At 37.4% G+C, this 72,089-nt stretch overlaps 2 protein-coding genes across 2 annotated transcripts; both read left to right on the forward strand.

Annotated features, from left to right (window-relative positions):
• Nucleotides 1-21,796: 21,796 nt before the first annotated feature.
• Nucleotides 21,797-23,640, forward strand: LOC134851664 (alanine aminotransferase 2-like). Its single transcript, XM_063867846.1, has one exon. It carries the CDS (start codon nucleotides 21,865-21,867, stop codon nucleotides 23,338-23,340), a length of 1,476 nt encoding a protein of 491 aa, XP_063723916.1. The 5' UTR covers nucleotides 21,797-21,864; the 3' UTR covers nucleotides 23,341-23,640.
• Nucleotides 23,641-33,318: 9,678 nt separating this feature from the next.
• Nucleotides 33,319-46,607, forward strand: LOC134851569 (phosphatidylinositol 5-phosphate 4-kinase type-2 alpha-like). The gene is made up of 10 exons (XM_063867713.1): nucleotides 33,319-33,609; nucleotides 33,974-34,071; nucleotides 34,689-34,782; nucleotides 35,131-35,280; nucleotides 35,636-35,785; nucleotides 42,100-42,372; nucleotides 42,687-42,791; nucleotides 43,583-43,766; nucleotides 44,342-44,524; nucleotides 45,576-46,607. The coding sequence occupies exons 1-10, from the start codon at nucleotides 33,502-33,504 to the stop codon at nucleotides 45,755-45,757; spliced, it is 1,527 nt and encodes a 508-aa protein (XP_063723783.1). The 5' UTR covers nucleotides 33,319-33,501; the 3' UTR covers nucleotides 45,758-46,607.
• Nucleotides 46,608-72,089: the final 25,482 nt, after the last annotated feature.

Below are 72,089 nucleotides of genomic sequence, written 5' to 3' on the forward strand. Positions count from 1 at the left end.
ACGGGATTGCAGGTCGATCGTCAACCAGCTGGTGACCTCGATGCCGAAAGAAGTATTGTTGAGAACTTCGTTCACTGAATATGGAACATCGAATCAAAACCAAGCTACTGAGGAAGTCAGGATCAGGTCGAAAGCTAGCTTCACGAGGAGAGTGCACTTCACGGATGCAAAGGAGGAATACGAGCCAAGCCCAGATTGTTCGTCCGTGGACGAGACAATGTCCGGGGAGTCTGACACCTTCGAGCCAGTCAAGGACGACTTGTCTGAGGAGTCAGACACCTGTGAGCCCGTGCAGGACAACTTGTCCGGGGAGAGGTTGACTAGACCACCTAGGGGCAGAATTTTGTCCGGGGAGTCGGGTTCAAAGCGACCGATGGACAGAGTTTTGTCCGGGGAGTCAAGAAACATCTCAGACAACTTGGAATATGATGTTGAGGAATCAGTCGTTTCAAGTGGTGACTCGAGACCCCAGTCCTGGGACAACACGTCTGAAACAACTTCCAATTCCGATGTGTCAGAGATCGCAATCCACTCCTTATTGGTAGACTGGAAGCAGCGTGGGCTGGACCGAGAAACACATCAGGATCCAGACAGGGACAGATACACCTCAGATGAAGAGGGCACTGTGGTAGATAATGCCGCAGACGAGCTCGAGCTGATAGCAGTTTCAAAACGCCCAACCAGATTGCTGCCACATGGTACGGTCGTCCGTACCAATCTGGAACCATCTGTGCAAGAAGCGACGCCTTTGAAAAAGATATGGTGTGTCAAGTTGATGGACGATGCTCATGCTCCGGAGATAATGAGTGGGCAAATGAACGTGGTGAAGACATATTTGAAAGCCAGGTACAGGCTGTCGGATCTCCTGAGGGCTCAACGAAATGATAGAATGACGAGCAGTCTGAAAAGATGGATCGAGAATGGGGCACCTGACAAGGGAGACTTGGAAGAAGACAGCTACAAAATCCTGAAGCAATTTTACCTGAAGAGGAAAGACTTGTTGTACCTGAATAAGGACGGAATCGTAGCCTGTAAGCGCAAGGAGGAGGACAAGGTCCTTTATAAATACAATTCAATAGTGTTACCACAGTTGTACCAGACCGAATTGCTCTTTCGCTCACATGATCAGATGGGACATCAAGGCGTGGACAAAGTGTATAACAGGATACAAAAACGATTCGAATGGCCGGGATTGAAGAAGGCTTGTGAGAAATGGATAGCCGCATGCCTGTCTTGTCAACAGGCAAAGGATCCCAGGAAACTAAGGTTCCCCCTACAGTCAATAGAATCGTCAGGTTTCAACGAAGTGGTGCAAATTGATCATCAGAAAATCTGCATGACAGCAACGGGCTATAATCAGGTGCTGGTAATGATCGACCATTTTACGAAGTATGCGGAGGCAGCACCCTGCATGACAGCATCGGCAGAAGAAACATGCGATCATTTGATAAACGTGTGGATAGCAAGGCATGGCTGCCCCATCACGTTCCAATCGGACAATGACAAAGCATTCGTAGGTGATCTCACAAAAGAGTTAATGAAAAGGTCGCAGGTAGCTCAGGCCCACTCGACCACTTATCACCCGCAAACGAATGGCCTAGTCGAGAGGCAGAATCGCACACTGGTATCCATGTTGAGAGTCTACTGCTCACGCTACATGGATGACTGGGACAAGCACTTGCCGCAAGTGATGGGTGCTTACAACAGCACGGAGCATTCCACCACGGGAATAAGTCCACATATGATGCTGACGGGTCACGAAAAAGCACTCCCATTAACGTTCTTCTACCCTGAATATGAAGGGAAGAGGACAGCACCGCAAACGTACGTGCGGGACGTTATTAGAAGACAGCAGGACCTTAATGACTTATGCAGGAGGAATACGCAACAGGCGCAAATTAGACAAAAAAGGAGGTTTGATAAAAGAACAGCCGATGCAAAAGCCTACTCAGTTGGCGATTACGTCTGGGTGTTCCAGGAAGTGGTTCCACCAAAAGGAACCAAGAAACTATTAAAGAAATGGCGTGGTCCATTTAAGATAACAGAGGTGCATCAAGGAGGTCGTTTTTATCGGCTGAGCACTGGAAGAGCGGCTCATTACGAGAATATCAAACCGCACAATGCCTCGTCAGAGGATTGGTGCATCCCAGCGGACATGCAAGAGGGAGACTATTTAATTGTGGATCCTGCTTGTGAAGTGAATGAGAGGGGTACTCGCGACAAGAACGACGGGAACGAGGTGGTGGACGATTGCGATCTACCACTGGATCTCGAGTTGACTGAGCGAGTAGAGGTGGACGATGAAACTCTACCCTATGCCGAAGAAGACTGGGATTGCCCGGAACAAACCGAAATTGACAAAGGAATACAGCCTGACTTTCCTCTCACCATGGAAACACGCCAAAGCAAGAAAGGAAAAAACCAGAAGAAATACAATCCGTATGGCGAGGACTTCGTTGTAGACAGGATAGTAGTGAGTGATGTCATAGACTCGCTGGTGGGACTGGACGAAGTGGCGATGCTAGGGGAAATCGACCTTGTGAACGATATGGATCAAGATTGGATCGACGATTGATCAGAACCGGAAGTGGAGTTCGAACCAGAAGCGGAACAGACTCATGAGCAAGAACTAACAAACTTGCGCGTGCTCGAATGGCTCCACGATCTGCCGACAGATCCAAAAGAGACGATCCTGACGATTCAGGACGTCGATAGAGACGGCGTCAAATACATCAGCCATGACAATACCGAGTCCAACTGGGTCGCCCCAGATGGTCCTCTACGTGTTCCACAATCCAACCTCGGTCTCCTAGACTTTGGGCGATCGACGGGGACGTCGATGGATATTTTTGTCCGGGAGTGGGGGTAGGACTCACCCACACCGAAAATCTCATAATAAAAAAATTGAAATCGGCAAGGGAAACCGGAGAACTAGAGACAGAGGGCGAGAATGCTAAGAAACCACCTTTTGGACGAATCTTTGAATCGTATTTTGATCTCCCGAACCACTATTCGAACAATATCGTTATAACGGACAGCGATTTCATACTCACGGAACGCACGTGCGCCATAGCGATAACTGCGGACGTAAGCTTCAAAACAGCACTAGCGGCCGACTTTAAAAGAGAGTACAAGAATATCGAGTTTTTGTGGAAACAGAGGCCGGGTGTAGGAGGAATGATAGCGTTGCCCCCTGTTGCATCACAGATACCAGGGAAATATTTGTGTTTTTTGGTTACGAAAGCTACTGACAGGCAACACGTGAATCCGGAGAGCTTGGTATTGGCCTTGACTCGACTTAGGGATTTCCTGGTTGAGAGAGGTGTGACCTCTCTCTCGTTGCCAGTTTATGATCCCAATAGAGGGAAGCTACACCCGAGAGAGTTGTACGCTCTTGTGCATGTGATATTTTCAGAGACTGACATAGAGGTTTACTTACATAAAAAATACTATCTGAGCATATGCTAAGAATTGCGCTCGGCGATAAGTGGTTTTTATTAAGTTGCTCGATAAGAATTAGAGTCAAGTTTTAGGTTAGGTTTTAGGTACAGTATTAGGGATTAGGTTTTTATATGATAGTATAGGTGTGTGATGTTTATGTGTTTATGTTATGTTATTGTTATGATATGTTTTATGTTTGTGTCATCAAGGTGACAGCGCTTATTCGTGCTACTCTGACAAAGATAAAGGTGGACGATCCACCTGGGTGCTAAATTTTAAATCAGAATTGTGAAGAGAATTTCAATTGAGAGTTTTAAAGAATTGATTGATGTTGCATCCAAAAATGATGGTTCTAAGTCGCGACCTGTTTTTTAGATCTTGATTGATCGAAAATTGTTTACTGAACACTAAATCAGAGGAGACAGAAAGAAATTACACGACACGACAACAAGAATCAACACGAAAAGAAATGGGTGACACGAACGAACTCATGGAATTCCTCTCAGCGAGTCTAGGAGCGACTCTAGACGAGATCTATCAGCGGCTGATCGATTGTGATTTTACACGAGAAGACCCGGGGTTGGCGATGTTTGTGGTCGCACAGCTCAATGCACTGGGAAGAGAGGGTCGAGGGAATCGCCCTACAGAAGTCGTGTTGATGTTGGCCTTCGGTGAGTCCGGGACCGCCGAGAGAGGCCGAAACCGATTGATGAGATGGAGGCGCGGAGAAATGTCTGGCCACGACCTGGCTCGTGAGCCAGGACTAGGTGAGCAAAGGGACCACCGGTTAGGTGAGATGCCCTTACCTGTCCAACCTGCGCAGCCACTCATTGGAGCGAAGAGACAACGTGATGGGCCAGGCCCGTCACACTCTGTCGACTCTCCAACAGCTGCTCCTCCCCTAAAGAGAGTGAGAGTGAGCGAGATAGAGATCCAGACGTCGGAGACGATTGAGACACTGGAGAAGAAGGAGAGAGATCAGAGTGAGCTGTGTGCCAAACTTCAGGAGTACAGGGCCATAGCTCGGGAGAGAGACGAATGGAAAAAGAAATTTGAAGATCTGCAGGTGGCCTACAAGGAGGATGAGATAAAGCACCTGAAGGAGCTGTATATGGCGAAGGTGAGCCAAGTGTCACCGGAAATCCTGGCGAGCATGAGGTCCTCGGAGGGATCTAACGACACACGCCCCAGGACAACAGCGCAGGAGCTGTGCGCATCGAGAGGACCTGAGGTTCTGGATTTGCGTGCAGCAAGGGGGCCCGAGGCTCCTCAGCAGACACGACCGTCTGCTTCGAGTCAGAGGTTTACGATACCAGACCCTTCTGACACCTATCTAGCTCCTCAATTCCAGGAATCATTTAACCAAGTGGCCAGAGCCGCGATGGATGAGATCAACAGAGGCACTGAGCGGACACTGGCTAGGATCGTTCCTTCCCAGCGTCGTGATCATTCATCAAATAGCTCGGAGCGAGCAACCCGCACGATAGCGTGTTCTGCGCCTGGTGGAGTCTTTGAGAAGTCTCGTGTGGTAGACATCAGGAAGAATCTGATGGCACGTCATCAGTTCACGCAAGTGCCAGCCGAGCATCCTCGAGCCTGCCTGAATGACATGAGCTGGAACCCCGCCACGAACGACCAAGTAATTCCCCCAGGGAGTCGCCATTTGATCATTGGAGACAGTTTGGTGAGAGATCTGAATGAGATCTTCGTCTATGGTCATACTACCATTCTGTCCTTTGGAGGAGCCTCAGTGGCTCAAGTCATCAAAATGATGGAGTTCCAGAGCGAGGATCATTTGGATACATTAATAATAATGCTGGGGACCAATGACGTCTCGAGAGCCCCCGTGACTCCGGAGAACAAGTGGGAACCTCTATTGGTGTGTCTCTTGAACGAATTGAAAGAAAAGTACAGACCCAAACTCGTGATCCTGTGCACGATACCACCAAATCCTTTGGTGGGCACCATAGCTGCAGATTTCATGAATGGCAACGTGACGCGGTGGAATGAAATGACCCGCAGTCTGGTGAGAAACAACCCTGGCGAGTTGCGACTCCTGGATCTCGAAAATATGCTGCGCATGACTGACCACATCGCGCTCACTAAAGATGGAGTGCACTTCAATACCCAACGAGGGAGGCCTTGGATTAACGATGTGTTTCAGACGCAATTGAGGGAAGCGGAGCAAGAGTCGAGGGCGACCGGTTCTTTGGCTCGGACCAATTCGACCGGAGGGAGTAGAATAAGGGCAACCGTGCCCGAATCCCTCGCCAACCGTCTAGGGCCCTTGGCAACGGAGACGGTTGGAGCCGCAACCGTCGCTCCGAGCTCGAACGTGAGAGACAGGCTAGGGACTGCTCCTCCTCCCAGGCCGCAATCGATTGGAAGCCGACTCGGCAGATCGGTGGAACAGAACAACAGGAATAACTCCCAGACCGCGTCTAGGAGGAACGATTCGCCTGCCACGACAAATCCTGCTTCGACAGCAGGACCGTCTACAAGTACCGTGCCAGCGGAGGGGATCGAATCAGGCAGCAGGCTGCTTTGGAATAGATCAGATCCTAGTCATTGGGGTCAGTATAAGACGGACATGTCGGCGAAGTTGAATATGAATACCTTGACGTGTCGGGAGGATGCGATGAGAATGACTGGCGGTGAAAGTCCCACAGTGTCGCGACTTTATCGGATACCGGGTGTGGATTGGCTGCTAGCAGAGCAGGAGAAATTCAGCTCCTCGACCTCACTCCGACATGTAGACCTGGATGGATTACCTCATGACAATACCTTTGGACCTTTAAACACCCGGTCGCTCACCGACGTTCGAGATAGGACCCGGGAAAGGACACCACCTGTGCGCAAGGGCAAGTTCCAGACGGAGAACAAGCCCAATAACAAACATCACAAGATGTACAGACAATTCGCTAAACCACCCGGTCAGACGCCGGGCGAGTATTCGAGGGATTACCCCCGAACTACAACAGTGGTTGGAGACGATAAGAGATACGGGAACCTGAAGGCCCCAATAGGCGATGGCCTTTTTGCAGCTTATGACCCCTTGGACATGAAGGCTGCCAAATATCTGGTTGTGGCCGGCTCCGATTATCTCTACACGCCCCGTTCTCTATTCTGGCCCGATGTGATTTTCTTAACGGCGCCTAAACTGGACTGGGGACAGGCGATAGGCATGATGATAAGTGTACGGAGAGTGGTCAGCATGGAGCCGCAGGTAATAGTGGTTGCAGGCTCAAATGATCATCTACAAAGCAGGGGCTTATTGTCACGTCTGACGGATGGATCGATCCCGAGTAACGAAGTTATAGGGGAGGCGATAATGACACTGCTCTCGGCGATGGCCGAGGTAGAGGCAGCAGCAAGACAACGTTTCACCATGAATGTGGTGAAGGTGATCTTCGTATTGTCACCAGGCTACGCTGCGTTGCCTGAACCCCTTCAATTTGTGTACACAATGGTCACGACGATAGCAGAGGGGATATTTAACGTGATAATTCCTGCCCCAAACAGAGTGGTGGACCCGGACAATTACTATCCGTCCCGATCTGAGCTTCCCGCCGTTTGGGCTGACATCTCGAATGCCATACAGGGGCTCAGAGATTGTAGCACAACTCGGTTGGTGCTAGATGAAGTTCTGGGGTTGGAGCTGTCCAACTTCGCAAGATTACTGAAGCTAAGACCAGGGGTAGGTGACGATCATCTGTTAGTACAACAGGTGGCTGATGATCTCTGGTTCAGACAGATGGATCATGCAGAGAATGAGCAGGGAAGGATGATCAGAGAGAATATGACGTCAGCAGAGGAGGACCTCATGGCAATGGCTTTGCGTACGAAGCCACACAACAATATATGGTTGTACCTGTCACCGAGGCTGTGCACCTTGGGTGAGGACGCGTTTGAGCATGCGCCGGCAATAATTAAAGAGATACATGCGTATCTGAAGAATCTACTTAATGCCCGGGAGTTGGCTGGAGGCAAGATGTTGAAACTGATGCAAGACGTAAACACGATGTCGCTGGATAAGTTCCAAGCTGACGTGCTGGCCACAAAGGCACAGTACGAACGATCAGATGCTATCTTGGGTGGAATGGGAGTGGGATGGACGCCATCTTTCCTATCGACGTGCTATCCGAAGGCATCTAGGAACCTGATCGCGAGCTTCGTCAAAGACATCAGGAAGTTGTCGATTGGCCTGGTGCTAGCCTTATACGTGACATTTGGTCATGAACACTTTGTGAAAGGACCGGCAAACCTCTTTACCCAAGCGTTGGCAGATTTGAGATTGGACGGACTCCTGACTCTGATTGCCATGACCTATGGTCGACTGGGAGATTTGCTTATGCTATTACGTTACCCTGAACAACTACAGGGACCCAGTCGTGAGTTCAATGCACAGTTGGAAACCGCCTCGCTCAAGAAGATGAAAGACTGGAGGACTCTCCTGCTTCAATACCTCTTGCAACAGAACAGAAGCGTCACAGGAGAGGACAAGGTGGCGACGAACGCAGGCGAATGTAAGCAGTATTGTGGCATGCCCTTACTAACAGACTTAGCTGTCATGATGCGGATTGATCCGTTGGCTCTGGTCCACGGACTGAGGGAATTCGTCACAGTGGTGTATGGACCGGTGATGTCTTTTGCGTTCCCGGATGTGCAAGTTAAAGCGTACAGGAATTCAGTGTTGTACGTCAACCTGGTCTCAGTAGTGGATTGTTCCGTGCTGAATTGGGTAGAACAGAGTGAACTGATGAAGCTGGCTAGCGACGATAGGCTGTTCGGAAGATTAGCAGAGCCAGGCTGGGTGTTGATGGACTTCAACAACCACTTCAAATGCAGAATGGGCCGTGAGGATCTGTCCCACATCCAGTTTAACCCAAAACTCTGGAATTTGAGACCAGTGGTGAAGGATAAAGGAGAGGCTGTGGGAGTACCTCAATTGCCGGGAGCCTATGCCCATGCAAAAGAGAATCAACAAACATGGCTTCCTGGGTCCAGGCCGCTGCCGGACCAATGCCATCGATATCCACCGATAAGGAGGATGTTGTTGGGAGTCACATCTCCCATCACTGCCCCTCGTATTGGAGCAGCTCGTGACGCAGAGAAGAGAATGCTGAAGTGGAGTGGAGGGATGGAGCCGCGCTTCATCAGCTGGAACGTTGCTGCCGCGCATACGTTCGACTTCTCATTCCCCGATGCCTGGAGCAGGAAAAAGATCAAAGCACTACCCTCCAGGAGACCAGAGGTCTCGGCTGAAACGTGGAACGAAGTATATTCTTCCGCGGATGACTTATCGAGACTGAAGTGGTCAGGAGAAGCGAAAGTGGTGATGCTGGAGGTGGCAAGGGAGAGCAGAGGAGGCTCATATATAACGATAGAGGACCTGGCCCCACATGGCGAGGAGTTGGTAGAGTTCCTGGTCGATGATGAATTGTTTTATCATGCAGGAGACATGGCCGTACCGGCTCGGCCGGATTCGGGCACAGACGCGCGACAAGGACCCTCGGGACCTAGGCCGAAACCTGATGCGGACGACGATGAATTGATGGACCAGGACGATAACGATGACGGGACCGGAAGTAAGACGGAGAAACCGGGAGAGACCGATCTAGGAGCGTTGGAAAGGGACTTGCTAGAATACCGGTTCAGTGAAGACGACGATGGGGAAGTCGATGGGAGTTTATTGCTAATGGCACCATCGTCCTTCATGTCTCCTACAAAGGATAGACCCAATAAGCCAGGCTAGAGAGTGCCGAAGCAGGGATCCGCAGAAACTGCTTTATGAATCACCAAGGAGGAGGAAAATCGAAGAGTCAATGAAGATATCGTTCCTCAGCACATTACCAGAAGAAGAATGGGAAAGATATCAAATGGAGTTGGAAGGCAAGACAGGAGCAATCTGGAGCCGAGTAAACTTCATGGAGAAATCTTGGGACGTGATAAGGCGATATGGGACGCAGTCCATAATGAAGGTGGGATTGAACCAACCCATCATGCGTGAGGTCCTGGAAAAAATAGTGAGCTCCATGGAGTCGGATGTTCTGACCGAGTCAGTAACAGAAGACAGTGCCGATGATCAGCATGTTGCAAAGAAATTACCTGTCAGACGAGCCAGGAAAGGGCTGAAGCGACTAAAAGGAAAGACAGGAAGTCGAGCCATGAACCCGAGAGTGGTGAAGTCAAGAGCCAACGCAGTGGTGACCTCTTTAACGAGCGCAGGTCGTTCAGGCGAGAGCGGGCAGGGAGATAGTACAACACTGACAGGGGGAGAAAAAGAGAATCTGATACCCCCTATGCTCTTGGCAGGTCTGACCGTAACCGCCACTAGATCGAAGAAGACGGCGCGAACCCTGGCAGACACTAAGTTAGAAATGGAAGTCATCAGTCAATGTGGATCTGGAGGACTTGAAGATTATAGGCCCTCGCGGATCAACATGGCCAAGTTGAAACTGGAAGGACAACTCGACGTGGTCGAGTACAGTCGAATAACTGTGCCGGAATCGGTCCACATGGGAGATCCGGCAGGGGGTTATGTGGAGATGTTGAAAGCGAGGAACTCCGCGAGAGGGCACCTGATGGCTTGGAGTGAAAAGCGGGCCATGCAAGAATATCTGAAAGGGCTTACGGAGAACTCTAACTTCAATCGAAGAGAGTATGGCACAGTGATGTCATCAGAAGCGAATGAAATTGGATTGGAAAAACTGCTAGAGATTTCTTGGAGGGCGGCCCTCCAGAAATACTTCGATGAGACGATGAATGCACCTGCTACTGTGGCAGCATACCTGGCTCATCCTTGCGTGAGAACTGATCTGCAAGTACGACTGGCTTGGTGCTTGATGGGCATCAAAAAGGCGGAGTATGAAGCCAGTAATGACTCGAAATCACGAGAACAGGAGCTAGAGTTAACGGAAGCTCTACGAGCATTGATTTCGAAAGACGATTCAGCGATAGCATGGGCTAAGCGTAAGGATGCCCTTTGCTTTGTCAGGTTCGTGGTGGATCGTATCCCCACTCCTGTTTTGGGAGAATGTATAAAGATCATTCGGCAAAAGGGAGTTGATTGCGAAAGGAACTTCCTTAGGGCACTCCTAGAGCTATATCAGGACATGCCATTGACCGTGCCAAGCAAGGAGTCGAATGATATGGAAAGCTATCGCAAGTTGGAAGAGGTGAGAAGATACTCCAACAAAGAATTGAGAGTGAGCAGAGACTTGATTGAAGCGGCCAGAGGACAAAAGGAGTTTGCAACACTAGGGAAACTGAAGTCGTTCCAATACGTGTCTGGCATACCGGGGATGGCGTATAATCCCTTCGTGAACGAAGAAGCCAGGGAAGCATACTTCGACTACGAGCAAGTCACAGTGCTCAACTTCTGGGTTGAACGGATTAAGGAAATTGGAATGTTGATGGTGGAACAACCCAAGCTTGGAATTATTTTGGAAGAACGAGTAGTCGAGCCCTCGATTCCCGAGCTAAAAGGGCAAGTGAGTTTTGATTGTGGTTCTTGGGACGGTCCCTTGAAAACCAGTCTAGTAGTGATGTGGGAACTCATGAAACCTTCCTGGTGTCCCCATCCTAACGCAGGCTTAATCTGGGACATGACCGCGGATATCATGTTAGACCGGGATGATGATGCGAGTCTACATGATCTGGCCATGATACAACACCTGCTGGCCATGAGATTGACGAAGAAGAAGAGCAACCCGTCCACGGAGCTGTCCGAGGAAGGTACATCGAGTAATTGGTTGAAGCAAGGCACATGCTTGGCTCAACACAGTGGGATGGAAGGACATGTTTGTAACCTGGGACACTGCCTGATTACGCTAAGCGAGCAGCATCGACAACTGGCACGATTGTACGGAAGATTGAGCATGTCAGATAAGAGTGCCATGGAGTTGGTCGCAGACTGCCATGGGGTGACGGACGTAAACCTGATCACAGCCTTGGGATTTTGCAGCATGACGAGTTCGATAGAATCGCTCGAGCGCTTGGAGCGTGCCCATGAGCTAGTGACGTCCCTCAGCGTGGAAATATTCCCTGGAGCATTACAGACAGAGAAAAAGATTGGAGGCTGGCGAGAAGCCCTAGAGAATGAAATGAATCTGAAGGATAGTGAAGCCTATCACAGACCTACTGGTTCAAAATATATGGTGGGTTCAAGCTCAGCGCCGTATTGTAATAGCAAGTATCCTACGCACATGGTGGTGATGGATGCGAGGACGCAACAAGTGTTGGTTGACCAACTTTTCTCTGTGCCAAAGTGCGTGAGGTTGGCCAGAATGTCAGAGAGGTCATATGACTTGTTGGCAAAGATCTTTCGGGCAGTCCCGAAGAGATCCGAAGGCGAGTTGCAAGACGTTGTGGGTGAAGAGTTCATGAGACTGAACGAAGGCAACGTGAGTGAGTTCCAGAAACAGAAAGCGAGTGGAGCGTTACCTACTGAATTCCCCACCATAGAAGAGAAAGACGACCTACATAGAATTCTGATGGAAGTGGAACCGTTACTGGGAGCCTCAGGGTATCGGACCCGAAGGAACATAGTGAGAACCCATGGGGAGTATCCTTGCCACTGCTTAGCGCAGACGTTGTGGTACCCCAAACGCGGGAATCTGATCCTAGTATGGGACGTGGAGGAGTTGTACTCCACGGGGTTGCCCGATCAGAATCAACCAGTGTCAATCGTGGTGGTTAGCGCCATGCTAGCAGTGAGATGGTTCGAGGCTAATGCAGACACAAGTGAGCAGGAGACGGCCGTGCCGACTCCTGAACAGCTGAGCAACGTGAAAATGAGTAGTGAATTGGATCTTTTCAGAACCACCTGCAAGGTTCTGAGAATACCTAAAGCCATCGAAAGAATATGGTCAAGGCAAAGATTGATGCCTTGGTTCCGTGCAGTGATGACATCTTGGATGTATGAACGTGCGAAGCGTCACATGTCAAGGAACACGGAAGCCTATCAATCTTTCCAGCTAGACATAGGACCAGGAGCCTATAAGAGAGCTTTCCTGACGCATAGAAACGCGGTCACCACGGCGGTGAAGCGAGTAGCTGGAGCGCCTTGTGTTACTGAAGATGAGAAGAAAGAGGTCTTAAGAGCTGACCTAGAACGAAACGTGAGCCTATGTCTTCACAACAGCTTTTGCAGGAACCGGGAGCAGAAGGTGAATGTGGACTTGCTACCTTGTTGCAAACCGAGGCTGTTGGAACAGGAGGGTTGGGGCACGGCCCGCAACTCTCTGGACATGTTAGAGAAAGTTCTGGAAGACAGTGACGCTGAACATTAGGATGGAGAAATGGTGGAATGAAGATGACCGAAGAAGAGAAGAGAAGGAGAAAAAAACTTGATTGTTTTTGTGTGTAAAAACTTGAACAAATCAACCAAGTTTTGATTATTGAACTTGTTAAACTTTTTGTTTTGATCTAGTTTGGTCAGACCAAACTTTGAAAATGTTGCAATTGTTAAAATTGTTGAAATTGTTGATTTTAGTTACTACTATCTATGTATGTGTATAAGGAGCATAGGTGAGTATATTTACCTATTTATTCCCGACTGAAGTTTTTAACCTGTGTAAGACACAAATTCACTGTGTGGCGACATGGTAAGTTTGAGTAAATTCGCTCGAGAAGGGTGGGTAACTCAATAACTTTCCTAGCCACAGAGTTTCTTAGTTTTAAAATTGAAAGGACCGCATAAATGACTAATTATACTTGGTGAGTGAAGTTAAGTTAATTTTAACGGGTGCGTGGCCGTGCCACGTCCCACTTTTTAATCACAAAGAGCGAAAAGAAGTTTTATAACAAGACGACGTAAGTAGTCAGAAAAGAAATTTTATCTAGGACCCTCCTCATGGTGCGAATTTTGTGAAAATGTTGAAAGGCAGTGAGATGTAGTACGATGCCATTTGTGAACACGTAGTGAGTTGAAGTGGAGTAGATAAATTTCATTTTCTTATGCGATTTGTAAGATTGGTTACAGAAAACTGGATACCTACTTGACGATAACCCGGTGTTGTGCGATCAATAGGGACATTGATGGAGACTTGTCCGGGGAGTATGTGCCATTCTGCCGGATGACACAGCACAACCTTCCCGCGACAGAAAAAAGAGTGACTAAAGGCCTTATGAACAGAAAAGTGTTGCGACGGAGGGTCAGAATGTTCTAGAATTTTTATTTTTAAAATTTCGATCGGAAGAAGAACATTTCTGAGAAATAGAAAAAAGACGGCCATTTTGAATAGAAAAGACGAAAATCAGAACCACGATATAGATTGTGAAGAACAGTTGTATCAGAGACAGAAAAACACGGAGCCTCTTATCGTGGCAAGAACACACGATAAGGACCTTAGCGACAGATATTTGTGGAGACGGAGGCTTCAGTGGGGGGAAGAGAAATACCACGGAACCCTCCCGGGACACGAAATATAGGAGATAAGAGTGTTATCTCAAGAAAGTCACGGGAGCGGAGGCTTGGTCCCCCAGAGACTGTTATATGTGAAGGGACTGGGTAAACTAACTATAACAGCTGCTGTAATGTCCTAGATCTTAATTAACACCGTTATTATTTAATATTTCAGAGCATGAGTAGATAGAAAAAGGAAAGGGTCAATCCATCTCCAATGGATTTAATATAAAACTGTCACACAAAAACATAATAAAATAGGTTGTTTGAGCCGTGTTTTTAATGACAATCACGTAGTCTGAGGATCCGAGACTCAGCTATGTGGTTGTGTTCGCATGCAAACGAAAGCTGATCAAAAGTCGTTTGACTGATGGCCTAAAAATGGTAACTTTTTACTTTGCCCTAAACAGACCAGAAAATCAACTGGCAAGGTCGAGACGGTGAAAAACGAGTAGAATTAAGGTAACTGACGCCTGCCAGTCGTTGATAGGTACTTTTTCTACGCTCCGTCGCTGTGTGATATTTGGGCGAATGTTACAATTAGCGAGCTTGATCCAGCGGATTCATCAATCCGGAAGGGTAAAGGAACTGAAACTTTTATCCTGTTGCATCAACTTTTAGCTTCCTGTCATGTCCTGACTTGAATTTAATTAATATCTAGATTCATTTTGATAAGGATGAGAAGCTAGGAGTTGGGGGAAAGGGTTGATCCATCTTCGATGGAGATGATGATTTTTATCTACTGAACAAAAACAATAGTAATATAATAAGTAGTAGCCCTGTTTTTAGGAGTGACCTCGTGGTCTGGGGATACTGAGACCCAGCCATGAGCTCACTATTTGCATGTAATTAAGTTAATTTGAGCGTTCTGGTCGAAGCCGGAGAACAGTAACGTTTTTGTCGACCCGATGTTGGAAAAGACCACCGAAAAGTACTGGCTTGGTAGAGACGGTGAAAAGCATGCAAAGCTCTGTTTAGACGCTAGCCAGTCGTCTTAAGACTTAGTTTTGTTTTCCGTCGATATGTATCTTCCGGGCGAATGATACACGTTGATTTTATTTCGACCTGTTTTCTTCAGACAACTATGATAGAAAGATCTCGCATGCATTTCGTATGCTATAATTTTGAAAATTAAACTATATCTTATTTAATTGGCGTTTCATGTCACACATGTTTAAGAAGTCCTTATGTTGAGATGTTTAAGAGAACTCTATCTTTGCATGTTTAAACTTTTCAACGTATTATTTTTTGCATGTTCAACAAAAGTGTTTTTTTTTTGCACGTTTAAGCTATATCGTATATTAAAACGCTTATGAAATTTCATTAAGCACAGGTTTAAGAAGTCCTCATGCTGGTCTGTTAAAAGGCCAAAAGATGCTAGGATTGAAAACTTTACTCAAGTCAGCGTTTCAAAATCTGATGGAGCTCGAATGCTTGAAAACTCTTTAAATTTGTGTATAAATTATTGAATTCAAAAATCTCGCTAAATTTGTTGAGTCAGTAACTTTTCAATTTAAAAAATTGCAATTACTACATTGTTTATATATTGAAATTTGAGTCAGTAACTTTTGAGTCATTAATATGTTGAGTCAGTAACTTTTCAGTTTAAAATATTGTAATTACTATGTTTATTACTACAGTTAATAAAATTGTAATTAGTACATGGTTTATATATTGAAAGATCAAGATTCTCTTCACTAATTTGCTCTCTTCACTTTATGTTACGGTTTAACAACCATAATTGGGTTGACCTATTTGCATCAAAACACACTATTGCCGTTTTTTTTTAATTTCAACCTTAAAATGGCGAGGGAGAGGTTTTATTGACGGTTCAATATATCAACAACCAAATTAAATTTCTAGCGATCAGTCGGTTCATTTTAATGTCTTATTTTTAATTTCGCTTTTAATCGCCAACATGTTTGACCTCGAAACTTTCCGAAATCTGAACGACGAATTGAAATACGAGCTGTATAAAGACTTAGTCGAAAATGTTACTTATTTTAAACGAATTATCGAAAACTTAACTGTATCAACGAAAGAGGAAGAAAGAGGAAACAAATTTTTTGATCTAGAAAATTTTAGAAACACGGGCAATTCGAAAATTACAGAAAACAAATTTGAAAACGAATGGAGCAAGATTGGAACTCGGAGCAGAAATCAGAACAAACGAAGCGAAAATAACCAAGAAAGCAAGAATAACCAAGAAATCAAAATACAAGCAACCAATATTCAAGAAGAAAAATTCGACCAGCAACGAAAACATTTATTTTTACCACGAGAAGGAGAATATTCTGGCCTATTACTGGGAGACTCAATTGTTAACAGAATCAATGGGGAACAAATATCGGAAAATGTGTTGGCGAGAGGATTTGGTGGGCACAAAATTTCTGCATTGCTGGAACGCGTGAGAAACAGTAAATCGCGACATTTTAAACATGTAACTACGCTAATTGGAATAAATGACTGCCTCTCAAGTGATTTCGACGCGAAGGAAGCCGTGAGTAGCTTAGAAAAACTAATTTATCTCATAAATCATAAATTCTCCCCAGAAACAATTTCACTATGTACTGTAACTCCCTTAGGCGCTTTTAGAAAAGATTTTAATCCAAATGTACAGAAGCTAAACAAGCAAATTCTTAATTTAGTACGGAATGTAAAAGACTTGGGCGAAGTAAAATTGGATATTTTAGACATAAACAAAATTTTTAGTCAAAATACAGATGCTCTTAGCTCGGATGGTTTGCATCCTTCTGATGGGGGTGTTGAAATTTTGGTGCAAAGTTATAGAGATTCTTTTAGGGGTTCTGATATTAATGCAAACACATGTGAGATTACAACCCGCCCCAGAATGAAGCAAACCCAACAATCATCAAATTTAGATCCAAAAACGGCAGAAATGTTACAATTTTTCCAAAACGGTGCAAAATTTTTTAGGAAATACTAGTTTCGCATTTTTTCTTGGTGCAAACTTTGGCGATTATTTAATTTATTTAACCTATTATGCTGAATATTAAATTCTGGTTGTTTTGTGCAATTTTTCTAATTTCCAAGGCTCAGATGGAAACTAAAGAAAAAACTATTGTTTACTGGGGCTATCTAAGCTGCCAGCAAAAGATATTATCAACGAAATGTGGGATAAATGAGCGGAGAGCTACCACACTGACTCATCTTTTCCTTTTCGCGTTGTTACTGACCCAAAGTGGGGATGTTGAAAAAAACCCTGGTCCTATCGAAACCATTGAAACAGTCTACGGTATCTGCTCAAAAAATTGTGCAAATCTTAAATTTGTTCATTTGAATTTTCAAAGTATTATTAGAAAACGGATGCAATTGAAAAAATTTCTTGATGATATGGGCGAAAACACAATTATAGGAATTTCCGAAACGTGGCTTAAAAAAGAAGATAGTGACAATTTATGGAATTTCCAACCTAGAACGCATGCGATGTTCAGATATGATAGGCAATCAGCGGTAAAAAAGAAAGCGGTGGCGTTTTGTTATATATACCAGTCAAATTGGCTCCGAAATTGAGGCCTGATCTAAATTTATTTGATAAAGAAAAATATGAGTCAGTGTGGGTTGAGTGCAAATCTACATTTAACATTTCGAGTAAAGAAAAAATGTTAGTTAATTTGTGTTATAACCCAAGCAGATCAAACTTTATTGATTTTTTGGAACAATTAACGCTTAACATAGATAATGCTTTTTCAGTTTCTAATAAAATTACGCTTTTGGGTGATTATAACATAAATTATCTGGATAGCAAAGAAAAAGAAAATTTAGATTCTATAATTATTCCATATGGATTGAAGGTTTTTTGTCCAAACGATGAGACCAGAATTAGTTCCTCAACAAAAACTCATATCGACTACATAATCAGTGACTATGAAACAAACGGCATTGAGTTTTGTTTTGATACACCTTATAAAACCGACCATTTTGCTTCATTTATTTTGACGGATATAAAATGCGGCAAAATTTTACCGAGGATAATTACGACTTTCAATAAGAAAAATTATCAGAAAAATGAATTTTGCAATTCACTCTCCGCTCTTCCTTGGTATCTCTTATATCAATGTACAGACGCACAAAACATGTTCTCGACGATGATTTATTTAATTTCTTGTGCTCTACAGCAACATGCTCCTATCGAAAAAAAGTTTGTTCGTAATTTTAAACCAAAAAACGTGTTGAAAACGGAATGGTTCGATTCAGAATGTCAGCAATTGTTGACTAAGAAACAGAATTCACTCAGATCATATCGCAGTCAAAGCACAAGCGATAATTGGTCAAAGTACCAGTTTTTACGTAATCAAATGAGCAAATTGATTAGAAGTAAACAATTCGATCATTCAAAAAATTGTTTTTCACTTCTCAGCACTATCCAACAAAAATGGAAATATATTAACCAAGTTAGAGGTACATGTTCTGGCAACCATCGAATTACAGTTCTACGAAATTCCTTCAGTGAAATGATAACCCAAGACAAAAAAATTGCCAATCATTTAAATTATATTTTTTCAAACTTAGGCGAATTTTTCGGCGCTAAAAAGCCTCCGAATTACAACAAATCTGCCTCTGAATCTGCATCTTTTCATTTTCAACACATTACAGTGAAGCAATGCTTTGATATAGTTCGAAAAATCAATGTTGGAAAACCTCTCGGACCTTGTACCGTACCTGCTTGGGCAATCATTGACGGTCAATCAGTTATAGTTCCACATTTAACTTTTGTCATAAAAACTTGCTTAGATGAGAACATTTTCCCGATCGAACTGAAAAAAGCAAACGTAACCCCTTTGTTCAAAAAAGATGACCCAATGGATGCAAAAAATTATCGGCCAATATCAATAACTTGTGCTTTTTCTAAAATTTTTGAAAAAATTTTACATGCCCAAATAACAGAACATCTTGACAAATTTCAAATAATGACACCATTTCAATTCGGATTTCGCAAAAACATTTCAACACAAGATGCTCTTGTTTATGTGACAGAAAGTATTCGAAATCAAATAGATTCAAAAAAAATCGTACATGCAGCTTTATTAGATCTGTCCAAGGCTTTTGATTCTATTTCGCATGAAGTTTTAATTGAAAAAATGCTTTCTCTCGGTTTTTCAAATGGAGCAAATGCTTTAATTGCTAGCTTCCTAAACAAACGTATTCAAAGAGTAAACGTCAATGGAATTTTTTCAGACTGGATTGAAAAAAAACGAGGTGTCCCACAAGGAACGGTACTTGGTCCGTTGTTGTTCAATATTTATGTTAATGACATACAAGAGCGATTATATGAGGGTTGTACTTTAGTTCAATATGCTGACGACTGTATGGTTTTTTCCTCTTCTATAATTTCTGAGGATGCTTTGAATCGATTGCAAAAATCACTCAATAATCTAACGGAATTTTTTGCAGAGAACCAATTGAATCTGAATGCATCTAAATCGGAATTTATAACATTTTGTCAAAAAAATGATAGCAAAAATGTGGATACTGATAAACTAGTAATTAGTGGGCATTATGTAGCCAAAAAATCAGAATGCAAATATTTAGGCATAATTCTTGATTCAAGTTTATCTTTTCATGCTCAAATCAAAACAATTCTCCAAAAAATGGCCCAAGGGATTAAAACTATTGATACAATTGGACAACAACTGCCGACATTATCATTAGTTGCCTTGCTTCATTGTCTTGTTTTATCACATTTAGATTATTCAGCAATTTTTTTACAACAAATTAATGCTACTTTGATGCTATCTCTGGAGAAACAGTTGAACTGGGCGCTAAAAAGAACATATTTCAGATCGAATTTTAAATCTTCTTCCCTTCTTCGCATTAGCAAATCGTTCATTGGAATCGAGAAAAGAATTGAGTTAAAGTGTATAACATACTTATACCAATATCTTACAAACAAAAAGAAGGCTTTTGAAAATACACTGAGACTACCGACTGCCAATTATAGGCTCAACGAAAGAACGAAACAAATTATTTTTGACAAACATTGTTCGACTGCTTCTCTACAAAAATCATTTTTTCATTTGACTTCTAAAAAATGGAATTCACTGCCCATAATTTTGCGCAATTTAGAAAAATCGAAAACAGAATTCAAGAAAAAATTGAAAGAATTTTACGTGAGTGAATTGAGAAACAATCCTATATGTACTAATACAAATACGTGGCGTGATTACCGTTTTTGCTAGTTCTATATTTTTTAATTCAGTTTAATTTTTCACACATTGCTTGAAAGAGAAACTGTATATACTCTGCATATACGTTGTATAATTGGACTATCTGTAAAATTGTTTGTAAAGTTTTATTACCAGCTTGTTCCTAATTCTTAAATCTTTAATTTTCTATAGTATCCGAAACTTCATATACTTTAATCAACCAATTTCCGAACTGTAACCGATTTTGTTTTTTTTTGTTTTGTTTATTGCTTGTTTTCTGATGTTTTGTTTTTGTTTGATGTAACCAATGAATTTATAACCAATTTTATTATTTACACTTTGCTACACTGATGCCTCGGCTTTTTATTGTATAGTAATTCAAGTGTTCTTTCTTCTTCTCTTCTTCTTATGAACTAAAAAAAAATTGTTTGAAAATATACTGCGACAGCTTTCTGCAAGGCGAAATAAACGATTTGAGAGCTCTATGTGTCTTATTCTCAAGGGACCTGATTATTTTCAAGTGACCACTCTATCATAGTAGTACCGAGCATTGACTTTGAGGATTTCCTATCATTTTCTGTCTGCTAGATTGCAATGCTGTTTGTAAGGTATCGCATTCGCGAAATTTAGCTTCGACTGTATGAAATAATGATTCACGTATGTTCGGCGAACTGATACTTCGGCTCATTGATAGTTCATTGATTTTCTTATTGTAGCCTATTTTACTGAGCGCAATGTTTAAGGCAAGTGATGTTTTATAAAGAAAAGAGTTATTTATTTCAAAATTAGTTTCAGTTCTTCTTAATTAATCCGCTTAGTTTCATAAATATCCGAATATTAAACCAGAAAAGATAATGCTCGAATGTGATTGGTTGAATTATTCGTTGATAAAACATGATTTGAGCATCTCGATCTAATAGTAACTGAGGTAAATTATTAGTATATGGTATAAACTGAAATTAAAGATGTTTTAGATTGGTTGAAAGATTCAAAATTGGGTAGGAACTCCATTCTGCTTTAGTTACCAGCGGCCTTTTGCGCTAGACCCATCGGATAGAGACTTGTTCCTTTGATTTGTAGTTTTTTTTTCAAATGCTGTCAAGTCAAGTTTTTATGACCATTAGGCAGTGCCTCTTGTGGTCATTTCAAATGTTTTTTTTTGTTTTGGGAGATTTGCCATAAGTCAACCTGCTTTTTTGAGATTAGTCTAAAAACGTGAGGTCAGGATTATCAAAACGATTGTTTGGTTAAATAATATGATATTTTTTATTTACAAAAATTGAAGAGCATAGAATTCTTAAGAAAATTTTTTCATTATCTCAGCTTGTTTTTTCTATATTTTGATACTTCAGCCTAATTTACTAATTTAGCTGAGAACATGGCTAACGCGGTGCGAAACCGTTTTTATTTCAGTGCATTTTTTGGATTTTGTTGTGGTAATCTAATTGAGTCTAATTGAGCTTAAGTTATTTTTCAAGTTCTGCTTTAACCTGGACTGCTGAACAAAAAATGGCAATACAACCATATGAATAGAATTCGATTGATTTTATGAGTAGCTGGTCGTATTTTATTTTCAGATATCTCTTGTTTTATCGCAGTCTTTCCATGCACAAAGCAACTCAGTTCTTAACAGGAGCAAGCTCTTTTGCTAGCAGTATAAATCGTTTTGACAACAGACTTGTGTTTGGTAGAATCATATCGTGTAGTTCAAAACTTTCATTCTATATTAGTTCAACTCTGTGTGTATCGTCTGTACTTTGTTCTTCTGATCAGAAAACTTCAACAAAAACAGTTCATTACTCTTCGAAAACTGTAAACTTTTCTTCTATCTACTCGCCCTTGAGAACCATGACTATCAGTAACGGCAATCATACCAAATGGACGCCAATTCTTACCGAAAATTCGATGAACCCTCACGTTAAAAATGTACAGTATGCTGTGCGTGGGCCGATTGTTCAAAAGGCAACCAATTACCAGGAGCTGATTGCTCAAGGAAAAGGGAATGAACTTCCTTTCAACGAAGTCATCAAAGCCAACATTGGAGATTGCCAAGCTATGTTGCAAAAGCCAATATCCTTTTTACGCCAAGTTCTCTCAGCATGTATGTATCCAGAACTCATCGGCCGTCATCCTGCTGTTTTCCCCAAAGATGTGGAAAAGCGGGCCAATGAAGTCCTAGACGGGCTTCCGGGACGAAGTTTGGGTTCGTACAGTGAAAGTACAGGTCACTTATACTGCCGAAAAATAGTGAAAGAGTTCATTGAGAAAAGAGATGGTTATCCTTCAGACGTTAATAACATAATACTCTCTAACGGAGCGAGTGAGATTATCAAACTGACCTTGCTGACGGCAACTTTTGGAGAAGGGAAAGATACTACAGGTGTGATGATCCCGATTCCCCAGTACCCACTATACTCTGCGACTATCTCAGAAATTGGTGCCGTGAAAGTTGACTACTATCTGGACGAAGATAACAAATGGTCTCTGAGTATAGAAGAATTGGAGAAATCGTACAAAAAGTCATTCGAAACTTGTACTCCGCGAGTGTTGTGTGTGATCAACCCTGGAAATCCGACCGGTCAAGTGTTGAATCGGAAAAACATAGATGAAATTATTGAATTTGCGGCAACTCATAAGTTGGTTTTAATGGCGGACGAAGTATACCAAGACAACGTCTACGATCCTGAATCTGAGTTCTGTTCGTTTAAAAAAGCGCTGATGGAATCGGAACATAAAGACTCTCTGGAACTGGTTTCGTTTCACTCAATGTCTAAAGGCTTCATGGGTGAATGCGGGATTCGAGGGGGATATGGCGAGTTTGTGAATTTTGATGAAAACGTGATGACCGAGTTGAAGAAATTGAAGTCTGCACAGCTTTGCTCAGCATCGTCAGGTCAAGTAGCTCTGGCTATTGTTCTCAATCCGCCAAAACCAGGTGAGGAATCGCACGTTTTGTTTGTGAAAGAACGAGACGCAATTCTAGGAACCCTGAAAAGCAAGTCAGTAAAAGTGCATGACTTGTTTTCAAGAATGCCAGGCATGAAAGTTAACCCGATAATGGGGGCAATGTATTGCTTCCCAAGAATTGAACTACCTCAGAAAGCGGTTGATGCAGCCAAAAAATTGGGAGTTGCGCCGGATGCCTTTTACGTAGAGAAACTTCTGGACCAAACTGGAATTTGTGTTGTGGCTGGATCTGGTTTTGGGCAACTACCCGGAACCTATCACTTCAGGACAACTATTTTACCACCAGAGGACAAAATAGAATCTATGTTGACCAAATTTGAAGAGTTCCACCGCGGATTTTTGGAGGAATTCAAATAAATTGGCAAAAAAAAAACAGATCTCAGATTATGGCAACTGATGTTTTTGTTTTAACCAATAGTATATCAAGAACTCATTGGCTTGTTTTTATTTGCGTAGTGTTTTTGAGAACACCCGGAGAGCTGCCAAAGTGCCAGTGACTTCAGTTGAATGCTTCAAGTTGTACGAGTGCTGAGAATTTGGGTAATCTTGATTAATTTGAATTTATGTATCTAGATTATTGTTTACGAAGTCTTTTTTACTTGAGGCCAAGTAACATATATTTAGCACGCGCTGCTCTGTAATTTAACTTACCTTGTATGTTCTTGTCTTTGTGGGCTTTTAGTTTTATCGAGAAAAACTAGCTCCCACTTAACCATTTTATAACAGGGAGAACTTAAGGTATCTTGGGAGTGGACAACGTTTTTCTCACGTAGTGGCAAGCTACCCAGTGCTCCGGTGTTTTTTTCACATTAAATCAAAAAGAAGATAATTTGGTGAAATTTGCACTTGTGCAGCGTAGCGTGATTTGACTAGGATACTTTTTTTGTTCAAAACTCAGTCGCAATTCTGAGTGCTACTTTTGTGGCACCTTGAAAGTCGGCTGCCGAATTGCTATATTAGGGCTTCGGACATTTTCAAGGCTGAATGGTTTATGATTTTTTTTGCTTCAGTGTATATTACATCGAGTACGTTTTCCGGACTTCGTTTCCGGCAGCCCCATATCTATTACTTGATTCAATTAGGTTTTACTGAGCTCGAAATAAATGAAATTTGCATGTCTCTAAATCTTAACAAAAGTAATGGACCAGACGATTTACCCCTATTTTGTTTATTGAAACTCATGCATCTCTTGCATTCTATCCTTCAAATCTTTCTGAAAATGAATCAGACAAGTTATTTTTCAGACTACTGGAAATCTGCCATTATCAGTCCGCTTTGCAAAAAAACGATAAAGTCAATGTTGAAAATTGCAAAACTTCTCTGCGTACTCTCTAAATTTTTCGAAGAATAATATTCTGGAGATAATACGATCATTTATCTCCAATGTTTCAAAATTCTCAATACACAATTTTTTGCAGATTGCATGCGAATTACATTAAACACGGTTCATGTTCATTCCTTTCACAGACTTCAGCTAAATGTTCGATTACAGAGTTCTCTTTTTTTCAAATATGGAGTCGGAAAAAATCTGATTCAATTATTGCAACTTTATTTCTCATCCGAATTTCAATCGATTCGAATTTGTAGCGCTAAATCAAAACACACCTGTAACAAGTGAAGTTCCGGAAAGTAGCATCCTTGGGGCACACTGAGTTTTGAATTACGATTAACTTTCGCTTTGCGTCGTCTGCAAAGAGTAATGGCGTGCTATTTCGACAAAGTTTATTTAGTATTTCCAGAGAGATCTTTAAACTGAACTCAATATGGTATACTTGTGGACATTTAATGTTGACATAGGTGCTCGTAAGAGCATTTCACATATCTCAAGAAATCTGTTTATTTTTTTTTCGAAATCAAAGCAGTGGATACCCAAAAAAAACCTAGGAGCTGTAGGAGTAGAATTTCGTTGTTTATCAGGCAAGACTTAAATTGAACAGATCGATTTTCATGATTAAAATAATTTTTCGAATGTAATTACAAAAGCAGAGTTGTTAAACTTGACAAATCATTCATAATTCTTGTTCTTGACGAGATTCAATGTTTTAACTTATTCAAGTATGTGATATCATCAAACTTAGAGACAATTCCGCGAAGTGAAATAGATCTGCGGTAGCAATACTTCATACAACGAGAAGTTGAGGAGTCTAGGTGTTGATTCTTCCTGTACCGACGTGTGTTCAATCGAACAAGATATTGCTTCCGAATTTTTTGTTGGGACGATATGATATAAGTAAACTTGATGTACCTTCATATACAGTGGGGTCCGACGAAAAGAAAATTTGAGCAGAGTTTCATGTACCAAACCTGTTGTCTTGCCAATATGTTAAAAGTGGAAACGACTTAAGAGAATGAAATCTTCTGAAACGACGCCTTTTACGAATATTCTTGATTAAGTTCGAGATCTGCTACGAGTGGAATAACTGCACCTGGAAGTTGGCATGTGATTGTACAGCAAAAATTTGCAATGCAAAACTGTTATCTGAAACGAGAAACTAATCAGGGCTTGGATACATTGTGTGAAACACAGAAATTTATTACTTCTACTGCTGCTACTAATAAGTTAATACAGTTGAAGATTTTTAATTTCGTTAAATGAACAGAATAAAGCTTTTGATTTCATACAACAGTACAATAAGGAAAACTCCTTTTCAGAAACTTTTCAGAAACTCAGTGTGTTCCGCATTTTTCGCAACTCATAATTTATACTTAATTTGGCTGTATACTTTTCAATTTATTACATGCAAAGTTAGTGTGGTTGCCAATAGTTACTTACATTCCAATTTATTACGTTCAAAATTTGTGTTTTTGTTCAGTTCGGAGCTCTCCTTGCTGCTTTCTACAAGCTTAAATTGAACAAGACTGCTCGTATCAGGGCGAAGCCCTGAATGTTCCGACTGCCTTTTAAGGTTTTTGGAGCAGCAGTAAAAACATAAAAAAAGTTAAATGAAATATAAAAAAATGAATTTTTTTTTTCTAAAATTTGAAATTTTTTATGAAAATCATCCCCCCACACGCCATATAAAGTACAACAAGACTACTTGTAACAGGGCGAAGCCCTGAATGTTCCGACTGCTTTTTAAGGTTTATGGAGCAGCAGTTATAACATAAAAAAATTAAATGAAATAAAATAAAATGAAAATTTTTTTTTTTAAATTTGAAATTTTTTTATGAAAATCATCCCCCCACACGCCATTTAAAGTACAAAAAGATTGATTTCGTTCCTTGTAACAAATCAATAATGGCAAATAAGCTTCGTTCAACCAATTTGGAACGATTTATAAGAAGGATTAAATCTCCGCTATCGCGTTAATAGCGCGAATTATATCGCGCGTTAATTGTCCCAAATTGGTCAAAATGGCAATCTTTAAACCCTCATAACTTTACGAAAAATGATCACAGGTGAAATATCTTTTCAAATTTAAGCTCAAGACAACAATACCTTTTGAATGATATAAAAAAATTCTATCAAAAATTGCCAGTTAAAAAGTCGAAATTTTTCTGAAGAAAAAAAAAACCCACCCCGAGCACAAATATTCCGTTACTTTCGTATCAAAAGTCGGAACAAAAAGAGAAATTTCGTTCCTTGTAACAAATCAGTGATGACAAATGAGCTTCGTTCAACCAATTTGGAACGATTTATAAGACGGATTAAATCTCCGCTTACGCGTTAATAGCGCGAATTATATCGCGCGTTAATTGTCCCAAATTGGTCAAAATGGCCATCTTTATTAAACCCTCATAACTTTACGAAAAATGATCGCAGGTGAAATATATTTTCAAATTTAAGCTCAGGACAACAATACCTTTTGAGTGATATAAAAAAATTCCGTCAAAAATTGCTAGTTAAAAAGTCGAATTTTGTCTGAAGAAAAAAAAACCCACCCCGAGCACAAATATTCCGTTACTTTCGTATCGAATGTCGGAACAATAATTGTATAGGGCAGTCAACTGGAAAATTTGATTGTCCGAGGACTGAGGTTCAATTCTGTAGAAAATATTTAGTTTCCAAGACTAATTTTGTTTTTGTTCCGACTTTCGATACGAAAGTAACGGAATATTTTTGCTCGGGGTGGGTTTTTTTTTCTTCAGACAAATTTCAACTTATTTACTAACCATTTTTGACGAAATTTTTTTATATCGTTCGAAAGCTATTGTTGTCTTAAGCTCAAATTTGAAAAGATATTCCACCTGTGATCATTTTTAGTAAAGTTATGGGGGTTTAAAGATTGCAATTTCGGCCAGTTTGGGACAATTAACGCGCAATATAGTTCGCGCTATTAACGCGCAAGCGGAGAGTTAATCCGTCTTAAAATCGTTCCAAATTGGTTGAAAGAAGCTTAATGCCATAATTGATTTGTTTCAAGGAGCGAAATCTATCCTTTTGTACTTTATATGGCGTGTGGGGAGATGATTTTCATTTAAAAAAATTTCAAATTTTAGAAAAAAATTTTATTTTGTTTTCATTTATTTTTTTAATGTTATTACTGCTCCATAAAACCTTAGAAGGCAGTTGGAACATTCAGGGCTTCGCCCTGATACGAGCAGTCTTGTTTCTTTTTGCAACCTTTGTAAAAGCTACTTTTTGGCGTTTTTCGCTGGTGTTTACAGAGTGCAGCTTAGCCTCTGTGTTCATTTTTGAGTCAATTCAATGAAGATTTGAACTGTATCAAACAGTCCGAATAAGTTTTGCCGAATTGAGTGAGCGGTCTGGATATATTTTTTGTTCGTCAATGAAAAAGACTAACATGGTTAGCTGGGCTGATGCTATTTCGTTTTTGAAGCTTCTTTTTGAGTCGCCTCAACCAATTAAAAAGTTTGAAAAATTCGGGAAGAAATGAAAAGAAAAAGAGACTGTGGCGTTTTTAAAAAGGTGTCTAGAAAATTTTTCTTTTTTAGATTTGGAACTTTTCAGATTTAATCTAGCGGTTATCAGATTTATCATCTTTTTTTTTGTAATAAAATCAGATCTGATTTTCTGTGAATTTTAATATTGTTTGTTTTTACTGGATCTGACTAGGCTGATTTGATAGTTTTTTTTCTGACTAGGAGTTTTTTATTATTTTTCTTGTTTTAATTTAGCAAGTGGCTATCTTTGTGCTTACAGTTTTTTTATTATTCTGATTTTGTTGCCAAGATAGCTATGGCTGGAACTCTTTTAACTACGTGTAGAGCAGCCAGCTGTAGTCTAGAATTACAATTTGTTTGTACAGCAACAAGCTGTAATCTAGAATTACAGGTTGCTACATGTACAGACATCAACAAGCTGTAGTCTAGAATTACAATTAATTTATGCAAATAAGCGTTGTTATAACATGAGTTCACTTTTTACAATATAACTGGCAAATATTGGTGCTTAGCAAAAGTTTTTAATTTCAATACCGGTGTAGGGCGCGTGTTTTTTCTCTAAAATGCGTGTGTCATGCTTTGTTCTCATGTGTTTTGTGCGATTTTTGGTTGCTTTGCTGTTGTTTGAAAGGCAGGAGAGAATATGACGCAATTGCCAAGACGTTAGAAGCTACGTCTCTAGGTCTTAGATTCGTATTCCGTAGGTGGTATTTTATTTTTAAATTCATGAAAGTTGTGAATACTCTTATATAGATCTTGGTGATTTTTTGGTTGTTTGTTTTTCAGGAAAAAGATTTCACGCTCAAATTTGATTTTGCATGGTTTGACTTTGAACTTCATTATTTTTGTTGTAATAAAGGCAAATTCAACTATCGAACGGCAAAATTACAAAAGTCACGAAAAACGTGACCGAATTCTAGTTTCGAAAATGGATTTTCGCTTTCCCAGCGGAATAAAAAAATGTAACTATTAATCCAGTTTTCTCAAATTTGGTTAATTTTATTGAAAAAAGGTCAATCATACGTTCTCGATTTTCAACAAGCTTTAGGGACTTTTTTCTCTGAAATTTTTAGGTTGATTTTTTTTCTAGTTTCTTGCATTCACGACTCTTTTCAAACTGTCTGTTGTCAACTTCTTAAACCCATTTTTTAAACCTGTTTTTTGCTACCGAAAAGATATTGTCTGCTTTTGTTTGCAAATTTCAGCGCCCCCTCTGTGTTGCAGCTTATTCTTCTAGTGGAAGAATATTTTTTGTAGCAATCTAAACATGCAAGATTTGTTCCCGGCACCAAAAATGGAAGGATATTTGTAGTCGGATTTTTTTTACAATAAATCTGTGAAAAAAAATCAGCGTCAGGATGATTGAGGTGTCTCGATGGGTGATTGAGGTGTCTAGCTGAAACTTTTTTGATCTGCAATCTCGTGGTTGTGAATAGTTTTTAAAGGCTTTCAGTAAAACTTTGATATATATTTTTTGAAATTATTGTAGTTTGGAAAATTTATGTATCCCTACTGTTCCCTATAGTGATTTTTGCTGCTACCAACATCAAGTTTATGTATGAAAGTATGTTTTCGTCTTTTGAGCGAAGATACGTTTTCGTCTTTTGAAAGCTTTTTTATATTATAGCACGCTTTAAGCAAATAATTAGAATGCTTATTTTCTTTCAGGACTTCTGAAAGTTTGATTATGACTAATTCGGGTCGTCTATTTTTTTTCAGCGCGAGTAGTTATCAATTTTTGACCAAGTTTTTCATGACACTGTTATCTAGCTATACATTATGGCGTTTCACTTGATACCTGTTGATTTTTAAAATTCACGTTTTACTTGACACATTCAAAATTCCATTATATTGCAATGTCTAAATTGTTTACTGAAGTCAGTGTTTTAAAACTTTATACGAATGATGAATTACATTTTTCTGTTCAACCGAACAATTGAATACCAATTTTCAAGGTCATATTCGGGTTTGAACCTACAGAGGTTGGACTGCGAACACCTTACCCTGCAGGTTTTTTGCCAGCAAACACATTCGGTACCGCATTCGGTAGTATTCGCAATTTAATAACATTGAGGCTTTCGGTGTGCAAGCGACCGTTGTGCAGATTCGAAAATGCGAGAATTCGAATTTACAGGCCGGTGGATCGATTCCAGGACATGGTAAACTTCTGTTCCATGGCTTGTTTTAAACTTTACAAGGCTTTATTGGTGGCTAGTGTATGCCTATTCCCAAGCGATCGTGGATCAGATGAGACCCCTAATCTACTGGTTGGCGTTTTGATGCCAGCAACTTGCAAAAACTTTTGCAGCTTCTTTTTTTCAGTTTTCTCACTTCTTTTTACAAAGTGCAGCTTCGCCACTGTGTTAATTTTAAAAAAAAACAATTCTCTGGAGCAGGGGTTGGTTGCGGCTTCTTTCAGTATTTTTCTCGGCGTCGTAAATCTGTGTTCGAAATAAGAACGCTCTTATCCTATTTTCTGAGGTATGACGTTTTTTATAAACCTTTCTTAAATTTTCTATAATTTTTTTAAACCAAATTACTTTAATTAATGTATAGGTGTAATGTTAGGGTATCCTCAGGGTCGCAAATATGCAATTCAACGATGACTGGACTGCTCAAATTGTATTTAGTTTTCGAGATTTGATTTTAATGTTTTTTGTTTGCTCTGCTCTCAGTGTTTGCCAAATATGAGTCTGAATTCATAAAAGTCTGATTCATTTTTATTAATTATTACGCTGGATTAAGAGATTGATGGCAGCAAGTAATATACCTACGATCTGATGAAATATTCTGATTTTGTTCACCTAGAATCTCAAGAAGTAATTGGAGAATGAAATGCTGATCCAAAAGAATTAGATATTTCAGATCTTTTTTACCCTTGCGTACCTGACTTTTTTCCCGTAAACAACTTGGTCCACAAGATGATGTTCAATTTCGAGATCATTTCTGCTGTTTGCACTCTGAACTGCAGCAGTCGTCTCGCTTTTGAAAACTGAGACAGACATTTTTCGAGCATGTAGCATTTTCAATATCCGCCCTGTTCGAAATTAGCTTTTATTTGGTTGTAATTTTACCAAAGTTTTCATTCTTTAAATTTTGTTCTCCTGTGTTTTCTCGGTTAGGTACATTTGGGCCGAAATTATTTCGGCTTATTGGCTTCATATTGCGTCCTTTAATAAGCAAAAAATTTTAATACGTTTTTGTAATGAAAGGGATGGGACCTAAAAATTTTTATCAGTTTTTAAGTCTTTTTTTCTTTTTTAAATTTTTTTTTGTTTCTTCGTTTTTTTGCCTTTTTTTCTTCTCGGTTTTATAAGTTTCGGCCTGTTTTATCGGCTTATTGGCCGCATCTTTTGTCTTTTAATGAGCGAGAAAACTTGTGTGCGTGTGTGTATTGAAGGGGATGAGGCTTTAACAACTTTTATTAGTGTAAGTCTTTTTTAAATTTCTTTTTTTTCTCGAGTTGGTAGATTTCGGCCTATTTTATATCGGCTTAGTGGCCTCATACTTCGACGTTTGATGAGCGAAAAGAGTTTTTAAGTGCTTGTTTGTATTGAGAGAAATTGGGGCTAACAACTTATTAGTCTTTAAGTTTTAAGAATTTTTTCAGCTTAAAGGATTTCTTCTATTCGGCTTGTTACGGCTTGGTAAGTTTTCTTTTGATTCTAATTTTATCTTCTATTGTCTTGGTGTGAGTTTTTGATTCTTTTTCATTCGTTTTGATCGATTTCGGCTCGTCAGATTTTTCTTTTCGATTTCTTTTTTCGGTTTTGAGACTGTTTTATTTGGTTTCTCAAGTGTTGCGAAGCTCTGTTTCGCCTATGTGTTTAAATATATAGTTTTTTGTTGTCCGAATTCAAGGACCTTTTTCTGAGCTAAAAAAAGATCGTAAAATTAGTAGTTATGCGTATTTGACCATCTTACCTATAAAAAATTTCAGGCTGAATGTATTTCATATCTTTGAATTTATGAAGTGGAAAACGCTGTTGGATGACCCATATATTTTTAACGGTTGCACCTAATTTCGTTTAATGATTGCATTGTTTTGAAAATATATTTAGGAAGCACTTTAATTGATCTAAATGTGCTTCAAAAAATTGGCACAGTTTTCGCCTACTACAGATTTTGTCCTATTTATTTAGTTAACAGATTTCTCCTACATAGATTTGGTCCCATATCCAACTTTCTATCATCCCATATCTAAATTTTGTGGGACGAAATCTGTGTACGCTTTGAAATGGTACGAAATGTGTTGAAATTAAAATGGGACGAGATCTGTCATGGAACGAATTTGTCACAGCCCTTTAAAAACTGTAGTTGCCAGTCTCAAGCTACCTTCATAATATTTTTGTCACCGTCATATTTCGGTTTTTAGTATTTTGTTGACATGGCTTTCAATCAACTTACACGCCTGACTTCTGTTCAGTTTGACTATACGGGATAAATTGAAGATTCGAAAAGAAAAGGTAGAGTCACTAATAATTTAAATAATAGGTTAAAGTTTTGAAAAACAACAGAATATAAAACGAAACAAGGATAGCTAATTGATGTGCAAGTAGCTCAGAATGTTTAGACCATATTCCTAAAAATACATATAACGTTTTTTTTCTTCAAATCATTTTCTTTTTTATAAGGTGGTTTGATAAAATGATCTGACGAAAGCCTAGAACTGAGGCATATTCGACCGTCACAGTAATGTGGAGCATTAGTTTTGTCGACCAATGATCAGAAAACCAAAAAAAAAATGTTTTTTTTTCATTTGACAAGTTTTTTCATTCAGAAGTCGGCGGTGAGAAAGTTTTGATAAAATATTAGCTGGAGAGTATTTAAGTTTTCATGGCTTGTCCTTCTATAAAAAGTCTGCTCGCTTGTTTTGCTCGGTTGAAATTGAACTAAAAGTCAAAAAGTTTTAAACCGGCTTTTCTCGACACTTGAGGCAGCTTTTCAAAAAAAAAAATTTCGTTCGAATCTGGGCTGAAAGGGCTTTAATATAATATATCATTACACCTATTCCGATGATTATTTGTAGTATTTGCTTTTGGTTGAAAAACAAAATATGCGTGCTCGCTCACTTTATATTCGCTTGATAATTAATCAAAAATTTCAAAGGGATTTTCCTCGACTCTTTTTAAAAACTTGTTAAAATGTTCGAATCACGACTGAAAAGACTTTAAATGATTATTTGTGGTACCTGATTTTGCGTGGGAAAAATCCTAAACACCCGAATACAGAATTCCTCTCATTCTATATGGTCGGAATAAGATCTAAAGGAGGTTGCTTTGTACAGAAAATGTCAATGATAAGAGTTTCCGAGAATATAATAATTTCCGATATGATTTAGTTTGCGATAAGAGAAAACTTTATCCCGAGCACACCCCTAGGAGGGTGAAGCTGAACTATGGCTTAGGGTGAGTTTTTCTTTCAGTCAATTTTCATTACCTTAAAAAAATCGCATAGCCAGGGGGTCACAATAAAGTCCCTTTCAGTTATATTTGCGATTATGTTGGTCATATGATAGCGGGTTCAAATCGCACGAATGTTAGCTACAATTGGCAGGTTGAGCTCTTGCAAGTAGCCATAGCTCAGTGGATCTTGAGTAATTAACCTTCGGGATAGGCCTCTGGCTGGAATACTAGAAATATATACTTTGATGTGTCTACTGCAGATATTGGGATGGACATTGAGAGTAAGCAGCGGAAGAACAAGAAGGACCTCAAGCAGAAAACCCTCAAGTCCAATGACCCCTACCTCAACATCCTCATGTGGGCCACCAAGTTCGTGGTCAGTACTCAACACACCATACCTTATCTAACCTCAGCTAAACTAAACCTTCCTCACTCAATTTAAAAGCAGTCATTCTAATGAAATATATATTTTTGAAGCCACATCAAAGAAAAAGAAAGAAATATTTAATTTATCTGATCCGGTTTAAACACTACCTAAATTTAACACAATTACAAAGCAAAAGAAAGCTTAAGTAATAGGCTTGCATTTTTTCTCATTGATTAACTTTTGATTTCGGTTTTCATGGACTTTTTACTGTATCTCTTAGGTTACAGAAAAGAACACAGGCATGATTGCTTCCTTGTGGGCAGGATTTCTGAGGTATAGCAAGCGTTTTCTTTAATTTTTCATTTACTTATAGGTGCAAGAGCTAAGCAGTGTTCCCCCTCCCCTGATGCTGATGAAGAAAGACTTCCTTGCCAACACCAAAGTGAAAATGCAATCTCATGGATACAACAAGTCAGTTTCGACCTTTCTTACTATACAAGGATAAGCCAAGAAACTTTGTTGAAATCCAATAAAGTTATTTTCCTGGTTTTAATAGCGCCATCTTGGGGGAAAACATTTCTTAAGTTTTTTCTTACAATTTTTCGAGAAAACTGTTATCCAATTTGCCTTTTTTCGCGCACAAAAAATTACACTTATTTGAAAAAAATCAGGTAGCTTTTATGAATATGGTCGGAACATTCTGTGTTACTTGCTTAGCAACCAGCTATCCTTATTATCTTTTTATTCTATTTTGACAAATCTTGGCAACAGTTTAGACAGTAAATTCAGAAAAATCGGGTGCAAATAACTTTTTGCTAAATGTTTTATGGCCGCGTTGGCTATTCTACTGCCAATAAAGCATTTGAAGAAACATATCCCTTCCCCAATTAAGTGTCGAAAGCGGAGATAAGAGTTGTCGATAATATGAAAAGCCGCACGGTTAGTGTTTGTCACCTGCCAAAGCTAGTTGAAAACTTTGCTGTTAGAAATTGTCGCTGAATAGCAATTGTGTCCCAACCCTGAAGAAGATCGAGAGTAATGCAGCTCTAGCTTTTTATCAGCATTGAAATTTTGTGCTTGTTGTTTAGAAACCTGCCAAAGACATTCAAGTTTAAACACTACTCGCCAATGGTCTTCAGAAGTCTGCGCGAAACATTCGGAGTCTCAGACGACGATTTTTTGGTCAGATTTTCCGAATTGTTAAACTTAAATTAGCTTAACTTGCGGAAAACTAATAAAAATCTGATGCTGTGCAAATGTTTGCTGAATCTAGCCATTATGTTCCGTCCAAAAAAAGACCACAATAACTTTCTCTTAGATTACTATTAAAGAAGTAGCCTACAACGACCTCAAATATTTGACGGGTTAAATGTCTGAAAATATTGCAAAATTTATAGAAGCATGGTATTTTCTGAAGCTTTCCGATCGATATGAGATAAAATCTTTGTTATTGAGCTTTATATTTCAACTGTGTTCGTGTACTGGATAGTTTTATTTATTTATCTATTTTACGTCATGTTGTGGTTTTAGAGATCTGTTTGTGACGCTGCACCGACCAACTTGTCCCACAGACGGGGTGACCTGAAGTTCTACGTCACTCATGACCACAAGTACATCATCAAGACCATGACGAGTGAGGATGTGGCACAAGTGCATGAGATACTCGAGAGATACTACAGGGTTAGTATGATTGCCGTTCTTAGACGCAGAAAAGGTTAAGATTCATGCTGCAAACTTCCCTGCTCTTTTTATACGATGTTGGTAATCTGAATTGATCTCTTAAGCATTTTCTGACTCAACTGTTAATTAATACGTTCAATTTTACTTTGAGAAATTGTTGGCAATGTCGGTAATTTTAAGTTCTTTAAGGGACTAGAAGCTGGTAATTGTTCAGTTTCTTAAAACAATTGTATTTGACTTTTTGTGGCAGAAACGTTTTTACAAGTAAATTTGACACCAAATAAGAAATAAACCGCTGTTTTTGCTTCGGTCTTTTTTCTCAAAGAATTATTTTAATGAGTGCTTTCGCTTTTAGTTTGTGGTGGAGCGGAAAGGCGATACTCTACTGCCACAGTATCTGGACCTGTTCCGCATCACCATAGACAAGCCCCCAGGGGTGTACATGATCATAGTGAGGAACATCTTTTCCGCCAGACTGCCAATACACCACAAGTTCAACCTCAAAGTAAGTGTAGGCCACTCTGAATACTATTCTGCACTACTTAATCATCCCCCCCCCCTGCAATTTTTAATCATTGTCCCCCCACAACACAAATCAGCTTAATGAATCATAATAATTCCGGTTTTGAAAGGTTTGGAAGCTTTGCCGGTTTGAAAGCTGTTGTTTGGAATTTCTGGTTTGGAAGCTGTGGTGCCGTATATATCGGCCTCATATTGGTGTAAGTTTACTTGCAAAATTTATAAAGTTTCGTCAGGGTCCCTGGATTAAAAGACAGTTTAATCCAGGGAGCTTAACGATATTCGCCCGTAATAGCTTCAGTTATTTTTGTATTTTTGAATCTCAGCTGTATGTGTTTTAAAGTTTAGTTTTTGTTCTAATTGAATGCCTTAGTACTCAATTGTTGGCTTTTCGATTAGTTGACCTTTAAATGAGCCATCAAAAGGATAAAAGCATACCATTGTTGGTTGAAAAGTATAAGCAAACTTTTTATCAGTTCAAATTCTGTTCGTTTTTGGCGAACCAATGAAAAATCATCACTGTCATCAGGTAACATTGTTATTTCAGTGTTTTCTCAATTCTAGGGCGTCGTTTATATAAATAGAAAAAAAATGATTCCAGAACTGAACCCGGGACACATCACATTCAATTGTTTTGAAAACTGACAACTTCTGGTTTATGTTGACACATTATGTTCTGTTTGTTAGATTTGATTTTGATAGCTCATACGTAGTCCCCCCCGTAAACCATAAAGATAAAATTCGTGGTGTAGAATTTCGTCACTTTCTGTATCAAATGCCTTAAATTGATGATTAAATGAGCAACGAGGTTTTTATTCAATCAAGAGCCTCAAGAAGATATTTAATTACGGCAACAAGCCACGATAGTGTTAGTGTTATCCTTAAATCTAAACTTGTATTGAGACAATATATGTAATTTAGTCCAAATTTTCTAAAATCCGAGCGTTTAAAATTGTGTCGGAAACTTTTCCTATTACTGGGTGTAAATAAATTTGCCTATAATTGCTTGGTTCATGCCTAGGACCTGTTTTGTGAAATGAAACTACCGTGTTTTTTAGCATATATGGATTTTTTCAGACAAAGAGCTGTTAAACAGGGTGATCAAATACTCGGTAGTTTTGGGTTCAAGATTTGTATGAAAAAGTTTGTTGTAGAATGAAAGTCCTCTTGAGTTTTTCTGAACATTGTTATGGTCTGAAAAATTTTTTCGACATCAGAAGTTTCCTCGGAGGGTTTTTGTGGTTTGAATTTTTTCGGTAGATTGGTTCAGACTTGTGTAACCTAGCTAATGTTTCTCCAATTTTCAAACAAATGATTTAATTTGTCCACTTTTGGTAGAGTTTTTCTGTCAGTTTTTTTCCTGATTTGATTTCTCTAACCAACTTGAAAAAACTGTAGTTTACCTTTCTTAAGTCGATTACAATTTCAAATTATGAGTAGAAAAACTTATTGAATCCGCATGCTAACGGGGTGTTTTTTTAGGGTTGAACTTCTAACGCTAAAACTTGACCTGACAGAAACTCTTAGTTTAGGAGATATGGACATTTTACGATCTATGAAAAAAATCAAAAACTTCGAAAAAAATCTAATTTAAATATTTTTTAACCGGCGGTTGCCTGCTTACGAAGGTATAATGTAGAATTCTGATTAGAATGACAATACTTGACCGTCCAAATGCTCGTAGCTTAGGAGATATGGATGACTTTACGAATTTTTAACAAATTCCAAAAATATTTAAATTTTTTTTTCTGATAGTGAAAGAATCATGCATAGTTAGGGTAGGCTTTTGTGGGCCATATGGCCCCATTTTCTATCCTCTCCGTGTCTCATCTTAATAATTATTAATATTTATGAATTGCTAAATTTATGTAATGATTGACCGGAGAAATTTTTTCTTTCTTTCTTTCTTTCTTTCTTTCTTTCTTAATTCAATTTTGTTTTCGTAGCACTGTTTTCAAATTTAGGCGCAAATTGTCGAAAAATATCATAATATGACTTTTTAAAGCAGGAGTTCCAGTTCTGGGAAATATTTTTCGCAGTTGGTTTTTCGCTTGATTGTTTGTTTGCTGGTAAAACCTTAAGTTTATATCCATTTGAAGTTCCGACTTTTTAAGTTGGTTAATTGTATCAGCGCTTTATCTCACGGTTCGGGTTTTTTTTCAGCTATTAGCTCTTCAGATTTTAACCAAATTAAATAATGATCAACCATATCTGTTTTAATTGCAAGGCAATTGCAATCATAATTTGCAAAGAGTAAATCGATCATTCTATTTGAGTGTTCTGTTTCTTGAGTCATTGGGACACCAGTTTTAGCTCTAATCCGTGCATGATCATGATTTCCTACTTCGAAAAAGCTGCCAAGAGACTAACAAAAAATTGTCAATGGGATAATTTGGAGTTTCATAGAATCTTCATGACTAAGGACTGAAGAAATTTTTGACACGCTTAAAATTGGAGTTCGGTTATTGTGATTTTAAGAAAATCTGTTTAGTTGAGTCCTGAGCAACTCATCCTCTATTTTTTGTTTTGTTACAGGTTATCATGCTGGCGGTGGTAGGCTGCTATCATGGTGTCATCATTGCACCAAGTTTCCGTTAAAGCTACGATTTCTGGTTCATTATTAAGTTAGACATTAAAGTTGCAGCAAGATAGATATTTTTAATGTAGGCTAAATGTTCCATATGAAAATATTGAGTTTTTAATTCAGAATATTTGAAATTTCAATTGTTTTAAGAAGCAAAATTTTGTTGCTTTTATTAGTGAAAACAGACTTTTTATTTTTTATTCTACATAACTGAAGTGGCTGAAACTAGATTTGAGAGAGTATATAAAACGACAAAGAAACACTGATTATTGAAATTGCGTACCCGTAGGCTTCGTCTAGTGTTAAGCAAATTAAATCTGTCAGCAGTGGACGCCGAAGTTGCAGAAACAATGCTAACTGAAACTGAAATCTTTAGAAAAGGAAAATGTCAATTTTAAAAGAAAGATAAGAAATAAGAATGAAGAAATAAAAACCAAAGAAGTATAATAAGTTATGTGTATTTTCCTGTGCAACAATGCTACAGCTAAGTAGAACGAAACTGCCCGTTGATGATAACCTACATCATATAACCTATTTTGTTGTGGCAAATCAAGGCCAATTTTCGGGAGAAAAAGAGGAACATAGTAGTCACATTTTATCGCTGTCTGAGATGGTCTCATTGTATTGGCGCTTGTTGCCTTCGGTTCACAGAATTTTATAGCTGGCAACGTCATCAGCGTTGTTAACTTTTATGTAATTGATATTCCCATAGTCGCTTTTGCACAGTACTGATACTTCATAGTGTTTCGTAACTGCTATCAAACTTCTTGAATAAACAAGTTTTTTTGTGAAGGCATTCCAAGGATGTTTTCCTGTACTTCCAATTGTTTCTAGCACCAGAGGCCTTGTCCTTATGAGCAAAGTCCTACTATTGACAATCATCGAAATTTATATACTGGTCAAGAGCTTTTGGACTGAGGAAGGTATGAAAAGCTTTCAGATCTACGTCATTAACCTTAAACTGTGGAGCTTTTTTTGAGAAATTCGAAAGTTTGCCAGCAATGTTTTTTTTTTCACGAGCATCAAAAGGAGAGTTATAGATTACAATAAATCCTTACTCGTTTACCCTTCTGGTTCTTTTAATCTTGTTTCTAACGCGGACGAGATATTCCACTACTCTCCGAGTTTCCTCTCTGTTTTCTCCTGATTGCCTCTGATCTCATTGACACGGTCTATCACTGCAGTTTTTGTTTGCTTATCTGGAATTGCCTTTATTGACAATATGAAGATATATAATATAAACAAGGCGAAGCTGATCTTCGCACGACTTGCGACCCAATAATAATAAAAAGAGTGCAGCATGACGTTGAAAAATAAGCAAACAGAATTTCGAACTATGGTACCATTGAAGAAAGAAGTGGAAAAATGAAAAAAAATTTCTGAGGTTTGATTTTAAGTTTTTCAAAGAGGTCCTTGTGGGGTTGAATTTGAACGTTAAGCAAGTTGGTACCAGAGTTTTTTTGGTCTCAAAATACCACCGGACTTTTTAAGGAAACAATCGGTAAATAAGCCGACAGAATTGAAGCTAAATTCATGTAACGCCCACATAAGGTTCACGATAGTTATTTAAATAGCGTATGCAAAGTAGACTACATAGTTTGGAAACTTACCCGACAGAGCTGAAGTCGACAACCATTAAATCGAAAAACTATCAGTAGAAAATTAATATCAAAAAAATAATTATACATAGTTGTTTGAGTTGAGTTATGTATCTTGTACTGTACTCATAGAGAAATTTCAGATAGGGTACACCGTCTGCTCGTCACGCTATCTTATTTTCGGCCGGTGGTTCCAGGGGTCTAGAAATAAGAAACTAGTACCCGGTATTTAAGTTGAGTTTTCATGAAATTGAGCATGTCAGCAACATAGCAGCATCATTATTGTTTCAACTGATTTTGTTAAACTAGTTCTTAACCCGAAATAAAGTCTATATTCCAATTTGACAACGCTTGCCATTCACAAGTGTAGCAATATAACGATACATTTCCATATAACTTGAGAAATTTTTAGAATTTTGACCACTTATACTTATTGTAAATGCCTGTAATACTTTTGTAACACGTTGCATGAAAGTGAAATTTCTTTTTATAGCTACGATCGTAGAACCCAACTACCTCAAAAATATCAACTGCTTTTAACGGGGAGTTGAATTAAAAAATGATGTGTTAGTTATTAATGCAAACAGAGTTTTTTTTGCGTTGAAAATACATCATGCACCTTAAATATTTTCAATACCCGCCAACCAAAACCTTTTTGTCCAAAACTTTCCAACACGCTTGGTATTTTTTGAATCCCCGCGAAATACTCCTCAGCTTAATTTATGTTTCCGAACCCATCATCGATTTTTTTATGAACTCTTTTTTCGATATTTCAATCTTGAATGATGGCAATTTAATTTTTCATAGACAGACAGCCTGACCTTAGACCGGTTTTACAGGAGGCCGGTAGCTGGCTGACTTTTGACCAATTTTACTTTTCTCTTGATTACATCAAATTTTTCTGAAATGTGAGTTGGTAAATTTTCTTTCCGATAACCTTGACACGCGTGAAATTTGTGTTCGCTTTCAATCTGTTCAGTTTGCAGAGCTATCAGGAATTTGTGTGGCTCAAAAGTGTATTCAGATCTAGATAAAGACTGATAGATAAAGTGAATGTGATTGTTTCATTGGAAGTATTTTGAGATTCAAAGTACGCCCAATTCTGACTTACAATAGTGTTTCGTTGTTTCAAGATATATTTATGTCTTCATCATAGTATCCAGAAATCTGTGGCGCGTGATTTGCATGCTTTCCTGATTTCTATGTAATATGTTTTCCCAGCTGGATCTCCTTGCACTTTGGCTCAAAGTTTGGAAAACGTTATGCAGAGTATTCTGAGTGTTGGCCTCGTTTTTAAAAATATATATTTTTTCTTATCGCCAGTTTTAAAGACAGCTTTTTCGCTTAAATATTTGTTTTCACCCCTTTTCGATTTTTTTTGAATTTTCTATTAGAGTTTTTCCGTTGTCTATATTCGTTATTTTTTTCAAAAATCGGAATAAATTACGTCAATTTATATAATGGTTTCCGCCTCACACGAAATTTCATATTGCTTTTCCGCCCTCTATACTGTTTTAAGTTCTTGATCACCGCTTTACTTGCTCTGTGCGATGGGCGCTCTTATCACCGCTTTCGCGGGTCAGTACTGTGAACCTTAAGAGTTACAGAAAAGAGCCCCACCTTTAAGTTGTAGTTGAACGGTTTTTCTGCTTTTCGAAGTGTACTTGCACAGAATTTATTTCGGAAGTCTTTTTCCGAGATCGCATAACTTTTTAAGCATGTTGATCCATTCTGATAGTAATTGGTTTTATGTGTATAATGCATGGATTGCATGGAAAGCACTACATACGTGCTTAGAAATGGTTCTTAAAAACTGTCGAAGACCTTAATGTTTTGAAACAGGCCGAAAAAGTTGTATTTCAGCTGAAAAAATCAAACATGGGTAAACTAACTGCAAATTTGAGTGTGTAAACTTGTATTGAAGTTATCTGTTGATCGATCAGGCATTTAGAAAATTGGGACTCGATTAGATAAAATTACCAAGCCTCGAATCATCAAAACTTCGTTATATAGGAATTAGTTATTATCTTAACGAGTAACTATTTAAGTTCTCATTTGTCAAGCAATAAAGAGTCGATTTGTAGCCCAATCAATTAGCAAAATTAATGTTTGCTTTAGGGTTCCGAGAAGAATCGCAAGATGTCGGAAAAAGATGCTGCCAAGGTCAAGAGTGGCTCTATTGCCGACGCCACTGGAGCCGCAGCATCTGTATCCCCAGCAGCTGCTGCAGCTTCCGCAGGACTGGACCCCTTAGATACTACTGACCCACTCCTCCACCCCTCGACATCCTCTTCGTTCCGAGACATGGATTTTATTCGGCAGAAGGAACATCTGTTCATAGGAGAGGAGTCCAAAACGAAGTTCATGAATAAACTTACCTCAGACATTCAGGTTTACATTACATTGATTTACATCAACGAAAGAAACGCCTTTATATGGGAAAAGCCACCCTGGTTTTTGCAAAAGTCCTTCATTGAGATATGTGTTTGCATTTGAATCCCTCAAGTTTTAGGCAACCAATTGCATAAAATCGTGCGGGGATTGAAAGCGGTCTAAAGATGTTTCTTAGTAAGAGGTTATCAAAGAAGAAATCGCCAATGTCTGAATCAGAAGAGGAATAAAATAACATTTTCACTGGAATTTGCTCTCCGCTACATTGACTGTTGCACTTGGATTTGCTTGTACTAATTTTGTGTCTAATTCAGTTCCTGAAGGACTGCAACTTGATGGACTACAGTCTTCTGCTGGGCATCCACAACTGCCAGTCAGCCAAGCAGGGGGATCTGGGAATAGACCAGCACGCTCTTACAGTTAGTGTCAATCTTTTTGTAAATTTACCCCAGTTGGCTGATAGAGACAGCCGCCACTAGACGGGGACTGAATTATATTTGAACAAGACTCGATGTATTGAGGATAATCATATCGATATATTGAGTATAATTGAACCGCGTATTTTCTTAGAGACGAATATATGTATTATTATAATGCACTCAGTCACTCACAAAATCTAAAATTCGAAATCACAATGCTAACGGAAGGATTTTTTTTTCTATGAACACACGTCTCGTAATTGGAATATCAATAAAATTCTGAAGATGGGGCGAATAATCTCCCGATATTGGCGGCAAACAGAGATAAACTCGTGAATTGCAGAACGAGCCGTGATTTGTCTGTGTACAATCCCTCTTAAATATTTTCATTTAAAAACACGAGAAGCAAGAAGTCAGTTGTTGATAAACGATTCCCCCTTGATTTTGGGTTTGGTTGTTTTTCAGATGGTAAAGTACCATTCTTCCTTCTCTTTATAGTTTATATTTAGCTATCTTGTTCATCTGCAATCATATTCATTGTTTAAAAAACAAAATGAATTCCTTGAAGTCAACTTGGAATCTTCCCAAAACCCAATTTTGTGTCGTCTGCTATAAACTCATTTTTTTAAAATATTCAATGCTGTCTATCGAAAGAAAGCAAATCAAATTGGTCTATGAACAAAATTTCAACACCATTTGTTTCTACATGAAAGGCTTTGTTGTCAATTGTCGGTCTCCGCGCTCGCGATGAAGTGTGCAAATATAAAAATTCAACCAAGTTTTGGCTATAGGACGACACCTTTCTTCCGGATGACATGGCGTCATCTCAGCCGCACGGAGGATCCCCAACAAATGAACAGTTCGAACTGGAGAGCTCGTTCAACCGATCTGGCGGTTTGGATCGGGAGCCACTGCAAGCCGGGGACCCTCCCGTAGCTCACACCCAGCAGCTTCTCTCTACTTCTCCATCAGCTGGTAAATAACTGCTAAGATTTTTTTTCTGTATTTTTAACACGTTTTACCATTCTCACCAAAAAAACAGGAACTGAAACAGGGGGCTTTTTTGGCCTTTTTTTCAAAAACTTGCCGGCTGCGTTGAAAATTTGGCCACAACAGGGTCATCAGGAGAGCTCAGAAATTTAGTTTGGTCGACCTAAAAAAACTTTTAAAAAAAAGTAGACAAAACTTGGAGTTTTTTGAAAATCCGCCCCCCCCCCCTCGAGAAAACCCTAGATCCGCCCCTGAACTGAAGCATGAAAATTGGCCATACATTTCGTCATTATTTAGTGTATGCAAGCAATGAAGTTCGCGTACGTCTTTGGGTAGTTTTTCAGTGATGATTTTAAAGATTTTCCGCCGTTTTTTTATTTGACGATTTATTTGATGCTGATAAATCTAACGAAAGGCCTTACAATTTAAAATGTAAGTCCTTACAAGTTTTCACTTGGAGCTCTAATTTTGCTCTCGAATCCTAAGCATTTAAGTGCTGCTACATTATTTAATTGCGTTTAGTTTTCAGAGTAGGTTGAAAATTAAGTGAGTTTGATCAGGGAACCCGGATCTGCTGCCGACTCTATCGGGGGGCGAGGAGACGAATGACGAGGTGGAGGGAGTGTGTATAGATGGGGAGATGCTAGCAGGTGCTGTTAAGGAGTGCTCCATCACAGGTAGCATCCCCAGTTTGGGAGAACTGGACATGAAGGAAGACGTCTATGCCATTCTGTCTAATGGAAGTTAGTTTAATTTCAATACTTGATTTTAAATGTATTGTTCACATTTGTTCGGTTTGATTATTTATCGTGGTTGTATTTATTTGGCGTTGTTTCTTTATTAATTTTTGCCGCGGTTTCTATACCTTTTTTCACGTTATAATTCTATCGAGTTAATAAATTCAACCAATTCTATTTAGCATTCCGCTCCTTCTCTCAGATCTGGTGGCCAAGTTTTTTGAAAAGTGTTCTTCAGGTAACTTCCCAAATGGCATAATTCCCAAATGGCATAAAGATGGAAACTTTTCCCAAATGGCATAAATTTCAAGTTTTCATTGTAATTTAAACATTTTCTATCAATTTCTAATTCTAACATTTTGTCAGGAACGAAAGCATGTGAACAAGATTTGGAATTAATTGCTTCCAAACAAATTTACGCAACAAATTGTCAAAAAAGTTGACCACAAGAAGCTTATTAATAACCGCAAGCTTACGCTTCTTGCTTTTGATGAAAAAAATTCTACAATTTTTTTAAGATAAAATGTCAATCAACATTTGGATTGACAATTTGACTTTTTTTCCCACATTTTTCACGAAAAAATTGATCTCGATTTTTTCAATGCAACAGTTGCATGTAATTTATGCCATTTGGGAAATTTTTCATTTTTATGCCATTTGGGAATTATGCCATTTGAGACGTAATCGTTCTTCAGTTTTGTTTTATATCTGGACCCCCAATAATACTTTTTTGGCTTTCAACCAGAAAGTTTTGCTTTCAAGCTTCCAAAACGCTGAGGAGCGGCGAAGTATGGTAACTTTAGGGTTTTGAATCAAAACAAATGAAATGACTCACCTAAAAAAAGAGTTTTGTGCAAAAGAAACTAATACCAATCAATAAATTCATGTGCAGGTCGCTGCGTATATTTAGGAGTATTTGTAAGCTTGAAAGCAAAACTTTCTGGTTGAAAGCCAAAAAATTTTTTATTTTAATAATACAAAAAAAGTATCACAAATACTCTAAACATAGGAGTATTTGTGTATTTATTTTCTGTTCCGAATAATTTTGTATTTTCAGACAAAGAAAACAGGGAGATCTACTACATTGGACTGATAGACTGTCTGACCCACTGGGGTACGAGGAGGAAGATGGCATCAACAGCCAAGACAGTAGCCAAGCCCACCAGACAGACCACAACAGCCAACCCAGACGACTACGGAGAACGACTAGTGCACTTTATGGACACAGTCATACACTAGCACAAGCCATAGTTTGGTGCCATAAATTAATATTACTACACTTCACGGAAAGCACTTTACACGGTATAAACAGCGAAAGCAATGGGAAGTGCATCAAAATGGTGGCCATACATCTAACGAGGACATAGTTTGTGCTCCTTACTCTAGGAAACGGTCATATACAATTATAACACATCATATGCTCGAGAAAAGACAGCAGATCATACGTGTTACAGATGTACATAATTAATTATTGCAGTTAATTTTTGATGAAACTAGAGAAGGAAGCAGACAACAGTCAAATAAGAACTCATCGTTGAATGTCATAAATTGTACGATGTCTGTCAATATCAAACTGAGCACGCTGACAATAATCATACTGTATAAAGTTTTGTCTTGTTTGGCATCATTCTAGTAATTTAATATTTGTTAGAGAAAAATCGAATCCTGTTGAGGGGCGGAATTTCAAAAAATTTTTGGAAAATTCGGTAAACCAAATTGATATTCCCAACATAAATTGATGTGGCAATATCGTATTTCAAGGTGTTCAGATAGTCGAACCCCGAGATCCTCTTTGTAAATCCACCCCTGATACACTGTGCCATAGTTGGCAAGTGAGAATCTGTATTTACAATGTTATCTTCCGAAACTTGCAGTTTTACACCTCTTGTAGCGCTCAAAACATCATCTAGAGTGACGCTTGATTATCTTTGAATGTTTCAAAAAGCTGTTCAAATTACCTTTTTAAGACTTTTCATTCCTAAACAGATTACAATTTGACACAGAGAAGATAATTAGAAACCCTCTCTTGTAACTGAAAACTATAAATCTTGATAACATTTATCTAAATTGGAAAAAAATGTTATGAGCAGCAATTTACTAGCTCACACTATCATAATTTTTTACAGCTCAAAAATAAACTTAATGTGTAGTTAAAATGGTTCGTTATTTGCTGTTTAAAAGATACATTGATTAATTTTGTACAAATTTGCTTCTATTTTGTTTTTAGATCGGAAATGCAGTGTTTATTTCATAATTTGATTACTTAACTTAATATTGCATCCAATTTGAGCTCCCTAATTTAAATCAATCATTCCAGAAATTTTCCTCAGTGTGAAGTTAAAATTTTTCTCGAAAAGGACGAGCAGTTCAATATAACAAATCAATCACCTGATAAAGTGGTCACGCGACGGTAAACATAATTTTTATAGCTTACGGTAATTAAGAGTCGATAAACATAGTTTAGATTATTAAATAGGTCGTGATGATTTGTTTTTCAGTAGAAATCCTAAAATTTATTCAGGCTCAAATTTACTTTTTTTGCGACTTGACTTTTGATTTCTTTTAAAATTCAGTTCATTTCCTTTGCTAAAAGTAAAGCAAAATCCACAATCGAACAGCGAAAGTGTACAGGTGCAAAAAACATGATCGAATTCTAATTTCAAAAGTGCAATTCAATTATAAAAGTAGGTCCCCATAAACCATACCGATAAAACTTGTGGAGTAGAAATTTGTCACTTTCTGTATCGAATGCCCTAAATGGATGAATAAATGAGCAATGAGGTTCTTTTTTTCAATCATTCAAGAAGAATTGTCACTACTGCAACAATAGCATCGATAGTGTTTGTGTTACCCTAAATCTACACTTACTTGTATTGAGACAATATATGTGATTTAGTCCGATTTTTTTTATAAATCCGAGCATTTAAAATTGTTTCGGAAACTTTGCCTATTACTGGGTGTAAGTAAATTGGCCTATAATTGCTTGGTTCATGCCTTGGACATGTTAAACGAAATGAAACTACACCGTTTTTTTAGCATATCTGGATTTTTTTACTCAAACGGTTATTAAACAGGGTGCGCAGATACTCTGGTAGTGTTGGGTTCATGCTCTTTACGAAAAACTTCTTATGGAATAAAAGTCCTCTTGAGTTATTCTGAACATTGTTATTGGTCTGAAAAACTTGGACATTAGAAATTTTTTCGGGGATTTTTAATCTTTCGTTTGAATTTACTTTTCGGTAGCTGTTTTTCTACTTTTCACACAAGTTATTCAATTTTTTAGTCTTTGGTAGAGTTCTACTCAGTTTTTTTCCGGATTTGATTTCTCACCACCTTGAAAACTTTAAATTCATCTTTCTTAATTCAATTTTGTTTTCGTACCGCTGTTTTCAAAATTTAGGCAAAAATTATCGAAAAATTGCTTGATTCAAGTTTTTTTTTGCAGCAGGAGTTCCAGTTCTAGGAAATCTTACCGCACTTGGCTTTTCTCTTGATAGTTTGTTCGCTGGTAAAACCTGAAGTTTTTATCTATTTGAAGTTCCGACTTCTTAAGTTGGTTAATTGGATCATCGTTGTATATCATGGTTCGGGGTTATTTCAGCTATTAGCTCTTCAGATGTTTACCAAATTGAATCATGATCAACAATATCTGTTTTTATTGCAAGGCAATTGCAATCATAATTGCAAAGAGTAAATGGTTCTATGTTTTTGATTGTTCTGTCTCTTGAGTCACTGGGATATCAGTTTTTAGCTTTAATATGTGCATGATCATGATTTCCTAATTCGAAAAGGCTGCAAAGACATCACGTCGCAGCGTTACCAAATGAAAACCTCAAAATTTTGATGTAGATTATCGAATTTGAGGTTTGATGAGGTTGTGTGGTTGAAAAAACCCGACAAAAAACTGTCATTGGGCTAATTTGGGGTTAATAAAATCTTCATGACGAAAAACTGAAAAAATATGTTGACACGCTTAAAATTTCAGTTTGCTTATTATGATTTTAAGAAAAAATCTGTTTAGATGAGTCCTGACCAACCCTTCCTCTTTTTCTTGTTTTGTTACAGGTTATCATGCGGGGGTGATTGGCTGCTATCATGGTGTCATCATTGCACCAAGTTTCCGTTAAATCTATGATTTCTGGTTTATTATTAAGTTAGACTTTAAAGTTGCTGCAAGAAAGATTTTTTTAATGTCAACTAAATGTTTCATATGAAAGTATATATTTTTTTAATATTCAAATTATTTGAAATTTCAATTGTTTGAAAAGCAAAATTTTATTGCTTTAATTGGTGAAAGCAGACTTTCAAGTTAAGTTTATTTTCTACCTAACGCGGAAGTGGCAGAAACTAGATTTGAGAGTATATAAACAAGAGCAAGAAACACTGGTTTTTGAAAATACGAGCCGTAGGCTTGTCTATTGTTAAGCAAATTAATCTGTCTGCAGTTGACGCCGAAGTTGCAGAAACAATGCTAACTGAAACTGAAATCTTTGAAAAAGGAAAAGTTCAACTTAAATAGAAATATAAGCAATAAGAGCGAAGAAAAACAGAAGTATAATAAAATATGAATGTTTTCCTGTGCAACAAGGCCACAGCTCATCAAAACGAAATCGTCCGATTGATGGTAACCTACGTCATGTTATCTAAAACTTTGACGTGACAGCTCAATGCCAATAACTAAGCAGCTAATAAAGTTCAAAGCTTAGTTAATTAAGCAGCTCTTTGCAGTTGTAAAGTTGTTACATGTACAGGGCTTTTTTCTTGCAGAAGCTTCTCTTTTCGTGAGACAAAGAGGCACATAGCTGTCACATTTTATCCTCATCTGAGGTAGTCTCCTGGTATTGGCGCTTGTTGCCTTCGGTTCACAGAATTTTATAGTTCAGCAACGTCATCAGCGTTCTTATTTTTTTGTAATTGATTTTCCCATAGTCACTTTTGCGCAGTAGTGATGCTGCACCGTTTTTCGTAACTGCTATCAAACTTTTTGAATAACAAGTTGTATGAAGGCATTCCTATGATGTTTTTCATGTACTTCTAATTGTTTCTAACAATAGTGGCCTCGTCCTTCTGAACAAAGTCCTACTATTCACAATCATCGATTTTTATATACCCTTTTCAAGAGCTTTTGGACTGAGGAAAATATGCAAAGCTTTCAAACCTACAAAATTGACCTTGCAATCTGGAGCTTTTTTAAGAGTTTGAAAGTTTGCCAGCAAAATTTTTTAGCATGCATCGAAAAAAAGCTTATAGATTACAATAGATCCTTACTCGTTCACCTTTCTGGTTCTTTGTAGTAGTTAGAACAGATGAAAGATGCCCAAGGGAAAAAAAGCTTGGCTTGAGGGCAAGAAGGGCCCGATGGCGGCTCTTCTGCCCGAGGAAATCTTTAACTATGTTCTAACTGTTGAAGATGATGTTTTTCGCTCTTTTTCCCGAGGCCATGTTCAACTATGTTCTAACTGCTGAAGAGTGTGTTTTTTGCTCTTTTTGTTTGTTTTTGCTCTTTCAAATGTTATAATCGGGCTTCTTTCAAAAAAAGAGCCCCGTAAATTGTGAAAAAAGGCAAATGATTTGTGTTTTCACTCATGCGTTCTAATATTTCATTTTTCGTTCATGCCTTGTTGTGAAAAAACATGTGTGAAAGAGCAAAAACATACTCTTCTAATCTTGACTCTAACGCGGACGAGATCTTTCACTAATCTCCGATTTTCCTATCTGTTTTCTAAAGTACTACCGGACATTTTCAGGAAATATTTGGTAAATAAGCCGACAGAATTGAAGCTGAAATGAGCCGAAAAATTTCATCAATTAAAACAGATAGGAAAAAAATAATGTAACGCCTACATAGGATTCACGATAGCTCTTTAAGTAGGTTCTGCAAAATAGATTACATAGTTTGGAAACTAATCCGACAGAGCTGCAGTCGAAAACCATGAAACCGTGAAACTATCAGTTGAAAATTATTATCAAAACTAAACTTATACATACAATTATTTGAGTTCTAGATATAGCAAACTAGTACCCGGTATTTAAGTGCGATTTTTCATGAAATGGAGCATGTCAGCAGCGTAGCAGCATCATTATAGTTTCAAATAATTTTGTTAAACTAGTTGTTAACTCAAAAAAGTCTATATTCCGTTTCAATAACGCCCTCTAATTGCAAGTGTAACAATTTAACGATACAAATTGATATAACTTAAGACTTTAGAATTTTTTGAACACAGGATTTTTGTAAATACCTGTAACACCTTGTGAACTTTTGAAGCACGTTGCACTTTTTTAACGATAAAATGTCAATCAACATTTGAATTGACAATTTGACTAATTTTCTCACATTGTTCACGAAAAAATTTTTCTCGATTTTTCCAAAGCAACTGTTGCATGAAATTTATGCCAATTGGGAAATTTTTTATTTTTATGCCATTTGGGAATTATGCCATTTGAGACGTAATCGTATTTTCCTGTGCAACAATGCTACAGCTAAGTAGAACGAAATTGCCCGTTGATGATAACCTACGTCATATAACCTATTTTGTTGTGGCAAATCAAGGCCAATTTTCGGGAGAAAAAGAATCACATAGTCGTCACATTTTATCGCTGTCTGAGATGGTCTCATTGTATTGGCGCTTGTTGCCTTCGGTTCACAGAATTTTATAGCTCAAAAAAAAAATTATACTTACAGTTGTTTGAGTTCTAGAAATAACAAACAAGTACCCGGTATTTAAGTTGAGTTTTCATGAAATTGAGCATGTCAGCAACATAGCAGCATCAAATTTGTTTCAACTTATTTTGTTAAACTAGTTCTTAACCCGAAATAAAGTCTATATTCCAATTTGACAACGCTTGCTATTCGCAAGTGTAACAATATAACGATACGTTTCGATATAACTTGAGAAATTTTTAGAATTTTTGACCACTTACTTATTGTAAATATGTAATACTTTTGTAGCACGTTGCATGAAAGTGAAATTTCTTTTTATAGCTACGATCGTAGAACCCCACTACCTCAAGAATATCAACCGCTTTTAACGGGGAGTTGAATTAAAAAATGATGTGTTAGTTATTAATGCAAACAGAGTTTTTTTGCGTTGAAAATACATCATGCACCCTAAAAATTTTCAATACCCGCCAACCAAAACTTTTTTGTCCCAAATTTTCCAATTCGCTTGGTGTTTTTTGAATTCCCGCGAAGAATTATTTGCAAAATACTCAGCTGTTTTTATGTTTCCGAACACATTATCGATTTTTTTATGAACTCTGTTTTCGATACCTCAATCTTGAATGATGGCAATTTAATTTTTCATAGACAGGCACCCTGATCTTAGACCGGTTTTACAGGAGGCCGGTAGCTGACTTTTGACCAGATTTACTTTTTCTCTTGATTACATCAAATTTTTCTGAAATGTGAGTTGGTAAATTTTCTTTCCGATGACCTTGACACGCGTGAAATTTGTGTTCGCTTTCAATCTGTTCAGTTTGCCGAGCTATCAGGAATTTGTGTGGCTCAAAAGTGTATTCCGCTCTAGATAAAGACTGATAGAAAAAGTGAATGTGATTGTTTTATTGGAAGTATTTTGAGACTCAAAGTACGCCCAATTCTGACTTACAATAGTGTTTCGTTGTTTCAAGATATATTTATGTCTCTATCATAGTATCCAGAAATCTGTGGCGCGTGATTTGCATGCTTTCTTGATCTCTATGTAATATGTTTTCCCAGCTGGATCTTCCTGCACTTCGGCTCAAAGTTTGGAAAACGTTATGCAGAGTATTCTGAGTGTTGGCCTCGTTTTTAAAAAAATATATTTTTTCTTATCGCCATTTTTAAAGACAGGTTGTTCGCTTAAATATCTGTTTTCACCGCTTTTCGATTTTTTTTTGAGTTTCCGTTGTCTATATTCGTTATTTTTTTCAAAAGTCGGAATAAATACGTCAGTTTATATAATGGTTTCAGCCTCACACGAAATTTCATATTGCTTTTCCGCCCTCTATACTGTTATAAGTTCTTGAGCGCCGCTTTACTTGCTCTGTGCGATGACCACTCTTATCGCCACTTTCGTGGGTCATTACTGTGAACCTTAAGACTTAAAGAAAAGACCCTCACCTTTTTTGTACTTGAAATGTTTTTCTGCTTTTAGAAGTGTGCTTGCACAGAATTTATTTCGAAGGTTTTTTTCCGAGATCGCATAACGCTTCAAGCATTTTGATCCATTCTGATGGTTAATTGTTTAATATGTATAAAGCATTGAGTGCATGGAAAGCACTACATATATGGTTATAAATAGTTTTTAATAACTGTCGCAAATTTTAATGTTTTGAAACAGGCCGAAAAAGTTGTATTTCAGCTGAAAAAAATCAATCATTGGTAAACTATCTGCAAATTTGAGTGTGTAAATTTGTATTGAAGTTATTTGTTGATCGATAAGGTAATTAGAAATTTGAGACTCGATTAGATAAATTTACCAAGCCTACAACTATCAAAACTTCGTTATATGACCAGATTTACCAGATTTGACCAGATTTACTTTTTCTCTTGATTACATCAAATTTTTCTGAAATGTGAGTTGGTAAATTTTCTTTCCGATGACCTTGACACGCGTGAAATTTGTGTTCGCTTTCAATCTGTTCAGTTTGCCGAGCTATCAGGAATTTGTGTGGCTCAAAAGTGTATTCCGCTCTAGATAAAGACTGATAGAAAAAGTGAATGTGATTGTTTTATTGGAAGTATTTTGAGACTCCAAGTACTCCAATTCTGACTTACAATAGTGTTTCGTTGTTTCAAGATATATTTCTGTCTCTATCATAGTATCCAGAAATCTGTGGCGCGTGATTTGCATGCTTTCTTGATCTCTATGTAATATGTTTTCCCAGCTGGATCTTCCTGCACTTCGGCTCAAAGTTTGGAAAACGTTATGCAGAGTATTCTGAGTGTTGGCCTCGTTTTTAAAAAAATATATTTTTTCTTATTGCCATTTTTAAAGACAGGTTTTTCGCTTAAATATCTGTTTTCACCGCTTTTCGATTTTTTTTTGAGTTTCCGTTGTCTATATTCGTTATTTTTTTCAAAAGTCGGAATAAATACGTCAGTTTATATAATGGTTTCAGCCTCACACGAAATTTCATATTGCTTTTCCGCCCTCTATACTGTTATAAGTTCTTGAGCGCCGCTTTACTTGCTCTGTGCGATGACCACTCTTATCGCCACTTTCGTGGGTCATTACTGTGAACCTTAAGACTTAAAGAAAAGACCCTCACCTTTTTTGTACTTGAAATGTTTTTCTGCTTTTAGAAGTGTGCTTGCACAGAATTTATTTCGAAGGTTTTTTCCGAGATCGCATAACGCTTCAAGCATTTTGATCCATTCTGATGGTTAATTGTTTAATATGTATAAAGCATTGAGTGCATGGAAAGCACTACATATATGGTTATAAATAGTTTTTAATAACTGTCGCAAATTTTAATGTTTTGAAACAGGCCGAAAAAGTTGTATTTCAGCTGAAAAAAAATCAATCATTGGTAAACTATCTGCAAATTTGAGTGTGTAAATTTGTATTGAAGTTATTTGTTGATCGATAAGGCAATTAGAAATTTGAGACTCGATTAGATAAATTTACCAAGCCTACAACTATCAAAACTTCGTTATATGACCAGATTTACCAGATTTGACCAGATTTACTTTTTCTCTTGATTACATCAAATTTTTCTGAAATGTGAGTTGGTAAATTTTCTTTCCGATGACCTTGACACGCGTGAAATTTGTGTTCGCTTTCAATCTGTTCAGTTTGCCGAGCTATCAGGAATTTGTGTGGCTCAAAAGTGTATTCCGCTCTAGATAAAGACTGATAGAAAAAGTGAATGTGATTGTTTTATTGGAAGTATTTTGAGACTCCAAGTACGCCCAATTCTGACTTACAATAGTGTTTCGTTGTTTCAAGATATATTTCTGTCTCTATCATAGTATCCAGAAATCTGTGGCGCGTGATTTGCATGCTTTCTTGATCTCTATGTAATATGTTTTCCCAGCTGGATCTTCCTGCACTTCGGCTCAAAGTTTGGAAAACGTTATGCAGAGTATTCTGAGTGTTGGCCTCGTTTTTAAAAAAATATATTTTTTCTTATTGCCATTTTTAAAGACAGGTTTTTCGCTTAAATATCTGTTTTCACCGCTTTTCGATTTTTTTTTGAGTTTCCGTTGTCTATATTCGTTATTTTTTTCAAAAGTCGGAATAAATACGTCAGTTTATATAATGGTTTCAGCCTCACACGAAATTTCATATTGCTTTTCCGCCCTCTATACTGTTATAAGTTCTTGAGCGCCGCTTTACTTGCTCTGTGCGATGACCACTCTTATCGCCACTTTCGTGGGTCATTACTGTGAACCTTAAGACTTAAAGAAAAGACCCTCACCTTTTTTGTACTTGAAATGTTTTTCTGCTTTTAGAAGTGTGCTTGCACAGAATTTATTTCGAAGGTTTTTTCCGAGATCGCATAACGCTTCAAGCATTTTGATCCATTCTGATGGTTAATTGTTTAATATGTATAAAGCATTGAGTGCATGGAAAGCACTACATATATGGTTATAAATAGTTTTTAATAACTGTCGCAAATTTTAATGTTTTGAGACAGGCCGAAAAAGTTGTATTTCAGCTGAAAAAAAATCAATCATTGGTAAACTATCTGCAAATTTGAGTGTGTAAATTTGTATTGAAGTTATTTGTTGATCGATAAGGCAATTAGAAATTTGAGACTCGATTAGATAAATTTACCAAGCCTACAACTATCAAAACTTCGTTATATGACCAGATTTACCAGATTTGACCAGATTTACTTTTTCTCTTGATTACATCAAATTTTTCTGAAATGTGAGTTGGTAAATTTTCTTTCCGATGACCTTGACACGCGTGAAATTTGTGTTCGCTTTCAATCTGTTCAGTTTGCCGAGCTATCAGGAATTTGTGTGGCTCAAAAGTGTATTCCGCTCTAGATAAAGACTGATAGAAAAAGTGAATGTGATTGTTTTATTGGAAGTATTTTGAGACTCCAAGTACGCCCAATTCTGACTTACAATAGTGTTTCGTTGTTTCAAGATATATTTCTGTCTCTATCATAGTATCCAGAAATCTGTGGCGCGTGATTTGCATGCTTTCTTGATCTCTATGTAATATGTTTTCCCAGCTGGATCTTCCTGCACTTCGGCTCAAAGTTTGGAAAACGTTATGCAGAGTATTCTGAGTGTTGGCCTCGTTTTTAAAAAAATATATTTTTTCTTATTGCCATTTTTAAAGACAGGTTTTTCGCTTAAATATCTGTTTTCACCGCTTTTCGATTTTTTTTTGAGTTTCCGTTGTCTATATTCGTTATTTTTTTCAAAAGTCGGAATAAATACGTCAGTTTATATAATGGTTTCAGCCTCACACGAAATTTCATATTGCTTTTCCGCCCTCTATACTTTTATAAGTTCTTGAGCGCCGCTTTACTTGCTCTGTGCGATGACCACTCTTATCGCCACTTTCGTGGGTCATTACTGTGAACCTTAAGACTTAAAGAAAAGACCCTCACCTTTTTTGTACTTGAAATGTTTTCCTGCTTTTAGAAGTGTGCTTGCGCAGAATTTATTTCGAAGGTTTTTTCCGAGATCGCATAACGCTTCAAGCATTTTGATCCATTCTGATGGTTAATTGTTTAATATGTATAAAGCATTGAGTGCATGGAAAGCACTACATATATGGTTATAAATAGTTTTTAATAACTGTCGCAAATTTTAATGTTTTGAAACAGGCCGAAAAAGTTGTATTTCAGCTGAAAAAAAATCAATCATTGGTAAACTATTTGCAAATTTGAGTGTGTAAATTTGTATTGAAGTTATTTGTTGATCGATAAGGCAATTAGAAATTTGAGACTCGATTAGATAAATTTACCAAGCCTACAACTATCAAAACTTCGTTATATGGGAATTAGTTATTATCTTAACGAGAAACTAGTTAAGTTCTCATATGTCAAGCAAAAAAAAGTCGATTTGTAGCCGAATGAATAAGCAAAATTATTGTTTGCTTTAGGGTTCCGAGAATAAAAGCAAGATATTGGAAAAAGATAGTGTCAAGGTCAAGAGTGACTCTTTTGCTGACGTCACTGGAGCCGCAGCAACTGTATTCTCAGTAGCTGCAGCAGCTTCCGCAGGACTGGACCCCTTAGACACCACTGACCCACTCCTCCACCGCACGACCTCCTCTTCATTCTGAGACATGGGTTTTGTTTGGCAGAAGGAACATCTGTTCATAGGAGAGGAGTGCGAAAGGAAGTTCTTGATAAACTTAACTCAGACATTCAGGTTTACATTACATTGGTTCACATGAAATAAACGCCTTTATGTTGGGAATACCCGCCTCTTTATTAGAATATCAATAAAGTTGTGAAGATTGATTGAATACTTTTCTAATGATATTAACGGCAAACAGAGACAAACTCATGAATTGCAGAACGAGCCATGATTTGCCTGTGTACAATCCCTTTTAATTATTTTCATCTAAAGCAAGAAGTCTGTTGTTGATAAAACTTTACCCCCCTTGACTTTCGTTTTGGTTATTTTTCAGATGGTTAAGTACCATTGTTCCTTCTCTTTATAGTTTATAATAAACTACTTTGTTCATCTGCAATCAGACTTATTGTTTCAAAAAAAATAAGTTCCTGAAGTCAACTTGGACTGTTCTAAAATTCCACTTTGTGACGACTGCTAGAAACTCATTTTGGACCTTTTTTTCAATATTCAATGCGGACTATCGAAATAAAGCAAAGCAATTTAATCTAAGAACAAAATTTGAACACTAGTTAATTCTAGATGAAAAGCTCTGTTGTTAATTGTTGCTCTCCATGCCCGCGATGCGTGCAAATATAAAATGCAATCAAGTTTTTGCTCTGGGACGACACCTTTCTTCCGGGTGACATGGCATCATCTCTACCGCAAGGAGGATCCCAAACGAATGGCCAGTTCGAACTGAAGAAGTCCTTCAACAAATTTGGCGGTTTGGATCGGGAGCCACTGCAGGCCGGGGACTCTCCCGTGACTCGCACCCAGCAGCTTCTCTCTACTTCTCCATCAGCAGGTAAAAAACTGCTAAGAATTTTTACCGTAATTTTTTCTGTTAACAAGTTTTTTCTAAAATTCCCACCAAAATACAACAGAAACCGAAACCTGAGAAATGGCCGTACAATTCGTAATTATTTAGTGCATGCAAGCAATGACGTTCGCATAGACATTCGGGTAGTTTTTCAGTCATTTTACGCGGTGATTTTTTGCTTAACGATTTATCTGATGCTATCGAATCTAACGGAAGGCCTTACAATTAAAAATGTGAGTCCTTACGATTTTTCAATTGGAGCTCTACTTATATTATTTGCTTGCTTTTAGTTTTCTGAATAGCTTAAAATTAGTTGAGTTTGATCAGGAATCAAAATCTGCTGCCGACGCTATCGGGTGGCGAGGAGACGAGTTACGAGGTGGAGGGAGTATGTATAAATGGGGAGATGCTAGCAGGTGCAGATAGGGAGTGCTCCATCACAGGCAGCTTCCCCAGTTTGGGAGAACTAGTCATGCAGGAAGGCATTTATGCTGTTCTCTCTAATAGAAGTTAGTTTCATTTCAATACTTAATTTTAATTTTACTTTTATCATTCTATATAATTATGGGTTTTTGTTTCAGCGATATTTTTTATGAGGAAATTTTACTATGTAATCGTATGAGAAGTTAATCTTCTCCGAATGGGTGCCCTGACTAAAATGTGAGTGACCACAGGAAAAAAAAGGAGGTGACTCCATTGGGTGTTTTTTTTTGGGCTGGTGCCTAAGAAGTTTGTTCGGTTCGCTGATTTATCGACGTTGAACTTAATTAGCGTTGTATCTTAATTAACTTTTTTGCCGTAGTTTCCATCCTTTACTGACATTATAATTCTATCAAATTAAAAAATTCAACAAATTCGAGTTTTTTTTTGCGTTTTGCTTCATTCTATTTAGCATTTCGGTCCTTCTCTTAGATCTGGTGGCCAAGTTTTTTTGAAAAATGTTCTTCGGTTTCGTTTTCATATCTGGACGCCCAATAAAACTTTTTTGGCTTCAATCAGAAGGTTTTACTTTCAAACTTCCAAAACGTTGGGGAGCAGCGAAGTTTGTTAACTTAAGGCTTTCGACTCAAAACAAATGAAATGACTCCCTTAAAAAGAGAGTTTTGTGCAGTAGAAACTAACACCAATCACTATATTCATGTGCAGGTCGCTGCGGATATTTAGGAGTGTTTGTTTATTTTCTGTTGCGAAAGCTTTTTTTTTATATCAGACAAAGAAAATGGGGAGATATACTACATTGGACTGATAGACTATCTGACCCACTGGGGTACGAGGAGGAAAATTGCCTCAACAGCCAAGACAGTAGCCAAGCCCACCAGACAGACCACAACAGCCAACTCAGACGAATACAGAAAACGACTGGTGCTCATTGTGGACACAGCGCTAGTTTGTCGCCATACATTTATACTACTACACTCCACGGAAAGCTCTTTACACGGTATAAACAGCAAAAGCAAAAGGAAGTGCATCAAAATGGTGGCCATACACCTAACGAGTTCATAGTTTGTGGTCCATTTTCTAGGAAACGGTCATACATCGATGAAAACACTTCATATGTTCGAGAGAAGACAACAGATCATACCAGGACTTATATGGACTTACAGATCGAGACCATAGCTACATATGTACAAATTTTTAGCAGTCATTGTTCGATGAACCTAGAGAAGGAAGTAGACAACAGTCAAATAACTACTCATCGTTGAATTTCAGAAATTACACGATGCCTGTCAATAGTAGACCGTGAGCACGCCATTAATAATTATGACAAATAAAAAACTTTTTTTTTGGCATCATTCTAGTTTTTTTTTCTACAGACAAATCGGATCCTGTTAGGGGGCGCGCTTCAAAAAGTTTTGGAAAATTTTGTCAATCTGTTTATCTCAACCAAATTGATAAAAGATGGATAGCGCAAATAAATTCTCAAGGTGTTCAGATAGTCGATATAGCTAGATCCTTTTAAGTCCACCCCTGGCGTGTTGTGCCATAGTTGGCAAGTGAGAATCTGTGTTTACGCTGTTGTCTTTTTAAACTTGCAGGTTTGCTGCTCTTTTAGCTCTCAAATCATCAACATCTAAAATGACGCTTGATATTTTTGAATGTTTCTAAAGGTTGTTCAAAATATTTTGGTAAGACATTTGTTTCCTAAACATATTACAGTTTTGATTTGAAGCACAAACAGAAATTATTTGGAAACGATAGCTTGTAACTGAAAAATATAAGACTTGATAACATTTATCTATAAGTCCGAAGACAATGTTATGAGCAACAAGTTACTAGCTCACACTGGCTTAAATTTTACAGCTCAAAAATAAACTAAATGTGTAGTTAAAATGGTTCTTTATTCGCTGTTTAAAACATACATGGATCAATTCTGTACAGACTTGCTTCTATTTTGTTTTTAGATTGGAATATGCAGTGTTTAATTCATAATTTGATTACTCAACTTAATATTGCAACCAATTTGAGCTCCCTAACTTAAATCAATCATACCAGAAATTTTTAGCTGCGAATTTAAAATTTTTTTTGGACACTAAATGACATAGAACAACGCAATATAACAGAGCAATCACTGATAAAGTGGTTAAACGACGCTCTGTTATTGGTCATGAAGGTTTGATCTTTGTCATGCTGAAATTTACTTTTTCGCGGTTTGACTTTTAATTTCTTTTCAAGTTCAGATCATTTTCTTTGTTAACAAGAAGGCAAACTCCACTATCGAATAGCGAAAGTGTGAAAGTCACAAAAAAGTGTTCAACTACCAAATTTCAAAAAGAAATTTACTTATCAAATTTCCCTTTGACATAAAATTTTGATCTGGTTTTCTCACATCAGTTTAAATTTATCAAAAATTGTCGGTCATAAATGCTTCCTAATTTTCTTTTGAAATTTTTCTTTTAATTGTTTCTTTATTTTAAATATGTTTGTTACGAATCCACATTTTTTCTATGCCAACTGCATAATTCGTGACATTATTACTGCGCGTGAAGCAGGTGTTTGATAAAAACCAGTAAATGAATAATTGGTTGGTATTTGGAAGACAGCATCCGCATATAACCTTACTTCTAAGGTAGCAGGCTTTTAAACTATAATTAGTCAATGACGTAGGGGCGATTGATGTTGGGGATGGTTTTTATGATTTTTTCTACTTTTTTTTTGCAAAAATGTCCGACCTCACTTTTATTTTTTTTATGTGCAGTTTTTCTCATTTCAGTTATAGATCATTTAAATTCAATTGCTGTAAAGAAGGCAAAATAAGCTGTCGTAAGACAAATGGTGCAAAATGCGAGCAAAAATCGTAGTTTCGAAAGTGATTTGAATTTTCCTATGTGATCCAGAACTGTATATTAGGCCAGTTTTTACACAAGCTTTTTATTTTTCTGTTTACTTAAGTGCACTGACAGTAGTATAGATATGCGACACTGGGATCGAAGGGGGGCGGGATGATCCCTACAGGGATCATTGGGTATAGATTAACCTAATGATCCCTTTGTAAATATTTATACCTAATGATCCCTATGTAAATTAGTTATACCTAACGATCCCTATGTAAAATATTTATACCTAGTGATCCATCCCTATGTATGTATAATTCTTATAGCTAATGATCCCTATGTAAAATTATTGATCCCTAATTTTCCCAATGTATAATTTTTGCACTTAATGATCCTTACGTGAAAATTGTGCTGGTTACAACAAAATTGTTCTGGGGATGTATTCTTTCTTTTCGTCACCTTTTTTTTCAATTTTTAAAAAAAAAAATTTCGAAGTTTTTAAATTTTCGAAAATAAAAAGTACTCTTTGAACAACTTTGAGCCGATAATTTGAAGGAATTGTACTTACTTTGCGATAGTATTGAATAAAGCTTTGGCTTCAATGCAACGAATTCTGTGATTATATCACCCGGAATTCGTCTCTAAACGTTAAAACTATTATCTGCATTGTAGAGGAAGTGGTCCGATGGATAATTGGAGAAGTCGAAGTTTTCCAAAATTTCACGTTTCTCGTACGTTTTTATTCGTACATTACGCTGTCAGTGTCTGAGTATAAGAGGTGACAGATGAAGTTGGGCTTCATAACCTCGTAGTGAAATTTGTACATCTCAAACTTTGCTAGCTCTAGTATACACGCTCCTACAATTGTGGGTAAATCCCATCTGATTTTCGTTGGCGCTAATGTCAATGCAGCTATGTCTTCACCAAAATCTTTTTAGGATTCAAAATCAAACTTATTTATATTTCCCATTGTATCTTCTTCAACATCTCGTAAAATCTTGTTTTTCAATCTATTTCTTTTTGACTCACACATTTTCCCATGAATTAAATTGATCAATAATTTGTACAGGGCTTCTTCAAACTTTTTTTTGCCGCTTTCCGTTTGTTTGTATTTAGAGTTATGTACGGTTCGAGCCACAATTCTTGTTTGAACTTTACGATGCGATACAGTTTTGTAACAATAAGGCCAAGCTTCACGTAGAGTTTCAGGAGTTTAATGAAATATATAATCAATCTTATCATGTAAAGTCTGTAGCAGTTTTTTCACTTTACCTATTGCGGGTCCACAGTTTTCATTGTTTTTCATTTGTTCTGAAAGATTTGTTTGGTATCTGCTTAACCAATCTTTTCGAACCACTTCCTTAGTGGGTGCCAGTGGATAGTCACAGTGACTTTCATGCAACAATTGAGGGTATTTAAATCATTCTCAACAATATAACCGTAGTCTGAATCGTCATTAGAGGCTAAAATTTCTTCTATTGGCATGGAATTCACATCTTCGTTTTCATGATTATTTCTTTCATTTCTAACTCCGATTGTCTTGAAATGGCGTGCAGGCAGTTTGTGAGTTTGCATTACTCTACCGTATAAGTTTTTGGCATCAGCCATGAAACCATATGTAGTATCTTTGCTTGCATTAAATGTTTTGTTCAATTGCCTGTTTTTTGCAGTGAACTGTCGTTTTTCAAATATTGATGCAGTTTCACCTCGCATCTTTTTTTCAACCATGTCTTAATGATCTCGATCCGTTAGCAATTCAACATCAGCTTTACATACCCGCCAAATTAGAAGCAGTGAAATGTTGAGCGCAGTCAAAGCCATATGTTTCATAGCTGATAGAGCGAAAATCCTCAAAGACACAGGCTAGGAGCAATGTGTCACATGACAAATATAAGTCATGATAGTCGCGCAGGCTCTGGCAATTAAATTGAGTGAAAGTTGATTTGAAAACAATCAAGTTATCAGCATTAAAAGCAATTTTATCTCCGTCTAAACTATTCACCCACTTTTCGCGAGGCGGTTACTCTTTTTTCGTCAAATTTTTTACGATCGGCCAAGTAATTATAAGGATAAAATCCTTTTCTGCGTATGAGAGTTCTACAAATTTGGCTTACGTTTTGAAAGTGGTGTTCCAGAATTGTAAATTTGTTGTCAGGCAAATTGGAACTAATTTTTGTAGTAATGAGTTAAGAAACTTGAAAGAATCTATAAAACGAAGCTACTCAAAAATATTTTGTATGGTTTGATCTTTTCATGTGATGGTTTTAACAACTAATCCAATAATTAGTGAAATATACTTCTCGTCGGTGGATGGAATGACTTGTTTTGTACTACGCGAGTCACACTCTTTTACAGCTAGACATTTATGATGCCAGTCATAATTCTGCAAATTGAGTCGAACAACTGGAATTTAATTTATGTTTCTCCGCGCTAATTTACATTGTCGTGGGTCCATCCTAGAAGTTTTCCCGAAGAGTGACAATGATTCGGGCAGTTTTCTTTGCTTTACTAAAGTTTTCTTGACAGATCCAACAGGTTAGTGTTACTTCTTTACACAGTTGGCTACGATCTCCCAAATATCGTGGCACTTTCCGTTTATAGACGTAAACATCTCGGGCTAACAGATGTAACTTTTTTATAAAGTTTTTTTAAAAAATTTCAGAGCTATCAAGACTAAAGAAAAATAGTTCTGAGGACTCGTGATCAACAGCAACCATTGAGTACCTTTCATATTTTTCTAAAAAGCGAGTTGAGGAATTTGTGGGTTGTTCATACATGTTGTAACGGCATTCAGGAACGATTTGAAGTCAAAATGAATAACAATAGGTGCATACCAGAGGGCATGAAAGTTTTTATACTTATACTTGTGGCAACCATTTTCGGCTGTCGGAATTATCACTACAGCTGGTTCATGATCTCTGCTTTCGAACTTCACGATTTTTCTGCTTTCGATTTTTGCTTTCGAACTTCACAAACAAATCGGAGCAGGTCATTTATAAAAAACAAAGTGGTGCAATCCGGGTTCATATAAAAAAAGCAGATCCATCACAAAAATATCTGAATTTTCAAACTTTGAGACAATCATTGGAATGAGATCTCCTTTTTGATATTGAAACACGTTTAATTGAACATTATTAAGTCACTCGAATTGAGGAATGATGTTTAAGTTCATAGGCATAATGAAATCATCAGATGCCTGATGCGTTCCGGGCTTTGTATAGGTGTGTGGATCTGTCTCTTCAGGTTTAGGGTCAACTAACCTCCCGACAATTAGATCACGCTTGTATCTAAGATGATAGGCGGCAGTGTAGCATATAAAAAAAGCAATTGTGAATGCTGTGATTACGAATATTGATTAATTGTTGTGAATTTGCTATTTTTGCAGGGAGAGGTATAAACAAAGAGCCTCTGATTGGTAAAATTTTTCCGATTTTTATGTAAAGCTCATTTATACGCTGCAGAACCCAACCGCTACTATGGGCTGAAAAATTCTGGAACACAGCTTCTATTGATCCAAGCTTTTCGCGAAATAACTCATCAGACAAACCGTTTCCATATAGGGGCGTCATCTTAGAATAAGCGAAAATTTCAACGCGTTTGTCTTAAAGTTGATGCATGCTTTGGTCCGAAACAACAGTAGCATGCTTGATTAAAGTAAGTTTAACCGAAAATTGTACTTTGCAGGGTCCATTACAAGTTCTATCTGAAATTAAACTTTGATTCTCATTTTTTCTTAACGTCATAAATTCGCTAAGATCATGTTTATTATTTTGGTTGGGAATAGTAAAAGTCATTAAGGTATTTATCATGGCTGATTGATGAAATTCAATTGAAGCTGAAAAGTTATCAATATCGCTTGCCTGTGTGGTTGAGCTAGAGGGGTTGCTGAGTGATGTATGTTGTTGATCCAAAAAAGGTAGCCCATGCTCTGATTGCATGTGATCCTTAAAATCTTAAAATTCTCAAAAACCAAGCAGACAATATCGACATCAATTGTTAAGTTTTTGATTATCTGATTCAATATGCTGCTGTAATTTTGATTGCAATAAACTGCTAAATTTACAATGGTGGCAAGTGAAAACGGGTAATTTTTTGTCAACAGCGTGAAAGTTTCCTTCAGCCCTGCTAAATTTACAACGGTAGCAAGTGAAAACGGGTAATTCTTTGTCAACAGCGTGAAAATTTCTTTCATGTCTAGAAAACATAACAAAATTAATTCAAATTAACAATTAGAAATGTTTAAAAAAACATTTTGGAAGTTAATTACCAGTAGAAAGCAAATTTTTCAAAATATAAATTTCGATTAAATCAACAATGTTTGAACATGTTAAAATAAATTTTTCCGTCAAAATTTGTTTTGTAGTTGTTTTCCCGCCAAAAACACATAAAATCAAACTTGATTTGCTTTCAATTTTTAAAAAATTTTCAATAGCTTTGTATTTAGAAAACCGATTTCAGCAAAAAAAATGTATATCTTTTCATAGGATACCTTATGAATAATGTGAAATCAATTCATATTTTATCTGATACAATTAGGATATATGTAAAGTTCAAAGAGGTATAACCGAGTACTATTTTTTCCATTAAAACTAACCCGTTTCTTTGATTAACCCAAAAAATAACTCTTAAAGAGAATTTTTTTGCGCTTGAAATGTTGATCTCCATAAAACATTGATATACAGGTTCTGACCACTTGTTTAAGAAAGTGTAGCGCACTGAGAACAGCAATAGTAGTAGACTAAATTCGGACCGTGCAACAAAAAGTTAGAAAATTGGTATAGAATGATGCTTTTCCAAAAAGAAATGTCTGTATCTCTTCAGTGGATGGTCTGAACATATTCGTGCAACATATCAAAATACTGCTCCCGACGAGTTGATTAATTTTGTTCAGAAGCCTGAAGACTATAGGAACTCAAGTTTACGAGATAAAAATTTTCATTATTTTTCGGAGATTTAAAAAGTTCTTTTTTGTATTTTGATTGAAGAGTTGTCCAACATTCGGTTACAAAATGATTTCTTATGCTCTCCTTTTCCTAGCAACTCGATAAGTGAAGCATTAAGAGGCAGAGAATTTTAATTTATACATTTTTTATATATAAAAACACCAAATGAAAGCAATTAAATATTAATCTTAGTTTCAAGTTTAAATCTTTATACACAATAAAACCAAATGAAAATCAAACAAACTCAATCTCAGTTTCAAAGTTAAATAATTTCTAAATACTCCTGAGCTTGTTCTAGTGTTGCTAGTTTTCGCTTTTTCTTTGGTGCAAGGCATAGAGAAGGAGTCAAATTTTCCTAATGATTACTCACTGTCGCTTCGGGGGTGCGCGTTGGAGTTGAAGAATCTGGTTCATCAAGCCATGGTGACACTGTAGGAAAAGGATCAGCTTTCGGGGTTACTTATAATGATGACTCAATATGTTCCTTTCCCCATAAACGATGAAAAAACTCAATTTCTTCAAAAATTTTAACTGGTTTTCACACATCGGAGTAACATCAAAATCGTATTTATACAAGTTTTTTTTCCTGGTTATGGTAAAGCTGATAAATCAATCTGAAGTGCGAAAGGCTCGTCAGGATCCGTATATTTACCAGAATTTGTAAGGTAACTCAAATACTTCATATTCACTTCTTCGTCTTCCTTTGACATTTTTAAGGAAAGATTACTGAATAAACTTTAAAAAATTTTTGGGAATCATAATGTGGTTTGTTCAAGTTCACTCATCAGAATTAAAACTTTTTTCTTCGTTAATAATTACAACAAAATTACCGTAAACGGTTTCATAAAAAGGTTCTTTCGTGGAATATCCGGCAAAAATATAACAAGGCATTTTTGAAGAGAATTTAGAAGAAATTGACAAACGTAACGCAGAGAGAAAAGAAACTGAAATGAATTGTGAAAATTCCTCAAGAGATTAAAATAGGGATCAGTCTTCTAAAATTAGAAATTTAGGACCTCCTATGTAATTTCTTATCAGTTTACTGAAGGAGGGCGTGTTAAATATTTATGTTACATTGTGTGGTATTCTATGTATATCTAATTTGCAATAAAACAAAAAACTTGTATCAAAAATAATGTTTATTATGACCTTTGACACCCATTAAAATTTTTATCAGTTGGACATGCACAAAATACTAATTAATTTGAACCAAATTGCAGTTCAAAATTGATGCTATATAAAGTAAATGTGTGCTTATGTTAAAATAGATACAACGCTTTCTTTTGCAGACCTATACTGTCAATCGAAACCATTTCTCTGCATTCAATTTTAAATCAAGTTACTTTGAAAATTTACTCAGTACAGTGATTAAAACGAAAACAAGCACCACAGCAGATGCAGATAAAGATTTTCGCGACTGCTATTTCGATATTTCGGAAAACAGTAAAAGATTAGTGCGTGCTACATTGAAAACATATGACCAAACTGGAACTTATGTATTCTTGAAAGTTTTCAAAAAAGCAACTAGAGGTGCTGAATTTGAATGTGTACAACAATTTTCCTTAACCAACGAAGAATTTTAAAAATTACTAAAATCGGGAAAGTCAATCCGAGCGGAAATAAGTGAAATTTCTGATACTGCTGAAAACAAAGACAAACCACAGTTGAAGCGTAAACGTGCCAGGAAATCCCAATTTTCCTCAAACACAAACATTTTCAAGCCCGACTCGAAATAATTTGTCTTCACAAAAAGGCAGAGTTTTTTTATGAAGTTGTGTTACCTGATTATTTCAAAAAATTTTAACCAAATTTCAAACTTGTTTTTACTGAAAAAAATCCTTTCTCATCTTCTTTTAAAAATTATGCATTCGGAAGCCACTTCAAATCTGAGTATTGCCGTTTTCCAATTGAAACTGAAAAAAAACCAATTTTTTTCTTCCCAAAAATATTTCAGTGTTCCTTGTTTTTTCATTTGCTTCAAATTCTTGGTTTCTCATGCATTAGATGTCAAAGAAAGCGGCGAAATATTTGAAAATCTTACACTAGGTCTCACTTATTCAGCACAACCTGTTGCAGCCAATCTCGATTTGTTAGATTTCACTGCAATCAAAAAACGTTTACCTAATTTATTGCTTTCTGTAACATCATCTAACAAACAAACTCCACTAAATCAAAAGGTTTGCAAGAAATCTTTGCAATCAAAACGTTGGCCGTTTGCAATCAAAACGTTGGCCGTTTGTGGACAGAAACGAATTGATAATACAGTTACGACTGCTGCATCATCGACGTCAAACAAATCCGCGACATTTTTGACTGCAGTTTCAAAGAAACACACAGAAAGCAGACATATTCAAACATATGAGATGAAAACAGAAACTTTGAAAAATTTTGAAATCTTAATTAATGGACCTCATTCGGCCGTTTTTGTAAGATAATGGATCTTTTGACCAGTTTATATGGAAAACTTGATGAAGATAGTGATGTTTTGTTTGTGGAAATTTTTGTTGAAGAGAAACTTAGGTTTTAATTGATAATTCTCATTACACTTTTTTTTATGCTGAGTTCAGTAAACATTATTTCAATTTTCGATTTGAAACTTATTCATGAAAATTTTTAAAATATAAAGTCACAGTATCCAGATAAATTAGTCAGATTTTCCTTATTTTTAAACACTTGTTTGTATTTGGATGCTGATAATAATTTGGATTTTGTTTTGGAAAGCAGTCCATATGGTGATTTAATTGGAATAGACAATTCGTCGCTCGACAAACACTTGGAACGAATCAAATTTCGTAGAATACATGCTATTTTGCATGACGCAGCAGGATAATTGCAAGAAAAAAATCATACCGGTCCTGGTTACACATATGTTTTGCCTTGTCCAATAAAAAACTGTTAACTGGGTCACGTGACAGGTATTGTGTTTTGGTTATTTCTTAAAGCATTCAAACCAAAGTTATTTCTTTTGTTGGAATGTTGAGTAAAAGTCATGTTAACCCAAAGAAAGAAAGCTACTAATTTGTTTTTCAACCATCCCATTATTTTGGATATTGAAGGTTTTAAATGCAGCAAGAAACCTTTCATCATAAAGGAACTTTCCGTTTGCTCTGCTAATAAAATTGATACAATTCATTTTCTGCCACCAGTTCATTTCCTCAATTTATCAAAAGAAGAGAAAAAAGCTTACAATTGGGTATCTAAATTTCTGCACGGCCTTCGTTGGGACGAAGGTGCATACCCTTACTCATACTTGGATGAAATTTGTGACAGCAATCGTTTGAGGAACCCAATTTCCCATTTTTTTTGTAAAGGTACACAAAATCTGTTTTGTTAGCTGATTACTTGAAATTACCCGTGACAAATTTGGAAGATTTTGGCTGCCCAAAGATTGAACAGTTAATGGGTCAAGAAAAATATATTTGCAAAAAAAACACTCTTTTTTACTTCCCTCGCATCAATTATTAAAGCATTGTACCCGTAGAAAATCTAATTTGTTTTCGACTGGATACAAAATGAACTGTCCAATGTTGCAAACAACCTTATCTCCAAATTTCGTGGTTTACGCTTCGATGACTAATCAGAGCCCTGAAAACAATTTAACCGCAATAATTAAGGTTACTCTTATGAGGACAGGCATATTAGATTGTCGAGGAAAACTTCTCCTGCAAAAACATGAACAAATTACACTGAACGATATCGAAATCGATAATTTACGGAAATTTTTTTACCGTGCTTGACTACTTTCACCTGTACAATGTCCAGACTCCAGGAACTTTGACAGTCAATATGTTGTTCAATCTCAACCTGGAAGGGCTGCTACCTCAGCTGGGGGAGAGAAGACAAATCAATTTGCTTGACCAACAGCTTCCAGCTGAACTGAAAGAATTAGTTAAAACTGATAACATTGAGGAAACACATTTAGTTTCAGCCACTATCAGAGTTCTTGCTCATTTTGTTGTAAAACTCAATTATAATTGTAATCATGACAAGTTCAAAAAATATGAATTCTTCTTCATTGAACGAGGTGCTGATTTGCCTGTTGAACCGAAATGAAGAAGCATTTATATACCAAGTTTTGTGAATACTAATAAATATATTTAGTGATGGTTTATACTTTTATTTGATCGTGTGTGATTACTTTTTGATAACATGTCGTGTATGAAAATTCGAAAATGCAAAAAAAAACTTCGCCAAAAGAAAAATGAATTTGACAAGTGAGAGTTTACCAAAAGAGTTATTAGACGAAATCAGAACCGGAAACGAAGAAAAAATAAAAATTGTTCGGATACATGACAGACAAAACTATAGCAAATATAAAGTAAAACACAAACCAAACGGCAATCGGTCAGAGAGAAAAAAGGCGATTGGTAAGCCAGTGTAACTATCAACCCATGATACAATAAAGCATAAAAAGTCTTCTAGTAAACATGAAAAATTAGGAAACCACTGTCGAGAACAATGATTGCGACTTCGTAGACATTGGTGGTGTCGAACAGTCTCTATCTGACGGAAACAGATCCTGGCAATTTTTTTCAATTCTGTTTCCCTTCCATCTGCAGAAGTTGTCTACTTTACACAAGTCTGATTTTTTTTCATTTTGCTATCTTTTTCCATATCAAAACTGTCCTTTTACAACCTAAATTGTGATGAGACTGCCATCTGCCTTTCGATACTGTCCAGTACAGTTGGTTACAGGTTATCAAATCCCAAGTTAAAATAATGAATAAGATCAATCATTTCATCAAAAGATCGTCTGTTTATGTCCGTTTCAGGTCCCTCGGGATCTGGCAAAACTGATTTAATCTTTCAAACGCTTCTCAGAGGTACATTCTGTCCATCTGATAACAAGATATTTTATTTTTATCTTCACGATCAGCCCATATACCGTTCCTTTGTTTCTCAAAGCAAATTAGATTTTGAGTTTATAAAGTTGTCCAGCCTTGAAATTGTTAATAACTTACGGGATTCCATGATTGTCTTTGATGATACCTGTGAAGAAATTTTTAATGAAAAAGATTTTTTTTAAATAGCTACAGCAGGGCGACATAAAAATGTTCATGTTGTTTAAGTCAATCAAAACTTATTTCAGCAAAGTAAACAATCACGTACAATAGATTTGAACTCAACTCACCTAGTTTTGTTCAAATCACCTCGAGACTTTCAACAAACTTATTATTTAGGCAGACAATTGAATAAAAATACAAAGTTCCTCAGTCATGCGTATCAAATGGCAACGAAAGAAGATTTCGGTCATCTTTTGATAGACTTACGTCCCAAAACTTCAGAATGTTTTCGTTATTCGTCAAACATAGTTCCACCGTCGCCAACCAATTTTTATTTACCATCCTCAAAAGCAGTCATCACATCTCTTAAAAATAAAAGAGAAAGAATTATGTATATTGAAGCAAATGCTCAATAGTCATCTTTGTAGATCAATTTGGACAAGAGCTGATTCAAATTTTATTAGATTTCTTTGCGATTGTTTTGTAAATGTTTTTCTGGGACATGTTCCAGCTAACAAAAATCTCATCGAGAGTAAGAAAATACCATTTGAAAAAATGGTTGACCCTATGTTTAGAATCCGAGAAAAAGGAATAGTGCTTGCAAACAATATTTCACTGGTTAAATCAATCCGAAAACCGTCTTACATCTACCTGAAAAACTAGAACCTTAGGCATTTATGCTGAAGCATTCATCCTCCTTCCTCGCAAAACATATGCTTCAGATAAAAAAACTGTACCACGATCTCAAATAATTCTTAATCCATTATTTAAGGACAAACTATCTCAATTTAATTACATAAAACGATTTCATGAACGAAATACCAGCCGTGACTCTCCAGCACCAATAAACACAACTCCTACTTCGTTAACCCCTCATATTGTAGTACAAAATCTTCGAAAAAGAAATCTATTGGCACTTACCTAATTCTGTGGGGATGGCAATGATAAAGCAGAAATATGTTGAATCAGACATTTTTCTGCAGCAAACAAGTTCAAAGGGAATAGAAAAAAAACTATGAAAAAAGTATTGGAAAAAACGCTGAAGTGTTTTGAAAGGTTATGGAATCCATTCAAGAGCTATTGGAAGCTAATAAATTGGAAAGGGCAAACATAGTGCTGAAGCAGTTGTTCACAGTTAAATCCTTGAATTTAGACGCCGATGGATACACTTTAATTCAAGGAAAATCAACACTCGTTAAAATTCAACCTTTTTTGTACGATACACAGCAAAACACAAAAAA

Source organism: Symsagittifera roscoffensis, chromosome 7 (assembly GCF_963678635.1).
Source record: "Symsagittifera roscoffensis chromosome 7, txSymRosc1.1, whole genome shotgun sequence".
Lineage (NCBI taxonomy): Eukaryota > Metazoa > Xenacoelomorpha > Acoela > Convolutidae > Symsagittifera > Symsagittifera roscoffensis.

Excerpts from the sequence above, each read along its gene's own strand:
- LOC134851569 (XM_063867713.1), top strand. The coding sequence starts at position 33,502 with ATGGACATTGAGAGTAAGCAGCGGAAGAACAAGAAGGACCTCAAGCAG. Across the intron at positions 34,072-34,688 it reads CAATCTCATGGATACAACAA|AAACCTGCCAAAGACATTCA; the intron begins GTCAGTTTCGAC and ends CTTGTTGTTTAG. Across the intron at positions 35,281-35,635 it reads TACTCGAGAGATACTACAGG|TTTGTGGTGGAGCGGAAAGG; the intron begins GTTAGTATGATT and ends TTTCGCTTTTAG.
- LOC134851664 (XM_063867846.1), top strand. The coding sequence starts at position 21,865 with ATGACTATCAGTAACGGCAATCATACCAAATGGACGCCAATTCTTACC.